The 72,089-nt window shown below is 39.0% G+C and overlaps 2 long non-coding RNA genes across 6 annotated transcripts; one reads left to right on the forward strand and one right to left on the reverse strand.

The window, feature by feature from the left end:
* Positions 1-17,592: 17,592 nt before the first annotated feature.
* LOC140632119 (uncharacterized) lies at positions 17,593-22,783 on the reverse strand. Of its 2 annotated transcripts, none has more exons than XR_012029653.1 (3): positions 22,493-22,783; positions 22,152-22,285; positions 17,593-17,716 (listed from the first exon to the last, which is right to left on the reverse strand). It is a non-coding gene; the product is annotated as an uncharacterized lncRNA (long non-coding RNA). The 2 variants fall into 2 exon arrangements; XR_012029652.1 differs by lacking the exon at positions 17,593-17,716 and adding an exon at positions 20,035-20,592.
* Positions 22,582-50,907, forward strand: LOC140632118 (uncharacterized). Of its 4 annotated transcripts, none has more exons than XR_012029648.1 (4): positions 22,582-23,289; positions 26,168-26,288; positions 28,080-28,158; positions 50,713-50,907. It is a non-coding gene; the product is annotated as an uncharacterized lncRNA (long non-coding RNA). The 4 variants fall into 4 exon arrangements; XR_012029650.1 differs by having other exon boundaries at positions 22,582-23,151; XR_012029649.1 differs by lacking the exon at positions 28,080-28,158.
* Positions 50,908-72,089: the final 21,182 nt, after the last annotated feature.

The following is a 72,089-nucleotide window of genomic DNA, read 5'->3' on the forward strand; positions in this document are numbered from 1 at the left end:
ATTCAATAATGTTTTTTGTGCACTTTATTTATTTATTTATTTTTAAGATTTTACTTATTTATTCATAAGAGACACACAGAGAGAGTCAGAGACATAGGCCAAAGGAGAAGCAGGCTCTCTGCGGGGAGTCTGATGTAGGTAGGACTTGATCCCCGGAACCTTGGATCATGACCTTAGCCAAAAGCAGACACTCAACCACTGAGCCACCCAGCTGCCCCAGTGCACTTATTTGGCTAAGTCCTGTTTAGAATATGTTGTGTTATGAGACTGAGAGGCAGCTCTCTAGTCTCTGGTTTATGACATGTGTTTATGTATCAACAGAACACAACAATAAAATGTTACTGCTACAGAAATACAAACAAGAGCTGAAGGAATGTCAAGAAGGGAGGGACCATTTTTGACGAGGTGATCCAGGCAGACATCATGGAGGATGCAGTTTATAAGATGGTCTGCAAAGAATAACAGAAGATCAGTAAACGTGGGGATGGTGGCTTAGGAAGAAGAAGTGACAGGGTGCTGGGGTGGCTCAATCAATTAAGCAGCTGCCTTTGGCTTGGGTCATGATCCTGGGATTCTGCGATTGAGCTCCTGTGCCTGCAAAAACTCTTTTTGTTGTAAGATTTACAGGTTCTAGGGATTAGAGTCTGATATCTTTGAGGGGGTCATCATTCAGCTAATTTTAGATAGCAAGGTGTTAGGAAGCACAAAGCAGAGAAACCCTAACCAATCTAGTAGGTCCAGGGATGCTTTTCCAAGTAATAAGGAATATTACAACTGAAATCTGCAAGTAACAGAAATTATCTAGGCAAAGGGGACCATGGATGGAGTTGGGAAGGGAACTATGTAAAGCCATGAGTAGCTAGAAAAGAGACAGAGCATGCATTACCCATTTGGCACATTTGAAGACTTGACTGGTTTCGAGTATGGCTTGTGTGTAGAGTTAAGTGAATAGAGAGGTTGATGGGAAGGTGGCTGGCAGGAGATGGGGCCAGAACATTAAAGATTTTATCAATGATGTTGGGGAGTTTGGACGTAGTCCAGCTGGCAAAGTATATACATTGCATATTTTTTAACGAGGGAATAAAATGATAAAAGTGGGGCTTCAGAAAGATTAATTTAGTGTTAGAACACAGGGCAGATTGCAGCAGGGAGAGCCCAGAGGCAGGGAACCTACTTGAGCAATGAGATGAAAATTTCACTGATGTTGGCCGCTTGGTAAATATCTGAGGGTATTAGACTCTGAGTAGAGTGTGCTCAGTGTCATCAATCATCAATGAATATTTATTAACTTTGAACAGCATGTGAGATTGTGACTAGTTGAGGAAGATGGAAGAAAGGCGTAGTATGTGGTCTGGGAGCACATATAAGTTTTGCAATTTAATTGCACTGAGTTCTCTTTTTCTCAAAATATTACTTCCTGTTTACTGTTTAGGAAATAATTGATCTACTTGTTGAGTGTTTTGCCAGATACCACATTACTGATTCTACAAAGAAAGGTTAGTTTCTGAAATTTAATCCCAGAGGTCAAAGGCCAGAAATAAAACATCTGTGGGCTCTAAGACATCATTTCCAAAGAAACCTTCAATGACATTAGCTAGAAAAATGTTAACCAGAAGCATATGATTTTGAGTCATGCTAAAAAATATTGGAAGAAAACAAATGCATTGCAAGTGCTCTGTGTAATTTTAGAAATGTAATTTGGAATATCTGACAATTTCTTATGCACTACAGTAATGGATAAACACAAAAGAATGTCCAAAATAGGTTGATCTGGTGCACGTGAACAATTCACTTGCTACTAAGTTACTTTTTACATATTGAAAAATACTCTTTTGGAATAAAACAAGTAGAAGAGAAAAGTCTTGATAATTTTAATTTTGAAAAACCATGAAGGAAAATGTAATTACTAAGATGTCCCAATTCTGCTCTATCCCCCAGCCAAGTCATACTGTCCAAACCAGCTTTATTCTTAAGGGGAAAATTTTTCTCTATTCAATAGTCTATTATTCATTCTTAATAATTCATTAATTAGACAAGATGGATATTTGCCAGAATGTAGTTAACATGCAAGTTTAGCTCTTCCAAAGAGATAGTTGATGAGTTTTCTGTATATCAGAAACTATACCCAATTTTTTGAAAATTAAAACATTATGAAGTGATAATGGAAAAAAATAGCAATAATCATGCCCAGAAATGTGCCAATAGCCAGAGTTTGGAAGCAGAGTTGCCCTGAGATATGAATATCCTCATCCACGACCCAAGGAAAGAGCAATGTGCATTATAGAGATGTCCACACTTGATGGGGAAAGCCATCGAGACTGGGTTACCTCATAACCTGACTGTGAAACAAGGCTGCAAAGACAGAATGATGGAAAGTACCTCATTAAATAAATTTTAAAAAGAATTGGAATGGATTTAGTACTCAGTACAGATAACAGGTAATTAATGAAGACAATTTATATTTGGAACAAAGTGTGTAATGATGGGGTAGAGATTAGGAACATATGATCCTACCATATAAAATCAAACATTATGGGATTCCTCAGAGTCACCAATAGAGTTCTCTGATGTGTATCAACATATTTTGCTCTTGATTTCTTTGTTTGTCTCCTCAGTCTCAGCCAGATTTCAATGGGGATTTGGTAGGTGGATAGGTCTCTTTGGGAAATGTAACCTGGGTCATCTTTCACTTCATGTTCCCTTAGCATCTCCAGAGCTGGATTATTTAAATCCTGAATCTTTTTTTTTTTTTTTTAATTTTTTTATTTATGATAGTCACAGAGAGAGAGAGCAGCAGAGACACAGGCAGAGGGAGAAGCAGGCTCCATGCACTGGGAGCCGGACGTGGGATTCGATCCCGGGTCTCCAGGATCGCGCCCTGGGCCAAAGGCAGGCGCCAAACCGCTGCGCCACCCAGGGATCCCTAAATCCTGAATCTTCATAGTCTTCTCCTCCTACATTTCTGAAGAGGCATAGGAATAAACAAATACAGTGCTAACAACCAAAACGGAGGTTAGTTAGTGCTTAAAATGTATTTGCGACCATAAAATCATAAAAAAAATAAACAAATGAGAAAAATCTTCAGATAAAATCTGAGTACTGTAAGGTACAACAGTTTATAAGTTGGGTTAACAGAGGACAAGTAGTGCTACCAGAGCTCAGTGTATCTTGAAACCCAGATTCACATTTTGTTTCCAACAGTGGCAAGAGATCTAGTGTCATGAGAGGAAGAAAGAGGGCAGAGAAAATGGGTATAGGGAGAAAGAAAGACTAGAGATTTTCAGTTGTGTCAGTGTTGGTCAATTTGTGACAGTTTCCCAGAATCTACCATCTGTGAACCGAAAATTTAATTACAAGAAGTCTCCCATTGAGATAATTGAGAAATGAAAATTCCCATATTAAGGAAGAAAAATCCTCAGTCTAACCACATGCCTTCTCTTTGAGAATTTATGTATTGCCACAGTCTAGAAATTCACGATGATTTCATGATCATTCCCTAGAATTTTCTTGAGTAATCTATCTTATTCCATTGCCATTTGTTTCTTTCTACTTGGGTGCATTTCCATTCCTATTCATTGCTCTTTGCTTCTGGAATCCCAATTTTACCTTGTTTGGGATTTCCCCACAGACTCAGCCTCAGCCGTCATGAGGAATTGCATATTAATAACAGATAACCTATAGCAAATTCACGGCCTTGTATTCCTCACCATGTCATCTGTGGCTGAGAACTAATGAAGGAAAAGTTCAGTTAGCAAAATCATTTCCATCTAGCAGTGCACGGCGCTAATAAAAAGTCTTACTTTAAAAAAAAAGTCTTACTTTTCTCCTCCAAATCCATTTTTTGAACTTATTAGTGAATCTCTTAACTTTAAATATGCTGGCCATGGAAATGAGTGCATCATGGTCACCTAAATTGGTTTCTTATATTTTAATATCTTATCATGAACTCACCTCACTTTGCCAAATTATGTCAGATATTAGCTGTACTTATATGGTGAAACAGCAGGACGATAACTCACAGCTCTCACTGCTATCTGCTTTGCAGACTATCTTGCTCAAGTCCTCGAGAGAGTCCTGCAGAGGACCCTTAGGACAGAAACATATAATATTTTTCACTCATGCATGTAGCTCTCCAAGCTCCCAAACTCCATTGGGTCATTTTGCTCCTGGCTTAAGGCCTGGCTGCACTGCGTGCATTCCTCAGTTTTCATTGCCCATTTGACCTTTTAATGTAGAAAAGAGTAACAACTCTCTAGTCAGAAGGTTTAGATCCTGCTGGCTGCATCAGTTCCTGCCATCTCTGTGGGAAACTGAGGAGACTCTGCCCCGATCTCCTCCCCCCAAAGGAACTCTACCTGGAAGGCATTTAAAGCATTTTGTTGTGCAAAATACAGCTCCTGCAAATGACACTTTGGGCTGATAGTTCTTGTTCTATACCTTACATTCAGTTTTTCAACAAATACTTACTGAGCATTCCAGGTTTCCATGGCATAAGGGATATAGCAGTAAATAAAATGGACACATCCCTTATTCTCTTGCAATCTGTAATCTGTTTATTCATATTCTAAGTACAGAGACCTACCAGCTGATGGGTTCAGCCACCTGACCATATGGTCTGCTGAAAGGGTTCAGTCTTAATATAAGCCTTATCATCAACCCCAGCAATATACTAATAGAAAAGAAATGGGAACATCTTGACCTTTGGGAGTCCAGCATTGCTCATGGAGACAAGGGAGGGGAGATTTAGATAGTCATTTCTAAATAGGAGGCAGACAAAGAGGGTTGGGAGATGGAGGGCTGCCTAGAGAAGGAGACTGATGTTATCCCTAACTTTTTGGAAAAATGTTAACCCCTCCAAGTTGCAAGAATTGTGCAATGAACATCTGTATAACTTTCACTTGGATTTATCTGTTGTCAACATTTTGCCACTTTTGCTTTATTTCCCTCTCTTCCTATAAATGTGTATGTGTGTGAATATTTACCTGTGAATTATTAGAGAGCTAGTTGAGAGTTAGTAATGACACCTCACTGCTGAATTCTTTAGTACGTCCCTCCTTAGACTGAGGGCGTTTGCTCCAATCACCATAATACAAATATCACCCTCAGGAAATTTAATATCAGTATAATACTTTTCTTTCAACATAGAGAAAGATTCAGAAGGTTGACACTTGGATTACCATTGAAAAAAACTGAATAGATTACAGGTGACCTTTGGTTTTTGCCGTGTGCTTTGTTACCCAAAATTCCTCAGTATTTGTTTTACTTATTTAAGATAAATACAAGTTACATAAGTATGTAGAAATATAGCATCCAATATTAGGAATGCAATGAAACTGTCATCATCTTCTTGGTTGATATGAAAAGTCTAAAGCATATCATAAAGACAGGCAAGAAACTCCTTAAAAGTGTGCACGTTTGACCTAGAAAGGTCAATTTTAGCAATTCACACAAACGCACAACAAAACTAGGCTTGGAGATTTTCTCTGCAAGTCGTATTTAGGCAACATATTGTGAACAACCAAAAGTTAGCCAGTAACAGTTTGGTCAAATAAATTTTGATTCATGCACACAATATAATACTTTGTAACTCGTGAAAAGTGTATGTTTTATAAGAATTTTTAATGCCATGGTAAATAAAACTTATATTAAGAGGGGAAAGGGTTAAGATTCTGGAAAAATTTTTCAGTGTAGGTATAATTCTGTATACACGTGTGTATACACATATACTCTAGTATAAAGAGAAGAATTCGGGAAGAGTGAACCAAAATGTCCCAAGGGGTTATTTCTGGCTGGTGGAATCTGAACCATTTTAATGTTCTTACTTATGCTTTCCTGAAATATTCAAATTTTCCTCAGTGACTAGATATTGCTTTTGTTTCTCAGTGAATTTCTATTATAAAGTAAATACATTTACATTGTAGAAAATGAAATCAAGAGACACAAGGAAATTAAAATTTCCTGTTGGGGCGCTTGGGTGGCTCAGTGGGCTCAGCATCCAACTCTTGATTTTGGCTCAGGTTGTGATCTCAGGGTCCTGAGATCAAGCCCCAGGTTGGACTCTGCGCTCAGTGGGGAGTCTGCTTGAGATCCTCTCTCTCCCTCTGCACCCCCTAACCTGTGTTCACACTGTCTCTCTCTTTCAAATAAATAAATAAACCTTTAAAAATAAGTAAAATGAGCTTGAGCATTTCAGGTTGTAAATATTATCTCTATATGGTATCATAAGTATATGCATGTGCATATTGTATGTGTACATAGACAACACAGATACATGTGTGTATGTGGACAAATGTGTATATGTCATATTCATCAGTGAAAGGGTTAAATTTGCATCAACAAAGATTCAGAATCATCCTCCCATAGTGATCAGGCCTGAGCCATTAATTGGAAATGACAAGAAATATTAGGAGAAGAAAATGATAGATGAATTGATCTGTAGGTATTAATTAGACACGTATACACGCACAAATACATAGGTAAAACTTACTTTAATTAAGATAACATTTCGCACAGTTTTATTTTTCATTAGTGGCACATTGTGAGTCATTCCACATCTTTCCATATTTATTTCTGATCCTGCTATATTCCATCCCAGGGCTTATGCTGCTAAAGCAATATTTCTTACACAAATTGATCTGAGCTCATCAAAGTGTGTTACTTGTTAATGAGGAAACTACAAAGTACTCATGGCCCGCAACGGTGGTTGGATATTTGAACCAGCTCCAGAGTTTTCAAAAACACGGAAGCTTAGAGCTCACCTCCAATAGTTCTGTTCTAGTTGGTCTGGGAAGGGGTCTGGGAATAAGTAGTTTTTAAGAATGCCCTGCAGTTTTCTAATGTGTGTTCAGGATTTTAGCGCCCACTGAGGAAGATACGCCAGTTTGATGTAGCATGGTTAGAGAAAAGGACCTTACACGCGAGACTCCTAACTCAGCACAGACTGCTATTTTGCTGTTTTACTTCCCGTGGCCATGATGTAACATGGATACAGTGACAAGAATAAATGTGCAGCATGGATCATTCTGAGCCACTTTCCCAATATGATCAGATATGAACCATTAGCTGGAAATAACAAGGAGTATACGGAGACGTAAATGATAAGTAAATGGATCTGTGGCTGTTAATTAGACATACCACGCGCTGGGGAGTTATTTGACAGGCTCCAGTTAGTAAATAGGTGGCAAAATGTGTCAAGTGAAGGTCAACTAATAGAGCATAGTCTTGGTTGTCCTGCAGCAGCTGGTGGAGGATTTCTCTAGCAAGCCCTCTGTTTGCGTAATTCTCAATTTTGTGGGAAAAGAGCTCCTTTCTCAGTACAGCAGTAGAGTCAACCAACATAGTATGTTGCATCAATTCTCAGATGCACGTTGTAATATTCTAACATCTGTGAAATTTGACTCCATCTTACAATTGAAATGATAAAAATATCGTTACTGTTTAATCGGTGGTATTGTTTCCTGTCTTACTGGTACGTAGAATAAGGGGGCTTCTTGAAACTAATGGTGCAGTGAAATGTAGTCTATTTTAAAGTCTTCACAATCAGACAATGTCTTACCATCATTTTTTAAAAAGATTTTATTTGCTTATTTTAGAGAGAGAGAGAGAGAGAGAGAGAGAGAGCAGAGGAGGGAGCAGAGGGCAAGGGACAAGCAGACTCCATGCTGACTGCAGGGCCTGACACGGGGCTTGATCCCGTGACCCTGAGATCATGACCTGAGTCAAAATCAAGAGTTGGATGACAGGGATCCCTGGGTGGCGCAGTGGTTTGGCGCCTGCCTTTGGCCCAGGGCACGATCCTGGAGACTCAGGATCGAATCCCACGTCGGGCTCCCTGCGTGGAGCCTGCTTCTCCCTCTGCCTGTGTCTCTGCCTCTCTCTCCCTCTCTCTGTGTGACTATCATAAATAAATAAAAATTAAAAAAAAAAAAAGAGTTGGATGATTAACCAGCTAAGCCACCCCACTGCCCCAATTTCTTACCATCTTTAACATTATCTTCTTGGGATAAGCCTTCACCTTTTGCCTACATTTCTGCTATAACCTCCCAGGTTATCATTCTACTTCCACTCTTTGACCTCTTCAATGCATTCCTACACGGTGACCGAAATGTTTCTGTTAAAACCGGTAGCCTCACCTCCACCTCAGGGCCCAGCCTCCCCTGCAGCCCTCCTAAGGGGGGTTCTTTTCTCTCCCCGTTATCACACCCTCATAGGTGGGCTTCTTGTTGCACCCTTCCTTTCTCCCTGCTTCCTCCACGTAAACTCTGAGCTTTGTGTCTTGTGTCATTAGACTGTGAGACTAGCCAATCAGTACACATCCTCCCTGCAGCTCTCTGTGGGTGTCCAGTCGTCTTCAGCGAAGGTGTTGACTTCAAGTTCACTGTCATTCTCACCAATGTTGTAAGTCTTAGCAATTTACATAAACATGTGGATGATCCTTCCAATTCCCCAGCTGGGTGTTTCTTAATCTCGCCGGTATAGTAATCTTGTCTTTTCCCCTACTTTAGCATTTTCTTTCTTGGGAAACCTTGATCTTGTCCTGAAACTGTTTCTCCTCCAAACTGTCAATTTGAAGGACTCTCTAACTCTTCCCCCATTTTCCTGCTCATTACTTTTTAGTATTTAACTTCCATAACTTTAGTCTCCATGTGGGCCTTTAAACCACAGATGTTACCATCTTTCCATACACCATCAGCCCCTTCGTGTTCTTTCTCCCTTGTGACCTCAACTTCAATTCTATGGTCAATCATTTTCAACATTTTCTTGCACATACCCTCAACTCTCTTGACCTCTTCAGTTTGTCATGGTGAACCTTTTCCTGGCCCTGAATCCACTACAGAAAGTGGCTATAGTAAAACCTATAGGGCTGCTGACTGCTGTCTCTGGGCTGATGATCAATAACCTCAAGTGGATCTTTAAAGCTGCTGGGTGATCGCATCCTATTTTCCACATTTATTTCTTTTATGCTATCTTAGATTCATAGATGGATATTTCTTACTTTTTTACTCTGAAATCTCTTGCATTTTCTTCCCTTCCCCACTTAGCTGTGATTCTAAGAAAAATGAATACCTCTGAAAGCGCTTCCAGACACCTGCTATTATTCTTGACAGCTTACTTGCATTGGGGTCTCTCTAGCCTAACTCTTTTGTGTCACTCTAGATGAACTGTCTATGTTCCCAGCTACTGACAATCTCTTCCTATGCACAGATCCCATCCTCTCTCACTTATGTGCCTCTGGTAAGTTCTCCACCAATCTCCTATATGATCAACTTTCTCCTTCCTTCTGGGTCATTCCCTTAAGTGGAGCAACAATGCTGTTATTTCTCTCAACTTACAAACTTTTGACCTCATCACCCAATTTCTTTCTTCCTATTTGTAGCAAAGTTCCAGAAAGAGATGTCTATTCCTGTTGTTTAATTTCTATTCAATTACCTCTTGAACCCACTCCAAACAGGTGGTCACTTCCACTCTTCCCTCTAAAAACTCTCATCACAATCACCAATAACCTTCAATATCATTTGTGCAATCCAATGTCATGTCTCCATCTCTACCCTATCAGTTAACATCGATAGATCTCCTTGTAGACACTTCCTTCTCTTGGTCTGAAGGATTCCACTTTTCCTCTTTTCTGCCCACATCACCAGCTGCTCCTTCTCAGTCTCCTTTGCTGATGACTTCTCATTTCCCTGATCTTTAAATATTGTCCCTGGGGGCTCAGTTAAAAAAAATCTGCTTTTTTTCTTATTCACATGAAATCCCTAGATGATCTTACCCAGTACCATGCGTCTAAATATTCCAAATGCTGATGACCCACCCCCACCCCCCCACCCAATTATATCTCTAACTCAGACCTTTTCCCTGAACTCCAGACTTGAATATACGGCTTGTTACTTAGCATCTCCATTGGGATGTCTAGTAGGCATCTCAAAGTTAATAGATCCCAAATAGAAACCTAGATCTTTCTCTCCACGCTACCCTCCTCTGGAAAAAAATACATACTTAAAAAGAGTGCTGCAACTTATCTAGCAGAACAGGCCAGAAAAGCAATGCCTTACTCAGGTAAAAACACTATACTATTCACATTAGAGAGAGAAAAAAAAATTTAAGCTTTAATTAATGCCGTGGGTGGATTTATATATTTGGAATTGTAGCAGTTCCATCAAACAAGGAAGTATATTTTTACCTCCTCTAAACATCTGTGGGTTTAAAAATTACATTTTAATGGGGGACTTAGGAAAAAAAATGATTTTTCAGTACTTGCTTTATCAGCTTTCTGTCTTACATTTTTTTTGCAAGATGATTTATGCTATTTAATGATTTATATCTTTTAATTTAAGTGTTTGGGCCATTTTTCAATCCTTCATATAATCTCAAGCAGTACAGACTCCCCCTTTACTTCCATTCCAATTTAAAATGAAAAACAATGTGGAGAGGGGTAAGGTTAGGTCCAATTTTTATTTGTACAAAATTAAAAACATGAATAAAAACCATTTTTAATATATGGAATTATTTGGAAAACTCTCAGGAAAAATTCTTGGAATATAGTTTAGGTCATCTAAAAAGGTATGGATTGCTCTGTGATTAAGTAAAAACAAATGCCCCTCTGTCAAGGTCGGCACTGGATACCTTCTCTTGCTTTCTTAAGAATAGTAAGTGCTTTAATAATTTTGCCTCTCTTGTATCAATAACTTTTTTCCTTCGTAGATTTTGTCATCATGACATAACATGCTGTATTACTTTCCAACTTAAAATGAAAAAACTCCCTTTACTCCTTTGCATCTTCTGTCACTAATCCATACCTCTGTTCTGTACATTTATTTATTTATTTTTTTAATTTTAATTTTTATTTATGATAGTCACAGAGAGAGAGAGAGAGAGAGGGGCGCAGAGACACAGGCAGAGGGAGAAGCAGGCTCCATGCACTGGGAGCCCAACGTGGGATTTGATCCCGGGTCTCCAGGATCGCGCCCTGGGCCAAAGGCAGGCGCCAAACCGCTGCGCCACCCAGGGATCCCCTCTGTTCTGTACAGAAAACTTCCTTGGAAATATTGTCCATATACCTCCCATTCTTACGGACTCCCACTTGTGTCTGTTAGTATTAGGTTTGGGTGAGTATAATAGAAAATATAACATGAAATTAAAAATATGGTGGTTATTTTTTTCCCCACACAAAATAAGGTCAGATTTAGTCTGATCAGGTGGGTATGGTGACAGATGAAACACGTCTTTCTACTCTACCACCGATGCTTGGTGCTTCCAAGGCCACATGACCTGCAGAAGCTGTTGGTGCTCCAGCCATTACTTTGGCTCTTAGTACTTAGGAGGTATGAACACAGGAAGGTTTACTAGACGTCGTTATTTGTGCAAAGTTTTTCTTATCTCCACTTCCCTGCTGTGGTTCAGTGGAGAATAATAATCTTCTTTATTGACTTTGGGCCCAATCATGTAAATTTTGGGGCCAATGAGTAGAAGTGACTTTGTGGGTTCTGAGCATTAGGAAGCATTAGGAGATGTGGCAAATCTCCAAGCTTCTTAAAGCTTCCACCCCTGCATGGGAACAGCATATTTTTCTTTCTGCCTGAAACTGAAACAGCCCTGTACCTGATCCAGAGCTTGAAGGACAGCGTCTCTCAGCCAAGCCACAGTACTGATCTAGAAGCATGAAATAGAATGTATATTATAGGTCATTGAAATATTTTTGGATTTGTTTCATAGAACTATAACAGTGAAAATATGACTAGTACAGAAGGGCAAAAGGTGCCTCCTGGCTCAGTCAACTCACTTTTCAACTGGCTTCCCAGAAATCCCACACACACTTCTACTTACTTGTCCTCTATGGTCACACCAGGATGAAAGGAAGATTAGAAAATACAGCTGGGTGCCTTTTACCCCAAATAAAAACCAGAGGTCTTGTACCTAAAGAAGAACAGTGCATGGCTGTTGTGTGGGAACTAGCAGTTGCTTCAACCAGACTTTTTCTCTAGCCCTTCAAAGAAGCAGCCCTCCACAAGTCAGCCCCAGTTTACTGGTCCCTCAGCAGCCTTTGCCACAGTTCACTCCCTGGAATACTTTCCTACTTTCCTTCTAGGACAGCTCTTCATTCTTTCCTCCTTTGTTGGCCACAGCTTTTCTGTTTCCTTTACATTTTCATCCTTTTCCTTGAGCTCTCAACATTGCTTGGAGCTCAGCCCTTGGCTTATTTTATTGGATAGCCATCTTCATTCTCTCATAGATCTTATCCAATCCCAGGATCTTAAATAACATTAATTAACTAATTAACATCTAAATAACTTATGGCTTCCAGATTCATTTCTTCAGTGCCGACTTCTCTCACAGCTTCAGATTTATTCATTTTTTTTTCAGCTTCAGATTTATATGTCCAACTGTGTCCTTAGTCTCATCACAAGCTATCTAACAGGTGTGTCTCATATGCCCCAAAACAGAACTATTTCCCATCCCTACTGAACTAAAATTGCTCCTTCTACAGCTTCCCCATGATAATTCCAAGGCTTCTAGAAGCCCAGGCTAAAAAAAATGATTCCTATCTTTTTTTCAAACTCCATTTCCAAGCCATCAGCAAATAACTATCAGCTATCTTTATAAATAAATCATGCTATATTCAGTGAAAAGGAATGAACTCACTGTGTATGTGAACAACATAGATTAATCTTACAGATAAAATACTAAGTGAAATATGCCAGGCATAAAGGGATATTTTCATATTCCATTTGTATGGAGTGCGTAAACAGACAAATCTATGGTGAGAGATGCTGGAATAGTGGTTATCTCTAGGGAGAATATTAACAGAGAAGGGAGAAAAGGGATTCTGGGTGGTTACAACAGTATACACAAATGTGAAAATTAATCAAATTATTCAATTAAGACTCGCACACTTTAATGTATGTAAGTTATACTTCAATAAAAAAGAAATATTATTATTGGTTATTAGTGCCAATAATTCACAAACTATTGAAAAAAATGAATTCATTGAGAATATGTTTTGTGATTTGTGTTTGTAATAAGGAATATCTATTTGTTCTTTATCCCTGCTTTGGGCACATAAGTAAAACTCTTGGAATTTTTTAAGTGATGATAACAACAAAGGTGTTGTTTGTTATGTTAATGAGATCACCTAAGGATGCTGGCTGATTGCCTGGAGAACCACCCTTGGTGATTAGAGGAATAGAACTTTCAGTTATACCCCCCTGACCTCTGGGAGGGGAGCCAGCCTGAAGATTTGTTGAATCACTAATGGCCGGTGATTTAATCAGTCATGCCTATGTAAAACCCATGCCTCCGTAAAAACCCAAAAGGATGGGGTTTGGAGAACTTCCAGGCTGGTGAACTAGAACGCTTCCATGTGCCACCATGTGGGGCTCCAAGCTCCATGAAGACAGAAGTTCCTTTGTTGGGGACCTTCCCCTATGTATCTGTTCATTTGGCTGTTGATTCATATCATTTAATATCCTTTGTAATAAATCAGGAATATAGTGAATAAATGGGTTTCCTGACTCCTGTGAGCTGTCCTAGCAAATTAATCAAACCCAAGGAATGGGTCATGGGAACATCTGATTTACAGCCAGTCAGTCAGAAGCACAAGTGACAAGCTGGATTTGTGATTGGCATCTGAAGTGGAAGGCGGTCTTGTGGGGCTGAATCCTTTGTCTGTAAATCTGATGTTATCTCTGGGTAGACAGTGTCAGAATTGCTTGTTGGTGTGTGGAATCCTCTAAACACACACACACACACACACACACACACACACACACACACACACTCCAACTGGTTGCAGGAGCCCAGAAAGGTATTTTGTAGGTATGTCTGTATCCATAGCATATCTTTACAGAATTAGCCACTTGATACATCCATTGCTCTACCATCCTTGGTCCAAACCAACACAATGTCTTGACTAAATTATCAAAATAGCCTTTTAATATCCCTACTTTCCCCTTCGGCTCCCCTTTGGTTATTCATATAGCACTAAGATTATCTCTTTGAAATCCAAGTCAGGTTATGTTAGTCCTCTGCTGAAAATCCTCTAAAGATTTCCTTATGTACTCAGAGTAAAAGCCAAAAGCCACATGGATGTCCCCTCACTTCCTTAATGTCTCCACTAAAAAGTCATCTAAGCAGTGGATACCTCCATGACTATCCTATATAAATACCATTCTCCCACCTTCCTGATACTCTCTATTCCCTTTAACTGGCTTTAAAAAAAATAACTCAAACCACTTTCTTATAGCGTATCTCTTTAGAGGTTTATTTTTCTTATTTTTGTCTCCCTTTTCCCCACTGGAGCATGAGATGAGGTATACTGTTCCCCCTCGCTGCCTTGAGTCTGGAGGGGCTTTCTGACTGCTTGCCTAATACAATATGGTGGATGTGATGATGTGCCAGTTCCTGGCCCAAGGCTTGAGAGACTAGACACTTCCTCCTTCTGTCTTTTGCAACACACTCTCTGGGATCTGTGGGTAATTAAGCGGGAAGTCCCACTACTTTGAGACCTCCATGTTGGAAAGGTTAAGTGTAGGCACACCAGAGGACCATCCTATTGGAGCCTAGCCTTCTAGCTATGCCAGACATAAGTGAAGCCCTCTTGAGCTCTCTGGATCAGCCATCTTCTATCTGGATACGACCAAGTGACCTCACAATGTCTGTCACATCAGAAAAATTGTCCAATTGAGTCCTGTCTGAATTAGGGAACTGATTATTGTGATTATTGTGATTTATCATAATAAAATGATTGATATGTTAAATCTCAACAATCTGGGTTACATTGTTAAAGAGCAATAGCTAATCAGACAGACGTTCTTGCATGAGTGTTGGCGGATACCAACCAGTAGGTCTTATTTCAGGGTGTATGTACAGGGAGCACATACTTTCAGTGTTTCCTCCTACTTTCAGTGACAAAGCCAACAGGGCTTCACCCTTGGTGCCAACATCCACACTCACACCACTGGCTCTCTTTAGGCAGATCACGTAATTTCACTAGGGAAGAGATTTTAGACTTCATGTGGATGCAGTTATTAACTTTTGCCAGTCTCTCCAAGTGTGGGGGTTAAGGAGATATGTCCTAGATGTCCCACATGCCCTCTTCTATTTATCTTGATCACTGGTTGGACTCTTTGAGATGTTGCCTGTAGAATAGCCCCCGAGTCCCTATGGACTTTTCTGTGTGTCGGACTGTGGCTTGATACACTCCTCTCCCTTTCTTTCCTGTAGAAATTCATTGAAATGTCGGAGTCAACTCATGGGTTCTATTTTTTTCCCTCTTTTTTTTTTTTTATCAGAGCAGGAGCAGGTTTATTCCTTTCTGTACACTTTTGCTCATTTCAGTAGGATTTGGGAGTGGTGGGAGAGAAATATTGGTGCTTTGTTTTCTTTCCAAAACCCAAACGTTTATTTCTATATCAGAAAATACATGGCAGGAATTCCTCAAAGAAAACGATCTTCGAAGAACTGTGTGTGTTTGAGGAAACACTGAATTCTGATTGCTCAGTTCAAAGCTAAGGGTCTCAGAGAGGGGGCAGGGAGGAAATTGTCCCCAAACTTATTTTCCCTAAAAAGCTTTTAAGTCTAGGCAGTGAACCTGTCCTGTGGAGTTGAACTTCATGCCATGAAAGTTTAGATGTAGCATATGTATTTTTTATTTATTCTCAGATCCTATTCTTTGATTAACTGAATTGCACACATTAGTACTGTATAATTTAGAACAGCAATATACTTTTATTACACAGCCAACTAAAATGTTCATCAAGCATTTTTAGTGATGTGAGAAAATGCTTATGATAAAATGGTGAGAGCAAAAGCAAAAAAGAAAGCATAGTTCAAAAGGTTAGCTAGCTTGTGACTTCAAAAATGTGAAAAAAAAAAACAGAATTAGGAGCATGTGTGAGGACACTCATTTTATTTGCTTAAAATATTTGTGTTTTTTTATTAAAAATTTATGTGTGATCTAAATAAACGTATTATTAAAAAAACCCTGAAGTTATGTGTGACCGGATATAGGACTTTTCTAAATCGGGCATCAAATGGGTAAATAAGGTTCTGCGTTTAGGGCTATGGCTTGCTAATAATTTAGACCATCCACTGAGAACAATTAGAAATTCAGGATGAAAACTTTGACAAAAGACATTTTGAAAGTATCCAAGAGTGAGAAGGTAGTAAAGGATTACTAAGTCCAAGTCCCGTGGATGATGGCAACCCTGAGAGGTCAGCAGAGCACCGCTTAGCTCCTGGCTGTTGCTCTGCTGTGTTTGCTGAATTTGTTTTTTGGAACTTGCTGGGAGGAAGCAACAGACGCCCAGTGACCACCCATGTTGGAGAGTCTAAGAGGACACCACCCACCAGAGAGCTAGGGCTCAGAATATGACACCCTTAGGATAAGTGAACCAGAAATAAGTCATCCCTGCTCTCAGGGAACTATAGGACCTGTGCCTTGCTTTCCATCTGTGAAGAGGTTAAAAAAACCCCTATGGAGTTGTTACTACATGTCTGCCTCTCCTGAGATTCGCAGTACCAACATTTTCTTCACCTGGGTGTGAGTGGGTCTAGGTTTTGTGGGGACTAACGCTTTTACAGTATGGGGTGGGTTGTTCAGTGAGAGAAAAAAAACCACAATTAAAATACATAAGTAGGTACAAACATGGAATATTCATTTGGAAGAGAAAATGAGTTGCGAGAAATTCCAAATGCAAAAGCTGACCAATATCATAAACATCTAAAATTAAGGAAAGTAAGATTATTTATTTATTTATTAAAGACCTGACCTCAATAGAACTATTTTTCTCCCTACTTTTTTTTGTGGCTGCTTTGATAGCTTCTTTTTATGACAATGGTTTTATACAGAGAACATAAATATGATTTAGCCTGTACTCTAGCATGGGTGATAGAAATTTATTTTATTATTGATGGCTTGGAAAAACTTCTTCAGGTTTCATACCTTGTTATGGGTAACGGCATGTACATTTTTAGGATTGTTATCAAATTTGGGACATTTTGGGACATCTCCCAAGTGTATATATATATATATATATATATATATATATATGTTATAAAATCTCAGAGTGTTTCAAATTTACTTGGGCAGGAACCAATCTTAAATACTCTTTAAATTAATGGCCCATTAACCAGTTATTGTTGATGTTAGAGTGCAGTGGCATATTATTAGTTTTATGTTACCTTAGTTGATATCAGTATTCTGCGTCAAATTGGTAAGAAATTTAAATCTTTTAATATTGGTTCAGATAGTTCACTTACTTATTAACTTCATTTTCAAGCTATCCAAGAATCCATCCCTTACTTTTATCTGAAATTTATGTCTTTCTCTCAGTCATTTACTGCTCTTGGTATAACCTAAAACATTTTTTTTTGCTACTCCTTGCTTCTTGATGTATAATTTAGGAATCATTTTTGTTGATTCCTTCATTCATCTTTATCATCTTTGTTGTATATTTCATTAATTTTTTTAATCAAAATTTCCTTTCAGTTCTTTTTAAATAAATCTAAAGATGACAAGAAGTACTCATTTTGAGCTCTAACACAGGATTCTTTATCACTTGTTTTTTTTTAAAGATTTTATTTATATATTTGAGAGAGCTATTTATTTGAGAGAGAGCAAGCACGAGCGGGGCAAGGAGAGGGGGTTTAGGGAGAAGCAGACTCCTAGCTGACCAGGGAACCTGAACTAGGACTTGATCCAAGACTCTGAGATCATGACCTGAGTAGAAGGCAGATGTTGAAAAAACAGATGTTAACACACTGAGCCACCCAGGAGCTCTTCTTTATCACTTGTTTTATTGAAATGTTCCCAAATACTTCCCCAAAAGTTAGTTATAATGGCACATTTGGACTTCATCAACCTTTTGAAGAAACTCTTTGGCATCTCATTTGCATTTGAGTTTCTCTGCTGAATCTTTGAGCATCTATATTCAAATCTTTAAAATGTCACCCACTCCTGCTGCAAGACTGAACAGGTTTATAATGGGCATGACACCTCGTTACATTTCTTAGATCATTTAAAGGAAACACCACCTTGGCACACATATTTAAGATACTCCATATAAAAGACAATCTGAAAAGAAAAAGAGTAATTGTTGCAAAATACCAGAGTAGCCAACCATATCAGACACTGCGGAGGCAGCTTTTTGTCACAGGAGGCTGAGACTGAGCTGCCCACAGACATATGAAGTGTTTCAGCTCGTAGCCTGTGTAATGGGGTATTTACCTGTGATTCTCAGTCCACAGCGAGTTATACTTGGGTAGGACTTGCTTCACATGGTTGAATAAACTTACAGATAGAAGCTTTTCAACTGGTGGAAAAGTTAGAAACGATGCTCCGAGTTTGTTTTAGGCTATGCCATTCATACTCAATCAGTTTAAACAGTCCCCAACTGATTAATGTTTGTCCCATACGGTGACAAATCTACAATAATGTAGATGTCTCTGCTATCTGGTTGTTTGGTTTATCCCTTTATTTTATACAGACTTTCCATGATTTTTACTAATTATCCACAAACTGTTTTAGGTAAATAGCTTGTGTTTGTTTTTTTCACTTTAAATTTTGGAGATGCTTATGCTTATGCTGCATCAAATTTAGCCTAGATGATTCCCATGACATTTCTATTATTTGAAGAATATTATTTTCATTCTCACCTCTGAAACCTCTTTTTCTTAAACATTACATACCCATAACTACCCCTTAGATCACTTGGAAATAATAGATGTTCTTCATTTTCTGTTTGTAGTTTTCTCCTTGGCCTTATAAAATCTTGTTATATTTTTTCCCTGGGTGCTTTATAGTTTTGATTCTAACGTAAATGGTACCTTTAAAAATATTTATATTTTTCATTGCTCTATGGAAATGTAACTGTTTCTGTCTACTGATTTCATATCTAGAATCATCTCTGATATCAATAATTCATATCTAGATTAGATTGGTTTCTAGATTAGTGTATATATAATATCATATCATCTAAGATAATCACAGATTTGTTTATTTAAAAAAATCTTTATGGTTTAATTTTTTATTCATTTTAAAAACTAAAGTATAACTAACACACAGTGTTATGTTATTTTCAGGTATACAATATAGTGATTAAACAATTCTATACATTAATCAGTGCTCATCACGATAAATGTACTTTTAAACCCCTTGGCCTATGTCACCTGTCTCCCACCCACCTGCCCTCTGGCAACCACCAGTTTGTTCTCTATATTTAAGCGTCTGTTTTTCTATTTGTCTTCTTTATCTATTCATCTATGAATGGACATATGCTTTGCTTCCATAGCTTGGTTATTATAAATAATGCTGCAATAAACATAGGGGAACATACATATTTTTGCATTTGTATTTTTGGTTTCTTGGGATACTCAATAGTGGAATTACTGGATCCTATGGTAATTCTTTTTTTTTTTTTTTTTTTAAATTTTTATTTATTTATGATAGTCACAGAGAGAGAGAGAGGCACAGAGACACAGGCAGAGGGAGAAGCAGGCTCCATGCACCGGGAGCCCGACGTGGGATTCGATCCCGGGTCTCCAGGATCGCGCCCTGGGCCAAAGGCAGGCGCCAAACCGCTGCGCCACCCAGGGATCCCGGTAATTCTATCTTTAATTTTTTGAGGAACCTCCATACTGTCTTCCACAGTGGCTGCACCAGTTTGCATTCCCACTAACAGTGAACAGACGTTTCTTTCTCTCCATATCTTTGCCAAAACTTGTTGCTTGTGTTTTTTATCTTAGCCATTCTGATAGGTGTGAGGTGGTATTTAATCATGGTTTTGATTTGCATTTCCCTGAGGATTAGTGATATTTGTACATCTTTGGAAAAATGTCTATTCAGGTCCTCTGCCCATCTTTAAATTGGATTATTTGGGGTTTGTTGTGTGTGTGTGTGTGTGTGCGTGTTTTAATTTTTATTCTTGCTTTACTTCCCCAGCTGTGACCTCAGCATGATGTTGAATAGAATTGGTGACAAATGGACAATTTAGTCTTTTTTCTAACCTCAGGAAGAATATGTTCAATATTTCCCCACTAGCTGTGATGAGCAGTGCACTGCAGAATTGTTATGCTACATTTGTTTACCATATTGGCACTCTGAGCTGAAAGGGTCTATGGAGTGGCAAGACTGGAAGAAGTGGCTGAGGGAATGGCCACTACCCCATATTGAGTGGTGATGTGGACTTCAGGGATTTAAGAAAGATTAAAAAGGCTAGCATTGGGGTATGAGGGTCAGAGAAAGTGTTAAAGGTGGTCAAAGGATAAACAGACAGTGAGAGGCAGAGGCAGGGACTGGTGGGCCATCTCACCAGTGCCAGGAGTCTTCAGGAAATCCAGATGCCTAATCAAGAGGTCGTGCCCCGGGCCCAGTACCAAGGACAGAGCCATGAGAACAAGGTGATTCATGACTTATTCTGCCTAAATCAACTCTGAATCTGGCTTGTTTCTGTTTTATTATACTGGTTGTGAAGTAAGATTGTCATTGGACTTTCTTTCAAGTTGCCAGTCTGACTTTCCTGGCAGAGGGTGGGAGGAAATATGACTCCATGCCCCAAAAGGCAGACAGCTGAGCAAACTTCTCCATGGGCATCGGTGCTGCAGAAATCAAAGAATCATCCTAACTATTGTGAGGAAAGGAGACTAGCACATGCTTTTCATTTTCTTTATAAACTTAATTATTTTATTTTAGGGTTAAATTATTTTCACTTTTGGTAAAATGTTAAGACATTTGACACCATGCTAATATCCCATTCTGCCCTGTCCCAGGGAACTACAGTGACCAGTTTGTTGTATCTCCTTCCCGGTAGGTTTCAATGGATTTGTGTTCATAAATATGGCTATTTATAACTATAGCAAAATGTGTATAATATTATTTATTTCTATGGCTATTTATTTATATGACTATTATAAATGTGGCAAAATGTGTATAATATTATCGTTGCTGGTGTGTAGGTGTGTGTGTTTAATGCAAATTCTATCACATTCAAGTTATAGTTTCTGTTTCTCCTTTTGGGACATTAATGTCTTCAAAGATATATCCAGAGAAAACACTGTAAAAACTCTAGTGAAACAATCTTTTCTGGAAATTTCGTCAAAGATGATAATGAACATAGAGATAGAAATTGCTAATGTCAGAGAAACTCAGGACTGAGAACATTGAAAGTGGCTCAGTTTATCATGGGAACTGTATGGCAGATAAAAGAAAAACAGATGCAAATTTCCTCCTGCACTGCAAATGGCCCATAGGCACCCGTACACCTTAGTGATAAAGAGTGCGAGTGAGGGCTCTGGCTGGCGCTAAAACAGCTATTAATTGTTTCCTCTCCTTAAGATCAAGTCTGAATGAAAAGGCTAAATGAGTTTCCTTTAAGCATGAGGACTCCTGTTGAATTGTAGGAGGACTGCTGAAAGATGAAGGACGAATGTGTGATGTGTGTTTTAAGGACTCTGCTTCCAATTATTCTCGTCCCTTTATTGTTGAGAAGCAGTGCCTGTATGAGTAGGATCAGGGACTGAATACTCTTCAGAAATTCATTATATGCAGCAGCCACTTTTTAACCTTTGCCTGTGAGTGATTTTTGAAATGCACTTGTGGTGGACGGGTTTTAAATTCTAAAGGTGAATGAAATGGCATTGTCAGAGCAATAATGTCTATGGTGATGACAACACTGGTGCCTGGAAATTGAGTTCTTCAAGGGAGGGATATTATGGGAAGAGTTAGAAAGAATTGCGTCTTGATTTCCAATATATTAATTTATTCAAATAGCCTCATCTACGTATATAAAGGAATCATAGGATGTTAGAGTCAAAAAGACATTAGAGACAATCCAGTTATTGAAATGACTTTTTTAAAAGATGTAATGAGAGAGATAGACAAACTACAGGAACAGTTCAAGGTCACACAATGGATGGAACAAAAAACCCCAAGCTTCCTGGATTGGGGTGGGTACCATGGGCTTTCTCTGCAAAGTGCTGCCTCTCTTAATTTGGTCACACAGTGACCATGTATTGAACGAAGCATTACAAGAGAATGAAGCTTTTGTGAGGTGGTGTGGGGTAGAGGAAGGGGCATTAGTTATGGAGTTAGACACCCAAAGTTGAATTCTGAATCTGCCACTTAAGTGATTTTAAGCAAATCTCTTTACTGGCCTTACCTTAGTTTAACCATCTTGCCTGTCTCACAAGAAAGATAAATTTTGGGGGAAGCCAAATGAAATCATTTCAGGAAAGTGCCAATACAGGGTCCACCACATTGTGGGATCTTGAAAAGTGATCGTTTTCATTTTCTCTGTTAAACAAGATGTCAAGAAGGAGAAAATAAACAGAATAAAACCAAACAAAAACCCAGAAATAACTCTTACTGGAAATAACTCTTATCTTGGGTTTTCTATATTTTCCTCCTTTTTCCTTCCTTCCCTAATCTACTAAATTAGGTAAGCAATCACAGCTCCAGTTTTGCCTCATCTGCAAAGTGATCTTGGGAACGTTGGCTTACCAGGAAAAGCTGCTAGGTATCTAATTTTACATGATGACCCAATAATTGGTGAAGAGAACTCTGGAAACTTGCGACTGGGCCCCAGGTCACTTGCTTCCAAACACTCAACAGGAGAGAAGGCAGAGGTTGCTCCTGATTTTTTCAGAACTTCCCTCAGTACACAATCAACTCATTCTGAGAATGTAGAAGAACATTCTTATGTCTTACTTGAGGGTAACAATTGGCTGTGGGCAGGGACGAATGGTTCTTGGTGCAGAAACTTGGTGGGATCATCAAAATGCCCTCTGATGAATACCAGATCATGCACATTTGATCAGCATTTTTAAAGGTTGCCCTGAACTTACTGGCTGTTGGGGCTTCAAATAAGCCATGATATCTCACTTCTGGAGAAGATGATCTCAAATCCTTGAAAGACAGGCTGTAAGAAGCCAATATAGAAAATCAATATGAAACAAAGACCTGTTCCTCCATCTCTACTCCAGTGACTCTGACTGATGTGACCAAGGAAGTGTAAATGTTTTACATCAGAGGGAAGTGTCATCAGCTACCAGAATTAACTCCAAAAAAAAAAAAAAAAGAGAATTATCTCCACTACCGGTGGAACCAGATGATAAGAAGGACCCATAGCACTTATTTTGAAGTCTATCCTGAAGAAAGTGGTATGATCTCAAGGGAATTACACAGAGAGGGAGCTCTGACATTCTAAAAAAAGAAAGAAATATGGAAATAAAGTCAGGCCAAGATACGTGGGAATGTGCTGTTCAGATTGGAGGCTGGAGGCAATGTGTCAGGTGAAGGTAGTAGTAGCAGATACCTTTTAACAGTTTTAAGGTCTTTTACTGAGTAAGTGTGGTAGGATGTGGAAGGAAGCTTGGTAAGGTCAAGGGGCTGGCTCAGGAGGCTGAGAAGGAAAGGATGGTGGATGAATAACAGGTGGGAGCAGCAATGAGGGGGGTTCTCCCTTGGCATTGAACAGATATTGCAGATTCTAGGTCTTTTTCTTAGCATTATACAGAGGCACAGTCATGAACAGGGTTTATAGAAATCCCAGGAATGAGGTTAGGTAGCATTGGGATGCTGTCTAGGGAGGCCTAGCCCCAGTTTGAGGTGGAAAGGGGCCACAGCTAGGGCAGGCTGCACTGAGAAGGGTCTTGCCTTACTGGCTCTAGCACCTTCCCATAAGTCCCACCTTATACTCAGAAGAGGCACAAAGATTGCTGGGACCAGGGTGATTCCCCAGCAGGGGAATCCATGACCATTTCCATCTCTGGAAATTCCCTTAGTTTCTCCCCACCATCCATGCCCTCTGAATGTGCAACTGAGCTTCTGGTAGCATCCTTCTGGTTTTGAGCAAAATTTCAACTATGCTTTCTAGTTTTCCAGCAATAACCATGGGATTTGAAAGGCTTCTTCATACTCTTGAGCCAAGTGCTCCACATCTTCACTCATTTGAGGTCCAGATTATGTCTGAGTGATTTGAATCTGGCTAATTGGGATCAGAATCTCTGTGGGCAATGGACGTGGGGTGGAGAAAGAGTGGACACCAACAATGATGTTGAAGACAATGACATAGAAAAGAAAACCTGGTCAAAATCTGGGAGAGCTGCAGCAAAGAGATCCAGAATCTGCTTATCATGTGGGAGTTTTGAAGTGGAAGTTCTAGGAGTTGTTTGATTCATCAGAAACAGTAACCAGGAACAAACTGATCACAAGACTCCTGGGGAGTCTTCATGCAGAAGACTGGGGTGGAAAAGCTCTGTTTGTACAGTTCCTGTAACAGAAGAAAAGTAGTTTCACAGGGATACTCATAGGCCGGGTGGGACAGGTGGAAAGCTCTGGCATCTTCTGCAGAAAGCCTGAATGCCCCATGCCTGGGATAATACCACCCCTACTGGATCTTCCCCTTGTTGACAGCCAGTGGGGGCAGTCAGCTTCTGACTTTCCACCCCCTGCCCTCACTGAAAGTGACTGGAATAGGTGCCATTCAACTCCTTCCTTTGGGCTGGTGGTGCAAGTCCTGATGACCATCTAGTGCTCAGGGTCAAATCCATGCCCTCTCACCTCCTGACTCCTTGCCCCGACCTCTGCAGTTTTTCTTTTTTGGTCTTGGTTCCTTCAAGCAGGGGGTTGGACATGGATTCTCCTTGAGATTTTTCCATTTCCCAGGCAGGCTTTTCCTTCACACACTGCGGGCTGGTGGACCCTTCCCTCAACCTGATCCAGCCTGCTCTCTCTCTCTCTTAGAGAATTAATTGACATTTCCAACTTGAGGTTCAAAGATGTAGGAGGATGTGTTTGCCTTTAAACATCTAGACAACTTTTGCTGTTCCAGACAGGAAGAGATTATCAAATATTTAGGCACATGGTAGCAGAGAAAGCCCAGTGCACACTTCTGTTTGGAAAGACCAATTATAAAAATAAACAACTGCCTTTACCAAAAAAGATGTATCGAGACAGACAATAATGATATTCAGCTAATTTTAGCTTTTCCTTATTGTCTCTGTCCCTCTATACTTCTCTCTTACTCCGTAGTTTTGCTATTACTTCTCAATCACTTTTGACTTTCCCTCACTTTAGTTGCCATTTTGATTGTTTTCCTGTTCCTTGCTTTATTTGAACTATTGTTCTTTCTTATGTATGATTACAGTGTAAGCCCGAAGTCCAGATAATATTAAGCTAGAAAGGCCCTGTTAATATGCATTTGCACCACAAAAAGGAAATTAGCTCATTTGTATGATAAATGAAAATGTATTATCTTGCTGAAATAGTGAACATGAAGTTCATGCAATGTGAAGATGCCATGACGTCTCACCAAGTTCAAGGATTGCATTTGGGAATTATATTTCCCCTGAGTTAGAGACTGGTGTTAAGTAGGCAGAGAATTAGAAGCTGATAAAGGAATTACTAATACTGCCATTTGTTTTACAAATTTCAATTAAAGGATTTAATATGATGGTTAAACTATAAATTACATTTAGTAAAGCTACGAGACTGGCATTTTCCTTAATTTAATATTCTTGCTTAATGCTGGGAGGCATTAATCCGGGTGGTACTGGGTGGTCTCAAGTTCAAGTGAAATCCCTGGTATTCATGATGTGTGGTTAAGCAAGAAATACTGTGTATGAGATTGGAGAGTGGAATGAAGTATTATGCTATTATTTTAGAATCCAGAATTTAATATGATTCCATTGCATTTGAAAGATTTAACAGATCTCAGAATGAGTGAACCAAATGTTTGGATAAATCACTGTAGTTTCTCTTTCATTAGCTTGATAGTTGCAAATGAAGTAGATTTTACTTTGTTATGTTTCCAACCCAGTAAGAATAAACATGTAAAGAAAATGAACATCAAGGCACAAATGTGTACATTCAGTGTCACCAAACTATAAAAGCTTAAAAAAAAAATCAGCTCTGCGGAATTTATAGGGACAATCCTGTGGTATTTCCAATCAGATGAAGAGAGCTTATCTTGTTCAACCATGAGGTTTAACATAATTTCTCCAGTTTTTCATATTTTGCATTCACAATCTGTCAAAGGAAGGGCTAACTCCACGTTAGTGTGTGTATGTGTATAAATTTATCTACAAGTTCAGTTAGCTTGTTTTTTCATCTGAATTGTCTTCAGTGAAGATAAAGGCCTTTGGACCAAGTGTTCCATGCTTTCTCTTACTTGAGGTCCAGAGAGTATCCTGGTGATTCTAATATGGCTGATAGGAATAAGAAGACCAGAAAGAAGAAATGAAGGCAGCGTGGAGGGAATGAGCCAACACCAATGATGATGACAAAAGAACATCAGGTCAGAATCTGGAAGAGCTTGACAGCCCCCCCGCCCCCATACATGTTTATACATGGGGGTTAGGAAGTAATTAAAATTTGTTAGTGGTTTGGTTCAGCAGAAATAGTAACTGACACCAACCTGGTAATCATACTTTACCTAAAACTCTTGCATGGAGGCCATTGCTCCTGTGACCAAGTTCTCTTAAAATTCCTCCCAGATATGTATCCCCTTCCTGCTTTCAGGAACTCTGCATGTCTTGTTTCCTAAATTGCTGCCTCACCCACCCAACCCCATCTGCCTAGCTTGCTCCTGCTCATTTTCTAGTTCCCTTTGTCCAGGAAGCCTTCCCTGTCCCAAACTAGGTTAGGGATCCTTGTTATATGGTCTCATAACACTGTTGACACTTATTACAGTTGTAGTTAATAAATAACTAACTTATTTAGTTGTTTCTTTAATGCCCGTTTCCCTCCCAGGACTGGTATATCCGTGGAAGTAGGGACCATCTTCTGTCAATAATATCTGCATGGTAAACAGGTAGATAGAAAGTATTTGGAAGGTGATAGGAAAAAAAAAAGTTACCTGCATGAGTACTGAACAAGGCAGAAGCCTGGTGTTATGGGTTGGATTGTGACCTCTTCAAAAAAATATGCTAACATCTAACCCCCAGTACTTGAGAATGTGACCTTATTTGGAAATAGTTCTTTGCAGATTTAATGAAGTTAAAAATGAAGTCATTAGGGTGAGTCCTAATTGAATATAACTGAAATTCTTGTAAAAAGAGGAAAGTGCAACATGAAATCAAAGACACAGAAGAATAAATCCACATGACCACAGTGATAGAGATTGTAGTGATGTGTCTATGAGTCAATGAACATCATGAGTCAATGGCCACCACCAGAAGGCGGGAGAACCCAAGGAAGGATTCTACTTAGAGTCTCAGAGGGAGCATGTTCTGTAGACACCTGGATTTCAGACTTATAGCCTATTAGATTGTGAAAGAATAAATTTCTGTTCTTTCAAGCCTTCCAGATTATGGTGTCTTGTATGGCAGGTGTTAGGAAACAGATACTTCCAGCCATCAGAACTGGTGCCAAAGGTTCCAGATAAACTAGCAGCAAGTGGCATTGACTTCTGTGATGATGGGCAGTGGTACTTAAGGCCAACTTTGCTCTTAGAACTTGGGATTAGATGGATCTGGCAGGTGAGACATGAAGTAAGTGAAATGGAAGAGAGAGAAGAATTTCAGGGGCTGGGCATCCATGAGAATAGCTGAGAGTAATAGTTAAGATTTAGTGGGTTATTATAAATTCCAACATCACCGAAGCCCTATATGAACATGTTTTTATTTATTCCTATAAATAATTTATGAAGTTGGTCCTATTTTCTTTATTTGTGGATAAAAGGAATGAGGAACAGTAAGATTGAGAAATGGCGGGGACTTGATTTGAACCCAGGCAAGTATGAAGGACAGAGAGCAGAGAAAGACATCCCAGAAAACGCCACTTGGTATAGAGCTATTTAGTTCCCAAAAAAGATTTATTAAGGATTCATCTGGGTCGAACTGTTTCACAGGCTGCTGCTGCGCACTGAGATTAAGCCGATTTCAAAGCTGCTATTGACATATAGGTATATGCTTTCTATTTTTAAGCTTGTTTTGACAACAGTGTCAATCAGTCTACATGTTTCATAACCCCTTTGGCAATGCGATGTGATATTGTCATCATATTCAGAATCTTGGTTTCATATCCTCCTCATTAAAACCCAGAAGTACTTATGACATTCTAGTGCTGACTCCTTCCTCTCTTACAGGTGCCTCTTCTGCTTCCAAAGTAGGTCAACCAGTAGCCCAGGCTCACAGAAGGCGCATATGCAGACGAATTAAACGCTGGTAGGAATCCTGTCTGAGGAAGAGATTGTTAATTCTCCCTCTAGAGAGAAGGCATCTCCCAGAGATGAAATCTATTCTTGAAATTCCTATGGGAAAGAGAATCCATTGGGTCTCTGAGTGGAGCATGTGTGAGAGCGGAACTGGGGCAGGGTACTCACCTTGCTCTTCCATTTTACCCCCTTCCTTACTGAGGCTCCATTTATTTCCTCTTCTGTGAAATGGAGGTAACACTAGCTTACCTGCTGTCATAGTTTTTTGAGGGACAAAAATGAGAACATGGAGAGGATGGTGTTTTTCATTCAGGGCAATTCCACTGAAAAAGCTCTATCAGGAAGGAGCATCTTTGTTTTCCTTTTAGATAGGTGAACATTTTTATTGTTGTGCCCCAGGGATCCTTACTTTTGCTTTTCCAGATTTTTCTTTTTCTTCTTCCCTCCCCCTTCCCTTCCTTCCTTTCTCTCTCTCTCTTTTTTCATCAATCATCTCTACAGTCTCTTGAATCTTTTTTACTGTTTTCCACTTGTTATATAGCAGGCAGAGGCTCAAATTGCAGAGCATCCATACTCTGCTGCACACACCAGGTAAGTCATACATGCACACATTGAGAGAAATGCTCTTTACAGAAACTCTATGTGCTTTTTATTCTAAGTGGTTCACTAGATCCATAGGTCAATTTTGGTAGTTTTGGGCATGATAGTAATTTGCACAGCTCATTTTTCTCTTCTCTAAATAAACTTCTTGGACTTTCCTTCTCCTCCAGCTTGGTTTTGGTCATTTTTTTCTTGTTAAGGTCATCTCAAGTACTAAAGCAATTATTCCAAAACACAGACAGTCCTCTCAAAATACAGTAATGTTTACCCCTAAAATAAGTGTTCATTATTTAAATCACAAATTTAAGTAATATGATCATTGATTTCAAGCATGTTACAGAAATGTCAACATGTGGGTACTAACAACTGATGCTAATCATAATAATGATAATAATGATAATGATAATAATGATAATAATAATAATAAATTAGTACCAATTCAACCGCGGTCATCTCACATGCCAGGCCCTGGATTAAATTCTGTTTTTACATTTATCATAGACATCCTCAAAACAATCCTGCTGAGTAGGCATGACTATTCTTATTCTGCACAGGTGAAAGCTGAAGTTTTCATAAATTAGATTGCAGAAAGACAATTCAAGCAATGTAAGTCTAGGGACCCAATAGCCAGTGCTATCTCCTGTGACTTCGGCTATGTCGTAGGGATGGCCCATTAAGGACTGAGCAGACGTGGTTTTGGAAACTATATGGAATCAGGGCATCAGAATATTGTAGAGTCTTTCCCTTAATATCTGTAAAAACCTGCTTCCTTGCCCTTTACAGTAGCTGTTACATCCATCTGCTCACAATGAATTTCTTAATCACCTGTGGTGAAGTGATTCTGACTCCTTAAGAATTTTTTCCTGGCCACCATGGGGAATGCTTATTGTTATAACATCTGCTCACTCTTTCCCTCCTGGTAAACTCTGAGGCAGAGGAGTCACTGGAGGGCTTTTAGCAATGTCTACCCTTTCTGGGTGTGAGGAAAGTTGGCCATCTGTCAGTGGCCATGGGGTATCCTTCACTGACCTCTTGCATTTAATTTCCTGGACTGAGTGCTCACTTTAACCCACTCTATTTACTATGGTGATTTTTGTTCTCTCCTTACATACATGGTTAAGAAATTATAATTCCTCCAGGAAGGACTAAGGCTGTGCTTTCCAGCAAGGTAAAGACAGGATGTATCCCACCGTAAAGGACTTTGGTTTTCAAAAAGACAGTTTTATTATTTGTTCTTATTGTGGTATCAAATTCCTTTGAATTTACTTATCATAATAGGGCATGGTCATCTGAACTATAATCTACAAAAGTATAGGTAAGAAATCTCTCTGTGGTTATTCTTAGTACCTTCCTGGAAACTCAGCATTTTGACTGGATAAATTAGAAAGCTAGAATTTTATCTTGAGTCAAGGGGTTGGCTTTTTATGATGATTGACTTTTAGTCAGTCTGGCATCTGTTGCTCTCTTCATTTCTGCTTCTTAAGCTTTCCTCCTCCATATTATTTTAAGATTTAAGTGTCCAGATGGATACTAAATTCCTTTCTCACACCTGGCTTCCTGAGCAAGGAATGAGTTTTTTGCCTTTTCAGTGGGCACGAATCATGTCTCTTGGCCTGCTTTTTGTAACATGCAACACTTTTTTCCTCTCCCTGGCTTTAATGGTCTCATTAAGGGTCTCAGAAATGGTGGCTCTCAAATATCATTTATCCAAGTACCATCAAAGTTTCAGTGGAAAAGGGGCTGAGAGAAATAGAAAAACAGTCTCAGATTTCTATTCATCTTCAGCCAGCTTATCACGCTGCCCTTTGAAAGATGGCCTCATAAATTAATATGGTCAATGGACAGGCTAGCGGTACCACTGGCTGCTGGGGCAAGCCACTTAATGTTTTTTTTTTTTTTTTTTTGAACAGATTCCATATTGCTGTTGTTTGTAAATCCCCAGCTTATACTATTCCATCATCTTCAATCAAGTATCTGTATCACATTTTTGTTATTAATTCCTCTATGGATAGCATCTAAGTTGCTTCAGACTTTGTTAGCATAAGCAATATTTTAAGGAACATCCTTGTACATGCCTCCTTATGTTGTCAGGTGAGAGTTTCCCTACTGAGGAATAAGATAGTTAAGGTTGTGGGTATGGGCATCTTTAATTTCACCAAGTTTCACCATTTTTCCCTCAAAACTGTCTTCTTTACTAGCAATGCATAAAGGTTCTTACTTAGCTGCATTTTTGCTATTGCTTGGTGTCATCTGACCATCAGCTCAAAGTTCAGGATCTTATCATCTCAGTCAGGCCCCAAGTGAGTGTGAGGCTCCTTGGATGTAGTCCATTAAGTATGATTCTTTGAGTAGAATTTCTCTTGATCTCTGAAAGTAAACAAGCTGAAAGTGAACAAGCTGTTTGTCCCCCATGTACTCAACATTTAGGGTGGGAGAGGCATAGGGTGACCTCTGTAAACATTGCCGTTTAAAAAGGGGGATGGGGGTGTCTGGGTGGTAAAGTCAGCTAAGCATCTGACTCTTGGTTTTGACTCAAGTCAGGATCCCAGGACTGTGAGATCAAGCCCTACATGGGGCTCAACACTCAGCACAGAGTCTGCTTCAAGTTCTCTGTGCTTCTCTATCTCCCCTCCTCCCCATTCTCTCTCTCTCTCTCTCTCTCTCTCAAATAAATAAATAAGTAAATCTTTAAAAAGTGGGGGGTAATGGGAGACACTAAGATCACTGGATCTAGTAATTATGAAATCTAACTGGGTGAATGCAGGAGGCTCCTGGAGCTCAGTTATACTTCTGCTAAGGAGTTATTCATTATTCTTCACAGTTCTGGCTACGCTCTGGGCTCTCAATTCTACTCTCTTGAGTTGTACGTTCATTTTGCTAAGGGTAGCTTGTGTTTACAGCTGAGTAGTATCCTCAGTCTGCCTTTTGATTGTAGATTTTGGGGGCCCTAAGGCATCTTTTCCTTTTGTGCTTTCTCTGTTCCTTTCAGTCTAAGTTGTAGTAGGTATGTTTCTGTATATAACATTCTTTTAAAAACCTCGTGGGTCTCCTGTGTGTATTTTTGGTGGTCAGGTCATTAGACAAAAACATGCTGACAAATCTCTTCAAGGTAAACCCTTTTCTACTTTGGGCTTCTACTGAGGAATGTGTTTTTAAGCTTCTTAGAAGCTCTGTTGTTTGAATTAAAGGACATGTAAGTCATACCCTTGAAACCTAAAGAGCTCTTTTGTCCTACTGAATGACCCTCTGAGGCACCATCTTTGATATTTCTATTGATATTTCTTTGATATTCCTCTCTCCCTCAGCTTTAGATTGAAACCCGATCTTCTTGAGAGTGTCCTGGATTTGATCTTTGCTCAACAGCTCAGAGCTGTTTCCTAAATTTGGGACTGTTTGTCATCTGATAGGGCTGGAACCTTTGAAACTAGCAAATTCAGGTTCTTTCTGTGTAATAATCCTTTCTTCAGCTAATCCCTGTCTTCTCAGATTTTACTTTAAGCAGCATTTTTGCCGCATTTTTACTAGTCTGGCTGGAAATCTCCTTAGCTAGATCATCCAGTGCATGAAGTATATTTTTTAACTTCCACGTTACTTCTGGTTACTGTTGCCCAACTTTCTATTAGGACATAATGAGGATCTCCTTTCCTCCAGTTTCCAGTAAGATTCTCCTCATTTTCTTTTAAGCCCTCACTGGCAACCTTCTTAAAGTCCAACATTTTACAAAAAATTCAATTAGGCAATTTAAACTTTTACTAATGTTCTCTTCAAAGTCCTGTATGTGTCCGATTTCTGCCCACTGTCTCTCCCATATAGGCTTTTACGGCACATCTTACTTTTGGTACCAAAATCTGTATTACTTATTCATCACTACCCAACAAATCACCCTAAAATTTAGTGGGCTAAGACAACAAACATGATCTTACATTCTCAGAATTGGGAACCTGGCAGCAGTTTAGCCGGGAGGTTCTGTATCAGGTTCTAGGTAACCTGCTCGCCAGAGTTGCAGTAACTTCACAGCCTGGGAAATCTATTTCTAAGCACATTCATATAATTGTTGGTAGGCCTCAGTTCCTCATTGATGATTGGCTGGAGGCTGATTGAAACCTTGTCATGGAAATCTCTCTGGAGGACTGTTCAGAACACTGCTGCCTGCCTTCCCCAGAGCAAGAAATGAAAGAGAGGGGAAAATAGAGGGAGAGAACTCAGGATGGAAGTCACAGTGATTCATAATGTAATCTTGGAAATATTGTGTCATGTATGCCTTATGCTACTGGTTACATAGACGGGCTGTGACCCAGTGCGGTAGAGGACTACACAAGAGTGTGAATACCAGGAGGTAGGTATCATCGAGAACCATCCTGGAGTTGACCACAATGACTCCATCTTCTCAACACTATTACCAAACAATCCACTGTTTCCCCCACTGATTTTTATTTATTATCCCCAGCGTATATAAAATTCTTATATAGATATGGATTAATTTCTGGCTTTTTAATTTTGTTCCATTTGTCTCTTTTTATTACTTGTGATCTTTCAGTATGTTACCATTTGTGATCTTTCAATAATTTGTCTTATTGCCTGGAAGGGCATGAAGGAAGTTAATGGTTAAGCAGCAGGTCTAAAGTCCTTTATCTCTCATGGGGATGCCCCTGGGAAGGAGAGACGGCAGGGATTCAGTAGAATCTTTGTAAATTTGCTGATGACAAATGTGATAAACAACTAATGGTTTTTGCTAGTGGGAGAATTTCGCAGGATGTCCTGTTATCTAGAATTATTTAAGATAAGGAAGCCTGAGACCTATGGATTAATGGGACACAACTTCCTGGAAAATGTCACATAACCTGCGTAAATCTCTGAACTCTACAAGATGATCAGATGTTTCCTACCAGTTTGACAAATAGGTGATCAAATTTTGAGGCTTCTTTTGATTCTGTTTAGTTGTTCTTTCCACTAGGAATATTTTATTGCTTATGTTGTCCACAGGGGACGCATAGTATCTGTCTTTTTCTCATGTTCTAGTCATTGACAGTCAATGAATTAGTGCTAGATCAGTCACTTTCTTAGGGATTGCAAAATGGTGGAATTCTAACATTCCTTCTTCATTTATTAGCTGAAATATTTCTATAAAAATAAAATTCCCTACATTTGCTATTTGTTAATCCATTAGTATAGTTCTTATAGGAAAGGCAAGATAAATGCTTTAGTCTTTGGCTTTACTAATTAATTTTAAAAATGACTTGGGTCACTATCATCCTTCAAAGTTCACTTATTAGTATTATTTCACAGTATTATTATGAAGTCATGGATTTAAACATATTTTATGTATTGTATGTAATCCATTGTGGGTGTTATCTTTATTGATGCTGAGGTCAAACCAGATTCGATACAACTCATCAAATTGGCTCTTGAGCCCTTTAGACATGATTTTAATATTCTTTGACAGTTCCCTTTTCATTAGGTGCAAAAAAATGTTCCAAACTCATCTTGTATATTTCTGCTCCACACTGGAAACCAGCTATTTCTTGAGGATATCTAACTCCTTTTGAGAGAAATGGTGTCTAGAACTTATAATCTGAGAGCTTCTGGGTTTCTCCAGAGTCTTGGCAACAAAATATGTTGTTAAACTTCGGAGAAAACACTTTTTTCTTCTGGTAAATGGTGCCTTGGCCTAATTTTAGTTGGTGTTTCTTTTAATATGAGTATGCTTGAACATTTCTTATGTCCAAGGGCCATTTTATTTTCTTGAATAGTCTGTTCATTTCACTAGCCCATTTTAAAATAACATTGTTGGACTTTTTCTTCTCTAGTTTTAAAAGTGTTTTATACTAGCAGTTCTCAAAGTACAACCTGGGAAGCCTGAGGGTTCCCCAGGACTACTTCAGGCAGTGTAAGAAGTAAAAGGTATTTTCAGAATACCAAGTTATAATTTGCTTTTCTACTGTTATTATCTTATGAATATAGAATGGAATATTCTATATTCATATATATCTTATGAATATAGAATGGAATGAATAGAATGGAATTTTCCACGGGCCACATGGCATGTGAAATTGCAACAGAAAGAATGCAGAAACAACCTCTACTAAGGTGGGTATCTTTTAAAATTACAGAAATGTAAAGCAGTGACAATCTTTCTGCAAGTTGTTTCAGTTTTTGTGCAGTCGAGATTATCAATCTTTTTTGAGGGATCCCTGGGTGGTGCAGCGGTTTGGCGCCTGCCTTTGGCCCAGGGCGCGATCCTGGAGACCCGGGATCGAATCCCATGTTGGGCTCCCAGTGCATGGAGCCTGCTTCTCCCTCTGCCTATGTCTCTGCCTCTCTCTCTCTCTCTCTCTGTGTGTGACTATCATAAATAAAAAAAAAAATCAATCTTTTTTGAGTCTTATAGGACATGAGACTTTTTGCTAGTAACATTAGATACAAAGAGATAACTAAAATGTTTTTAACTCCCAAGGAAAAGATTTTTTGAATTAGTGTTGTACATCCTATTAAACTATGACAGTGTGTGAAAAAATTGTAAGACCCTCAAGATTTCAGGAAATTTAGCATGAAAGATTTTCCTAAAAGCCATTTGGACGGGGGTGGTAGGGAGAGCTATGACATCAATGCCCTTGCTAATTTGAAATGAGCAGAACAATGCATGGGGTACAGGTGAAGGGAGGTGGTCTAGAACATGAACACCTCTCTCCATGGGCAGTAGGCTCTGCCAAGTGTTTTTGGCATGAATTTTTGTAGTTACCTCATGCTGTTGATCCACACTCAGATTTATTCTTTCTATGATATCCTGTAAATGATCTACTGCTTACTCTCTACTGAAGCAGATTTTTTTCTTTTAATTTTTTGGATATCTGAAGAAACCCAGTTTGGCCAGTACTGTGCTCAGACATGTCCTGACGACCAGAGTTCCCCACTCCATAAGGATAGGATCATAAGTGGAGAAAAGGAGACCTTGACTGCTTTTGTGTGTCCTAGAGACACAGTATAGCTCACATTCTAATTCCATACTCCTAATCCCAGAGCTACCTCCCTAAACTTTAAAAAAGAACCCGCAGAGAGACCACTGCTGTGAAAATATTAGATTCCTCCTGAAAATCTGCTTCTCCACGATCTGATCCCTGCAAGGTTAGCTTCATTGTTATGGAAAGTAGCAGTTACACATTAAAGATTTTCGGCAGTCCCAAGCTGGGGATGTGTACTGTAGCAGCACCATGGGAAACGCAAATGAAAACAGTCATCAGTTACTGTAGTAATCAAATGTTATTGTGCGAAAGCTTGGGGACAGCCTTGGGAACCCAAGTGTACGGGCTTCAGGATGCGTTCCACAGCTGTGCCCTCAATTCTCATCATGTCTTTCCCCATGGCTTAGGAGAGAACAAACTCATCTGGACACCAGGCTGGCATCTTCATTACCTAGGAGAAAAAACAATCCTGCAAGGATTTCGTCCCCTCCAGCCACCAGTCCTCCCCTGCAGTTTAATTTGCATTTGTATTACTCATTTGGTTGTTATTTATAAAGTGGCAGAGATTAGGTTTCTGAGTAAAGTTGGATTTGGTGCTGAAGTTCATAGCTACTTTTCAAAAACGAAATTTCTTAGGCCCAAATAAGGGAGAATTGTTCCTGGAAAGATGCTGACATGGTTTTAGGATGGAATATTGTTTCTGTGCAAGTCTAACTGTGGTCATTACTCTGCAGTTCTTGGGTACTGGTACTCCATGAGGCTAGAAGCATCATTCTGGAGGTATGATTATAAATGATTGAAAGAGAGCAAGTAATTCTAGAGCTCTCTGTTTTTATTTAAGTAGAAGAGGGAGTTTTGAAATCTGGCTAGTTGGCAGCATCAGAGGAGAAGGACCTTGGCCAAGTCAACCAGTAGATCTCATCCTTAGGTCTGTGCTTCCCAACATTGCCCAAGCTGAGAGATTTGCAAATATCAGATATTCATGTATTAATTTATGGTAGGGGATTCTCTTTTATTGGTTCTTGAGAACTTGAGTCCTGAGCATTGTTTTCTGGAATACAGCTCTATCTGGATGAACTGGAATCCAGGTGTAGGGATTGGACTACATTTGCAGAATATGGGCAAGGAACAGAAGAGTCCTCTTTCAGTGACAAGGAGCCTTTGTCCTCTGCTAGAACAATGTGGAAGCAGCACTCACCTGCACTTGCATTCTGGCTTTCCTCTGTTTCACCTTCACCTGCACATAGATTCCACAATTATTTTGCAATTCCAGAGAATGGTTTTCAGCTTTTCACCAGCAACACTATACTCATGTCCTTCCAGGTTTGTATCCTTAAAGATTTTATTTATTTTATGGGGCAGGGGGTGCAGAAGGAGAGGGAGAGGAAGAGAATCTCAAGCAGACTCTGCACTGAGCATGGAGCCTGAGGTGGGGCTCTATCTTACAACCCTGAGATTCTGACCTCAGTGGAAACCAAGAGTCAGCTGCTTAATTGACTGAGCTACCCAGGTGCACCCCTACGTTTGTATCTTTAGAGGTAGAAAGTTCATGATTATGTACTCACACAAGGTAACTTGGCTGGCTTAATTCTAATACATGGTACCTAGAGGCTTTGAGTTCATTATCATACCTTACTGATTATAGTTGCTACAATTATAAATGAATATCATATTAATAATGATCTTATCTCACAGGGCTGTCCTGGCATCAAAAGAAGTAGTTCTTGGGAAGTGTTAAGTATGTGTGTTATGCAGACTTCATGATGGTACCAATTATCCTCACTTCTTGGTATCAATGTTTTTATGTAGCTCCTCTGATACTCAGTAGGGCCAATATGGGTAAAACTCCAGGGTATGGTGGACATGGTGAGGTTTGATTTCTGAGGCTAGATCACAAAAGACATTGTATTTTCCATCTTGCCTTTTTGGGTTGCTTGCTCAGGAGGAAGTCAGAGGACACTCAAGTAATCCTCATGGAGAAATCCAAGTATGGGAACCCATAGTTGCTGCCAATAACTATGTCAGTGAGACATTTTGGAAATGGATACTTGCAACCTCATAAAAGATCAGCAGAATCACCTAAATAAGCCCTTCCTGAATTTCTGATCCATAGAAACTATAAGATAATATTGGTTTGTTGTCTTAAGTTGCAGATCTTGGGGTAATTTGTTATTTAGCGACATATAACCAATACAGTATAAAGTATTCAACAAATTGTAGAAATTATTATTTCAGTGTAGTCAATTAGATTAAGGTTTCTTTCTGCTCTTGTTCTGATGTGGAAAAAGTGCCAAAATGATCAGAGACACCTGTTCAACTATTTTGCTGTGGGCCATGTCTCTACGTGGTTGATTTGTCCTTCAGGATGCAGTAGTGATTTTCATTAGCTTCATTTATCTTAGTGAATACCTTAATATAGTTATTTGAATATAGCCTGCACCATTTAATTACATAGACACATCAGATTAGCAAACAATTTCAGGATAAAAAATATTTTAGAATGAATGTAAAAGAAACCAGAAATAGAACTTTTTTAAAAAAGATTTTATTTATTTATTCATGAGAGATACAGAGAGAGAGGCAGAAGACACAGGTGGAGGGAGAAGCAGTCTTCATGCAGGGAGCCTGATATGGGACTCGATCCCAGGACCCCAGGATCATGCCCTGAGCTGAAGGCAGGTGCTTAATCACTCAGCCACCCAGGCATCTCCAGAAATAGAACATTTAATGCAAGCCCTTTGTTTCCTTTTGAATGTTCTGAGGCTAAGTTCTCAAAATGGGTCATAATTATGAGACTGGTATATCAGAAACTGAAAGAAATTAAGTTAAAGAATAGCCTTATTGATTTGTATTTCAATTAATACTTAAGCTTTCATAGTTACTTGGAAAATTGGTTTATCTCTGAAGTGTTAACTCAATATTGAGTGAATAGGCAAAAAGTTTTACCCACAAAAAAAGGGAAATATTCTCTGCCTTGGGAGACTGGATTATAGAGAAAACCAGTCCTTGGGATATCTTCCAGCTATAACTTTATGTTTTGTCCAACCCACGCAACAGGGATATTCATAGAAAAGATTCATACAAAGGCTGCAGTAGTGGTAGACTGTGCAATCATGGTGCCACAGGATAATCAGTGGTCTTGAGACAGGAAAATAAGGTTCATTTTTTTAAAAAATATTTTATTTATTTATTTGAGAGAGAGAGAGAGAGACAGAGAGAGACAGAGATTGGGAGCATGAGCGGGGAAGAGAGGGAGAAGGAGGCTCACTGCTCATCAGGGAGCCCAATGTGGGCCTCAATCCCAGGATCCCAGGATCATGACCTGAACTGAAGGCAGACTCTTAATTGACTGAGCCACCCAAGCACCCCTAGGTTCATATTCTAATTCAACTTTTTCCCAAATGTGTGGCTTTGAGGAAACTAACTTCTTTATGAGCTTTCTTGTATAAAAATAGTGTAGCAATTGCCTCACAGATCCTTAAGGTTTAAAATAATAGGATATATGTGATTGTGTATATTCCATGCATGGCCTGGCATAGAAACAGAAATTGAAGATGAAAAAAAAAAAAGAAATTGAAGATGAATAAAGAGAGAAGTTTGAACTCACCAAAGGAATGACCTTGTGCACATATTTGCCTTTTGAGTAAAAGATTTTTTTTGTTGGGTTTCTTACTATGGAATGTGCAGTTGATGGGAACAGTTTCCCAAGTCTCTTTGTATCCTGACTGGTTCCATGGAGTTTGGTTTTACCTCCATTTGTGTTGCAACAATATCTTACTGTCCTCTGGCATCTGCTAGTTTATAAAGCTCTTTGGGAGGAGGAGACTACATATTATTTATTTACCATTATTTAAAAAAAGTTCTCAAGACTTGGCACTGAATAATTATTTGATGAGTAAGTAAATGTCACAGATTTTTAAACTAAACCCTTATTCTCAGAACCATGGACACCGCTATGAAGTTTCTCCAGTCCAAAGGGCATGCAGCAATTGTTAATTTAAAAAAGAAAGAAGGAAAGGAAATGGATGGCAGGTGAAAAGAATGTGAATGTTTCTGTAGAAACATATCACTGTTCTTAGTGACCTTGAACTGAGTGTAATTATGTAGGATTTAATCAATGCAGATGAATAAGCCCTTTATAAAAAGCTTCAAAAGCCTTGTGCTTACGTGAACTGCCATAAGGATTTTTTAATAAATGTGCAGATTGCCCTGGGAAAGGGACTTCCCCTAATAATTAACCTACGCTCTGGATTTTGTTGGCATAAACACTTTGCAGTAGTTAAGGTATATGAAATTTTTTAGGCTGAGCAGGGATATACAAAAGCAGAAGAGAAGGCACTGGCTTGCAGTGATGTACCTCAATGCCAGACATAGAGAGTCAGATGGGGGTTAGGAAATAGGTCCATCTGCAATCATCTCCATAACTTGGTAGTGAAATGTAGAGCATTTTAACTGCTTCAATAGGATGTTGCAAAATGTCAGATAATCATCTAATTCTTTAAAAAAGTAAGTTACATCAATGACAAAACCTTCTCCCTTGCACAAGTAACTGAAAAGGGCCAAGGTTAAAATATTAATGAAAACATACATGACATCCTCAAAGGCAGTAAAGTGGCATTGCTTTCAGCATTATTTACCGAGGTAGTGGGCCTGGGAACGCAGCTGTCAGCAAAGTGAAGGGACCCAGGAAAAAGAATCTACTGTTTTAGGTTTTTGGTTATTTTTTCCTCCCAAAGGTATTCTTTTAAAAAGAACACTAGTTCTTCAACATGCTCCCCAAAACTATCTTCCAGGTTCAAAGATGTTTGGAGAATATTTAATAATAAAACTGTCCTTTCCAAGAGGTACGATGGATTTTTCTCTCATGTCAGATGGTTTTTTAAAAGCCATCATTGTAAAAGCAACACAGGCTCATTCTAGGAAAAGCAAACAAACAAGCAACAAACAAAAACTCAGAAGAGATTTCTTCCCAGTTGTTGAATTCTGCTCAAGAATAGAAAACAACGGGAAGGGGCCCCCCGGTTTCTTCATATTCCAAGTATAGACTCAGATAGTTGGGGCTTAGGAGTCAGTCAACCTGGAGCAAAATCTGGCTCCTCCCCTACTGATGAGACTTCCTGTAGGTTAAAAGATACTTAACATCTCTGTGACTTAGTTTCCTTTTAAGTGAAAATGGGAAAATAATAATGCCAACTTTATAGAGCATTGCGAGGCTTAAGTGAAATAATACCGGTAAAGATTTTTTTTAAAAAACTGAACATGTAATGGACCTATTTCTGTGGTAGTACCTGTAGACTTGTCTTATTGTTTTTAGCAGTTGCGTAGGATTTAATTGTATGATATGTAAAAGTTTTACTAGTGATTTTTAAAATGTCATTTAGAGTGGAATAGGTTTTTTAAAGCATGACATAAAAATCCAAAAGCATAAAAGAAATAATTTAAATACACACGAATGAATGTTTACGAGCAGGAAGAAACCTCATGAACCATATTAGAAGACAAATGACAAAATAGGAAGAAAACTATAATTCATATAAAAAGACTTAACTATTTAAAATGTAAAGAACTTTTCCAAATAAATGAGATTAACCCAATGAAATGAAAAAGGACCAAATATCTCTGAAATAAACACACACACACACACACACTGCCAATTTGCAAATCGAGAACCACAAAACTGTCCTTTTCCTATAAAATTAGCAAATCTTAGAAGGATCTTAATAGGCAAAGGTTATCAAATATGCAAGAAAATGGGAATTTTAATGCACTCTTTGCGGATGTAAGTTTTATTCTTTTTGTTGGAGTGCAAAAATGGATTTGAATTAAAATTTAAAAAGTGAATATGCCATTCGAACGAAGAATTCCATGTCTGAGGTGTTACTCATCTACTGATAGGCTTGTGCAGATGCAGAAAGATTTATGTGTAAGCATTTTGCAGCATGTTTTGGACTCCTGAAGAACTGGACACAGATTATGGAAGGTTCTGAAAAGTCTTGTCACTCACCAGCTCTTTTCCACTGGCTCTGCAAAGTGCAGGGGCACGGGACCCTGAGCACTCCCAGACACTGCTCTCCCGAGAAGCAGAAGCCCGAAGTAGCTTGTAGAGGGGGAAGGACTTCCAGCTCCCAGGACCCAGGCTAAGATCCACTGCTTCTGGGGGAGCGAGGGAAGACACAGCTGGCTACCTGGGGGAGGGACAGATGACTCCTGCCTCGGGGCAGTGGGGGAGGGACAAGAATGCTGAGAAAGTCCCACCCATAAGGCCCTGTTGCCCTTGCTTCCATTGAGGCTCCCCACCATGTCACCAGCACCAGTAAGCTCCTGCTGGGCATGGGCAGGGAGAGAAGAGCCACCTGGCAGGCAGAAGGTCAGGGGTGCCTGAAGGGGGTGGAAGGGGCCTGGACCCAAACCTGGAGCCCCTTAAGATCTGCACCAAGTGCCAAATAACAGCAGCCAGAGGGATGAGGGTGTATGGAGCACTGAAGATAACCTAGCATCGGAAAACTCCATCTCTGTTCAACTTCTAACCAGACTGACCCAGTCCCTACCCCCACAGACTGGACACAGGTGAAGAAAGAAACAAGGAATTTTGCAGATGCGCCAACAGAAATGATCCAAACTGGAACCCAGTGAGAAACAAGAGGAAACAAAAAGGAACAAGGGCTATCCCTGAATGTTGGCTTGGGATCTAAGAATTTAAGATGATTTTATTAAGTCATATGCCTGATAAATAATTCTTTCTACCTTGGCATGGTTCCCCAATTTTGTTTTGGAGCTGTTTTCATGTTGAATGATGGCATCAGACGGATGTCCTGTCGATGAGTTCCTAACACCTTATGGGAGGAGTTGCAAATTCCCAAGTTCCTTTAAAACAAGAAGGTGGAACCCAACATAATGAATTGAACAGAAAGTTTGGTAACTTTTATCTCTAATCTCTGCTGTGACTGATGCCCACAGCAAGAAAATAATGGTTTCTCACCAACTGTGACTCTATATCATTTTCCTTTAGAGTTTTATTGTACAAACGGGGAATAGGTGTACAATCTTCTGTAGAGCCATTTTCCTTTATTAGATCATTTATTCTAGAACCTACAACCATTTTTGCTTTTGTTTCCCCTAAATACTTGGGAGGAAGCAATAAATCATTCCTACTGTGAGTGATGAAACTAAGGTTGAAAGAGGTTGTAAATATTTTATGTTAAAGAGAGACGGCAGGAGGGTGATCCCTTAATTTGTTGTCTTTGACTAAACTGTGGGACTGTTCAATTTTTCGTCTGAGTAACTTATTTTTTCCCTGGGTCAATGACTACTTGCAGACAAGAGAAAGTCTATACCTGCTCAAGGAAAAGATCTGATCTGAATACTGAAATACTATCGATACATGTAGAGATATAGGTCTCCTGTTTATAGTTGATATTTTCTACATTGAAGATGAAACAGCTGCCAATTCAAAATTGCAGCCCTCCAGCAAAGCCCCCCGGCATTATAAAAACACCTTACACTCCTGGGACTCTCCAGCAGTCAGCATTGGCATTCACCTTTCTTCTTGCATTTTATTATAAACGTTTTTGACCAGGATTTATAATATGGAAGCAAGAATTCACCTGTTCCCTGTCGCCAAACATCACACTGATTGAGAAGACTGAGGAAAATCAGAGCTGAAACTTGGTCTCTGAAGAATGATTTTCCTGGAAAGGATCCAAACCCATCATCTCTACCAGCCATGTGGTATAGAGGTAGTGCTTACATATCTATACAAGCCTGGGTTTAGATTTCTGGGTCCCCGGTTTCCTAGCAAGAAGACCTAGAGCCAGTTATCTGGTGTCTGTGAGCCTAAGTTTCTCATATTTGAAACTGGGGTAAGATGTACATCTTACTGAGTTGTGGCGAGGGTTATAGGAAGTGTCACGTGGGTATCTTTTGGCGCAATCCTTGGGTCAAATATTTATCTGGTATTGGAGTAAAGGACTGAGTTGATGTTCTAGCCTCAAGATTAGGCATGCCCACCATGTTATAAAAGGTGCTTGGCCAGGGAGTGGGATAGGTCAGACGCAGTGGGGAGGATGAGAGCCAGCATGGCTGAAGAGTCTGGTGGCGGGAAGTAAGTGATTGTGTGGTTGTCCACCAACTGCAGAGAGGTCTGATAGGAGAAGGCAGGGCCCAGACAAAGGATGGTGTTCCGAAACATCAGAGTGGTGTCTGGAAATCATGGTAAGAAGAAAGTAGTGAACTGCAGTCTCGCTGGGGAAGAGTACAGAGGAAGCCACCCTGGCAGCAACAATGTTGGCCGCTAGTAGGGGATCTTATGTCATTGTAGCACAAGAAAAAGGGACTAATCAGTTCCTACCAGTGGGGTCCAGGTAAAATCCGGGCTGAACTAACATTCTTTAAGTGAGGAGTATGGGGCTTGAGGCAGGGCGAGGCTGCCTGGGGGATTTAAGTGACTCCCCTAAGGTGGCAGGAATAAGATGGAGCCCTGCAGAGAACCGAGCAGGTGTTGCATATCTTGGCCTTGCACACCCCAGTCTGAATAATATTGTGTTGTCCTGCCAGAAGCCAGGAGCTGTCACACTTCTCATGTTCCTTGCACTGCTGAAAACATGTTCTCCGCTAGATATGGATATCCATCAATAATGGCCGATGGGTGGGTTATGATTGGGTGGGTTCAGCATAATTCTCCAACAGAATCCTCCATCTATATGACGCTTCTTTTCCAGTTCTGTTGGTCTCCTTGGAAATCCTTCTCTATAGGCAGGGCCTTCCCCAGTTCTGCGCAGAGGGATGAATTTGCAAATAGCAGTAGACTTTTCTGGCAGAGCGAGAAACAGGGTTTGCCTGTTTCTCCTCAGATGCTGTTTGCTTAGAAAGCTGGTTGGAGGGTACCCCACTGGAGAGCTGCCTTCTGTGGGCACGGGAGAGCCATCCCGGGCCCTCACTTCTTTGAGAGTCATATGGCTAGAGGACTGCTCGAATGGACTGCGTGCCAGAACTTAGACCCTTGTTTCCAACTCCGAATCTGGTGATCTAAGTTCTGTATCACAGATTTTAATATGGCTGTTCTCCAGAGATGTATGATTAAAATTCGAAACGCACGCAAATATCATGTAAGTCAAGAGAAGGAAGCTTTTTCTTTGAAAAATAAAAAGATCTATCACGTATGTATCTTATGGTTGCAATAATAGCTATACTAATGTTTATGTCAAATTTCAAGGAAGAACAAATAACTTAGCTAATGGCCTGTAACAAAGAGTCTCCCAGTGTGAAATACAATAGGACGTGTTAGTTCGTGATGTAGGCTACCTGGGGAAAAATGGATTTTGATTTACCTGGGATGAGCTGATCTATTTGTTTTTAATAGCAGGAGAATAACAGTTGTTTTGAATTTAACATGCGTTAAAACCAATAACCTATAAAGTTTTACTTTGTGGGTGTAAAGTCTTAGCAATAGGATGCCTTGGTGTATTTATGACCTTCAACTGCTACAGATCAATTTGTGTGTGTGCGTGTGTGCGTGTGTGCGTGTGTGTGCACACTATACCTAGGTGTTAGGTATGTTTGAGAAGGGGATTACTCTTCACCTACTTGGGTGATTAAATTGAGTCAAATCACAGAGCTTTATTTCTAGACTCTAGGCATCCCAAGGTGACCATTTTTAAATTAAAAAATATCAACTTTAGAGATATTATAAAATTTATTTTATGGATTCATTTCAACTTGAATAATGGCATATGAGTGACTTATGTGCTTTGAGTCACATATTTAAGAAGGCCAAACTTGTGAAGTATCAAAAAAGAAAAATATTGGGACACCTGGGTGTCAGCAGTTAAATGTCTGCCTTTGGCTCAGGTCGTGATCCTGGGGTCCTGGGAATCGAGTTACACACCAGGATCCTTGCCAGGAGCCTGCTTCTCCCTCTGCCTGTGTCTCTGCCTCTCTGTGTGTGTCTCTCATGATTAAATAGATAAAGTCTTTAAAAGAAAGCCAAAAACAAAAAAGAAAAATATCACCCTCACTTCCTTTCTAGGCATGATCTTGGTGATATAAAGCTGGGCTCTCAAAACAGTATCTCCAACACTATTTTTAGTACATTCAGGAAAGGGTGCTATGTAGCATTCACTTTTTTATTTTTTGTGTTCATTAATCAGTGCACAAAAGAGAGGTTATAGCTCATTCTCACCTGAAATGATACTTCATATATATAGCTTTTAGATTTTTTTTTCTGATAACTGAATTTAGTTTATCAACGGAATCCAAAGTTTTGCTACTGGTTAAACTTTGACAAGATAATGCAATGGGGATTTTTACTTCCCAGAGTTCCCTTGGCTGCTATTGGGTCCTACAGACTGGTTGAATATGGATTAAATGGATTTTGGGGTTAGAAAGCCAACCAAGGGGCACTGATTAGCCTAGTAATCTTCTCAGTACTTGTTCACAGATACAATCCATATCTTGGTCAAGAGGTAACTAGGACTGTGCTCACCTGGGAAAGAGTTCTAGTACTGTACTGTACTTGCAACTTTTAATCAAGTTGGTGAAAATCTTGGCATTGTGGAAGATAATCTTTGACGTATGCCTATAATATCCTCTGTATTTTAAAAGTTTAAAATAATTTTACTGAGCTATGTCCTGGAGTTCACCAGTCTAGATCACTTTTTTTTTTTTTTTCAGTTACCACATGCTCTTCCAAACTTGGATTCAAACTTCCTTTTATTTTAGGAAAATTATTTTTTAAGCTCTAAATTTAAATATAAGTTCTTTTTTCTTTTTCTTTTCTTTTCCTTCCTTCCTTTTTATCTTTCTTTTTTTTTTCCTTTGGTTTTAAGCCACTGGAAGGGGACTGGGGCTTTGATAATACTTTGAAGCATACTGTTCAATTGATCATCATGTGTATCTCCCCATCCTCCTCACCTATCCACTCTTTAAATCCAGTTCTGAATACTACTGATTCCTTTCATAAACTACCAGAGCAGCCTACATTCTGGAGACAGTGTATTGATCCATGTTAGTGTAATTATTCTGCCTATGATGATCTACACCAATTCTAATATTGAGTTATATTTGAGGCACTTCTATGATAGGGGATACCTAGGGCCTCTGAGACTCAGATATAATGCTAATGATTAAAAATTATTTAATATGACCTCTAAAATCAGTAATCTGTGACAGAGCCATTTTTCTAGAAGAGCTTTTCCTAAAAGGTCTAGAATCTTAGAAGACTGGACTGGGCTGCTTCTCTTCTCCATAATTTCATCATGTCTATGGGCATGTAGCACCTTACTGCTAGCCAGTGGTATGCTGGTAAATGTTTAACAATGGGTTTTAAGAGAGGAAAAACAAAATCAAAGCAACCCCCCCCCAAAAAAATCCCAAATTTATAGCATTTGGCAGCTTCTGTGGTATAGATACTTTAACTATGACTGGTTTCAAGTTACCAATGTGATACTACTGAACCCTGATAACCACTGAACCCTGATAGTTGGCTCAAGCAGGTGCAAGAGCAGGTGTGAGAAGGCTCCAGTACAACGCTGCTCCTAGCCTAAAACCTTTACTTCTGACCTCTGCTTTCTGGTTCAAGTGCTGAAGAACTACTGAGGTTGAAGTGATTCAAACTCAGTTTCCCTAGATCCAACTCTGGGAAACTTGTCAGCTGAAGTGGAGGAAGCTGTATTCTGTTGTCTCTGTGTGGTGGTATAAATGCATGAAATATTATATAGCAGAAAGTTAACTATATATGCTTCCCCAGTTAATTTCAGCAACTGAAGTCTGGGGTTAGCACCAATTATTGTTGTCAGTCAAAGCCATTAGTTCTCAGCCGAGGATGATTTTGCTGCCTGGAAAACATTTGGCAACATCTGGAGACATTTTGGTTGTCCTAACCGGGGAGAAGGTGCTATGGCATCTAGTGGTAAAAGTCAGAGATTTTTCTAACATTCCATAATGCACATGACAATTCCCCCAACAAAGAGTTATCTGGCTGCAAAATGTTAATCATGGTGAGGTCAGAACCCCTTGTCTGGTTAGATCCAAATACACCAAAGAATTAGTGTATACTGCAGCCTTCACTCCACTTCTGCTTGGAATTTGCTTCCTTGTACTCCATACAGAGGATATTTAATGCAGAGATACTTAGTTCTGTTACATCTTGCCATGGAATGTGGGCAAAATTTTATTTAAGGAAATGTTTGGATACCAATATTCAGTACAATGTGGCTTGATTCTTTTACTATTGTTGCCTGAAGCTCTGCCTGTAGTTGAACTGCTCAGTTTTAGTGGAGGAGCCCAGAGATGCTTCCAAATGGGCAGGGACCTAGTTGCATGGGAGATTGCAGTGACTTCAGGCTATGTGACCCTTGAGTAATTTCATTGCCTGACCTCAGTGTCTCTCCATCTTTTCTAACACCAGGATGATTTCCTGGGTTTTTGTAGCTGGCCCTTATGTGTTTGCTATGCCCACATCTACAAGAAATTCGGAGAAAGGCTTGCCCAAGTGTCCTTGATATCTTTAGAGTAACAGCCAGCTTGTCAACAGTGTGTATCATAGCCAAGGTTGTGGCCTTGGTCACCTTTTCTGTGTCTTTTAAATTTGCATAACTTACTTTGTATGCATTTCCACTTGGCTAAACTGCATTAGAAGAGAGAACTCCCAAGGACCCTTAGGCAGTTCAGGAGAACTAGGGCAGTAAAAACCTCTTGGTTTCGTTTAGTAGCTTTCCTAATTTTAGCATTTAAAGATCTAGTCCTGGACCTCACACCATATACAAAAATAGACTCAAAACATGGGGAAAAAAAACTAGCATTATTTACCAAAACATGGAAACAACCTGAGTGTCCATCCAATGGATGAAAGGATAAAGAAGATGTAATGTATAAAGGAATGGTATTCATCCGTAGAAAGAAAGAGAGCTTGTATTTTTATCTTAAGTTTATCTTTCTAGAGATTGGCACTATTTGGGCCAATGAGGAATAGAGAAATGTTTGTGGAGGCTTTGGCGGAAGAGGCTTCTTTACATCTAGGGAGAACCATGGGAAAGAATCTTTCCTGCCAGATGTAAACCAGTAAATATATAGCTTAATTTACTTCTGGCATCTATCTTGCGGCCTGGGGTAAAACCAGCTTTAAATTGCCTATAACTCTGCACACAACTATAACTCTGCACTTTAGTCCTTGATGATGCTATTTCGCTGCTGGATGGATCCTCTTCATCCTGAACTTATACAAATAGGGGCCAGTGACTTAGCCAGAGTGGCTTTGAGTTTGATTTTTTTTTTTTTACATGTTGCCAAATGCATGGACAATGGCACATATGTTTGAAAAAGTTGTGTTTTTGTGGATTTCCAGTAGATGACAATGTGAGTTCCCATAATCTTCTCTATTCCTCGTGTAAACATCTAATAATTAAGGTGAGAGATGACAATTGGTTAGTAAAACTGATAAACATCTCTCCAGACCAGAAACTGAAGAGAGACACAGAGTGGGGAATAGGTTCTGAAGCTAGCAAAAATTTTTGAGTCCCATGCTTTTTCAGGGATAGGGGAGATTTTTAGCATTCATTCCATTTTTCCAATAATTATTGGATTAATACAGTTTTCATTATTCTTCTTGAAATATAAAATTTGTATAAAATATCCCATTTTTATCTAAGTCTTTAAGCTTATTATCATAGAGTTGTTCATAATATTCTTTTATTCTTTTATGTCTCAAGTTATATCTAACATATCTAGTTTGGTACTTTTTCATTCCCAATACAGTTTATTTTATATGGACCTCTCTCTTTTTTTTAATTCCTCAGACTCACTTGATGCCTATTTTATTAGTGTTTTCAAGGAATATTTTTGACATAATTAGGGAAATTTTAATATGGACTGCATATTAGGTGATTTACAGAATTACTCTTAATTAGTTTAGCCATGAAGATGCTATCCTGGTTATGTGAGAGAATATTTTTATATGTGATATATCACAATTTTGGAGAGGGAGGGAAAGAGGATGAGGGAGAGAATGAGAGAACAGAGGCAAATGGGGCAAATGTTTACAAGGTTCAATGCAGAATCCAAATTAGTATGTATTGTATTTGCAAATAACTAATAAAGTTCATCTTGAAAATGCTACTGGTACAATATTATAAGACATTCATGAAAGGATCTTTTACTATTCATTCCACGATTCTTTAGGGTGAATTTTAGCTGTCTACAACAACCCCAAATAGCAGTGATTTAACTAAGAGAGGCGTTCATTTATCTCTCATGTCAACGACATCCAGGAGCTTGTAGCTTAGAGCCATTCTGGTTGCTTCACTAGCATTTCTGTCTTCTTGCTTCATCATTTTAAACATAAACCATATAACTGACCATTGCTGCATGAGCTTCAGGGATCACATGAACATCCTGGACAATAGGAAGGAGTAAGAGACAAATTTGGATATATTCTCCTCTAACGATCACTTCTTAAGGCCAATCCTGCCTAGATCCCAATGTCCAGCACGTAGTCAATTATATGGTCAAGACACTTATTTGCAAGGAAACCTGGCAAATGTAGTTTTATTCTCAGCTAAAATGTACCTGGTCAGTAACCAGGCCTATTACTGAGGAAGATGATGAGAAATAACACTGGAGTATGCACTAGCAGTTTCCCCCTGAGATTGTCATGAGTGTTAGGGAGGCCTGGGGAATGTCTTCTACCTAACGTGCCATGTGCTCTCATGTTTCTGGCATTGATGCTAAATCAGTCATCTTGTTTTGAGAACCAAAGAGGAGGGAAGTTATCCCAGTTTGACGATCCAATTTTCTGGTGTACCTGTTGTGATCTCTTTCAGACTCTTCTATTTCACAAACCAAGAGGCCACATAAATCCTTGCAGCCTTGAAGATTGTCAGAAAACCGATGGTTATTATAAATAGGAATGTTTTCGATATCATGAGAGGGGACTTAGTTTCCTTTCCATCATTTTCTCTAATTTAGTGTTTCTTTCATTTAATCTCTTTCATTTCTTTTGCTTTCTTCCTTAGAGAGTCTGTTCCAGATTCCCTTGTCGCCATGTCTTCCACTCGCTCCTGTCAAGCCTTCCTGCACTGGAAAAGTCCACTATCACAGCACATCATAATGTGGAATCCACTTGTGCAATGCTTTATCCTGATTTTGTAGATTATGTCGATGTCAGTATCCTGTATTCTTCCCTTCCTAATAAAGGAGTAAATGTTTTATGTTTTAAGTCATTAGGTTTTTTTGCATATCCTAGGAGAAAAACCAAATGATGTATGGTGAGGAAAAATATTGACTGTTATCTGAATAGCTACTATACTGTTTCCTTCAGATAAAATACATTCTAGGTCAGGCTTCCAGCCGCAGATTGAAAAATTCCCCCAAAGATTAATAAGGATTTAGCTGTCCAGAACTGCAGTGTGGTGTATACCTGTTTGTCACGGGTGTTTGTTTCAGTTTATACCCCATTGGGCTGCAGGTTTCTATCACTGTCCATGGCACTACTTTTCTCGATTTCACTTGTTCTCACTGATAAAGGACTCTGGTTACAAAAAGGAGTGCTCCTAATTGATTGGCTAAGGAAAGGTGTTAGAGGCCCCGATAAGTTAGGGTGTTTCTTGATGTTTTACTGTACCTCCTGGGTGTTATAGGATCTCTCTCTCTATTTTTTAATTCCTTAGAGTCAACTCACAGAGCAAATTAAAAAATAATTAATTGATTTTGTTCTTATTAATAGGAAAGCCACAATTTGGGTAACACTATGTGCTTTTCTTTTTTTTTTTTAATTTTTATTTATTTATGATAGTCACACAGAGAGAGAGAGAGAGAGGCAGAGACACAGGCAGAGGGAGAAGCAGGCTCCATGCACCGGGAGCCTGACGTGGGATTCGATCCCGAGTCTCCAGGATCGCACCCTGGGCCAAAGGCAGGTGCCAAACCGCTGCGCCACCCAGGGATCCCCACTATGTGCTTTTCAAAGAGTTTTTGTGCCTATTCTATTTCATATTTTCATAAACATAGATGCCATTGTCACTATTTGGCAGGGAAATAAACAGCCAAAGAGGTTAAGTGGTTTATCTACGGGTGACTGTGTGTTTTAGTTTATGCCTGTTTTTCTGATGTTAGTGCCCTCTTTTACTCTCAGATGTGCCCATATTTGGACAATAAACAAGTCACCTTATTTCTCTGGGACTGGATCCCAACCTCCTAACTGCCAGTGTATCTACCTAGGTAATGGGATGTAGGTACTTTTGGTAATTACTCTCCTAGCCTCAGGGTCGTGATCTTTATACTTGCCAGGACAGGAGAGGAAGGAGAAGCCCTATGGTCATAATTTTTAATTGTTTTTATGGAAGATTTTGCGCTATTTTCATTCAGCCACTCTTGTAATAATGCATGTCTTGAGGAGGCAATTTCATAAGTGCACTAAAAAAGACTGGTTGGTAATCTAGAGACTTAATATACATAATTCAACGTTGAGTTCATTAAGCTCAAAATAGCGAAAACATACACTGATTTAATTTTATATGTTTTGCAAACTTTGTTTTTATTTATGCTGTTACAGATTGGATTTGAGGCATTGAGATGAGGAAGAAGCAACATGTAACTTGTTATAAAGAACGGGAACTAAGCTTATTAATTTTGTTCATTGCTTTGTCTCCAGCAACTAGCTCAGTGCCTGATGTGGCATAGAGTAGACACTCGATAAATATTTGTTAAATGACTGAGTGAGTAAATGAATGCATAAACAATGCTTTTCTAGGGACTTAACAATACAAACTTATTTTGGGCATAGATTATTCACAAGGAGATGCAAAAGAATTACTATGTAAATTAGACAACAACAAATGTGAACACTTTGAATTTAGTGAAATATTAGGTCTTATAAATTTGGAGAGTATCTGATATTAGAACCCCCTTTCTAGTAGAGCTATGTCAATCTTTCCACCATAGTAATTTCTGATGCTTTGAAAATAGAAATGTGGAATAGTTATTTTATATTGGTGTAGTTGCACATTTGAATAAACAAGATAACAATTCAAATTGCATATAAATGTTCATAATGCTTGTAAAACACAACACTTTAGTTGAAATTTTGTATGGTCAGTGTTATGTTTTGTTTTTTAAAGAGCTCGAATAGCATGAGGAATCTTTTAATTACAGTGTTCCTCATGGTATCACAGCCAAAGGCATAAGGAAAGAATAGGCTTGAATAATCATAAAACACTCAACAGTAAAATTATTTTGTTGTTTCAGGGAGAATGCTAGGGGTAATACTTTTAAAAATTGACTCTAAAAATAAAAGAGAAAGTAAAATGTCTGGTCTGACATTGCTGCATGTTTTATCAACACAGGTTCATTATATGTGTGTGCTTATCTAAATGTTTCTGTAAAAGGAATAAAGACATAAATGCCATAATGACCTTTTTATACATTTTATTCCTTTCTTCCCCAATTATCTCATGTTTGATTAGAACCCAGGCATAATTTCATGTGCATATGCTGTTGGAAATGAGCCAATGATGGGTGTGACAGTGAGTGTTTGTAGAGTCATATCTTTTTTTTTAAAGATTTTATTTATTTATTCATTCGTGAGAGACACAGAGAGAGAGAGAGGCACAGGCACAGGCAGAGGGATAAGCAACCTCCATGCAGGAAGCCCAACATGGGACTCGATCCCAGGTCTCCAGGACCACACCCTGGGTACAAGGCGGTGCTAAACCACTGAGCCACCCAGGCTGCCCAGTAGGGTCATATCTATGTGCTAAAAGTGTGTTTAGAGATTGCGCAGTTGAACTTTCCCAAAGCTTTGTAGAGTAGTTCCTCTGCTAGTACATGTGCAACCGATGCTTTCCTTCCTTTATCAGAAATATTTGCAAAGACTTTTGGCTGCTTTCTCTGTCTCAAAGCATATGGATGTGTGTATTCAGTAAATGGAGCCACATATTTTAATTTGGGTCCCTTTGATGGAGAAATATGTGTTTTCTGTAGTAATCTGTACCTACAGTTTTGTTAGTCAAATCCTGTGTCCTTTTGGGCTGAATTCATGGCTTAGAAAGAGTGACAGGACTGAATCTGGAAGCAATCACCATGGCAACTTGTCATAGTAGGCCAAGTAAATGGCCCTTAAATATGTCCACATCCTAATCTCTGGAAGATGTGAATGTTACCTTATTGGGCAAAGGGAAATTTGCAGATGTGATTAAATTACCGTTAAATCTTGAGGAGAGGAGATGATTATTCACTTGGACCCATACAATCATAATGGTCCCTATCAGAGGGATGCAGGAGGAGCCAGAGTCCAAGAAGAAGGCTGCGAGGTGATGAAAACCCAGACCAGGCAGTGAACTTTGAAAGTGGAGCAAGGTGGCCACAAGCCAAGGAATGCAGACCGCCACTATGGATTGAGAAGAATTGAGAGAAAACGTTCTCATGACAGCCTCCAGAAGTAACCAGTGCAACTGATACCTTGACTCTAGTCTTGTGAGACCATGTTGGACTTTTGACCTCCAGAAATGTAAGAGAATACATTTGTGTTGTTTTCAGCCACTAGGTGAAGTTAATTTGTTATAGTGACAGCAGAAAATTAATACCACTTGGTTAGGGCAGAGATGATGTATGGAGCAAAAGCAGTGTCCTGGGCTGGCCAGATGTTGAGAAAAAGCTCTTTTCCATTGAGTGGCAAAGCCCTGACCCCTTGGGGGTTGATTATTTTCTCTCTGCTTTCGCTTAGAATTGAGAGCCATTGGTGACTTTGGGATAATCGTCACAGCTGTCATCGCAGTAGCAGCTTCTTCCTGAATTCCTAAAGGACAGCCACAGGCTGACACATCCATATGCATTATTTTCCATATTGTATTATTGTCCTCCTCCAATCTTTTAAAGTGAGGAATTAAGGCTTATTAAAGAAATAAAGTAACTTGCCAAAGGCCTTACTGCTAAGAATGGGCAACATCTGGATTTTCTTTTTCTTTTTCTTTTTACATTTTTTAAATTTAAATTCAATTTTCCAATATATATTTCTAACCCTTCTTACGCTGCTGATGCATTCTCCTCAGCTTCTATGGTGGGTTCAGGCAGAGCTGGGTCCTCAGCTGGCATCTTGTTCCCAGACCACCACTCTTCCCAAAGCCCGTGACTTGTGCCACGAGAAGGGTTTTTTTTTTTTTTTTCCCCTCGGGGAAGAGGCTTTCCAGATGGGTAAATTGAGCAGGAATAATAGGAACATGGTCCAGGATGACCCCTCTGCTTCTAAAGGACACACAGACCAAGTCTATTGGAAAGTCGGGGGAAAATAAGGTGGGATGGGCAGAGCAAGGCACCCCTCTCTAGAAGTATCACACTTTCATCATTGTGCTCTGAAGTGTCTCCAGGAAGGATACATTCATTTTCTATGCCCTACTTCCAGAAGGCTAGCATCATCTCTTACCTAGAGAGTGCTGTAAAACGAAAGTGGCTTTAAATATATCAAACTAATAATAACTGCTGTAATTTATAAGGACCCGGCTGTATATGGAAAATATACTCTGTGTGGTCCATATGTTATCTACTGAAACCTTCAAAATAACTCTGTGAGGTATGTTCACCTTCTTTTTGTAGAGACAGAAACTGAAATCCATTCAATAGTCACGACAGCCCTTGTTTCTCAAAGCATGAAACAGATCGTTTGCTCAGAACGATGCAACAAACATCTGGCAAAGGTGAGATGCACGGGTTTCCAGTCTCTGAGTGCGTTGCTTCCCCTGCTACATAAGCTCACGCATGTTCAAAGGACAAAAGCGGGAAGGCAAGTAGGATTTTGGAGGACCTGGGCTTGAATGCCATATCTGTCATTCCCTCCGCGCAGACCCGGGCAAGCCAATTCACCTCCTTGAGTCCCAGTTTGCTAAAATTATTAAAATGTAAATAATTATGAGCACCTCCTCAAAGGGTTGTTGAAAATTTAAGTCCTCTAAGGCATTTAAAGTGCGTGCCCCACCATAAGTGTTTAATAAATGTGAACTCTTCAACCTATCGTCTTATTTTTATTTTTGTTTATATCTGCAGACAATTTTGAGTCTAATTCAAAATGAAAGAAATCCACTTAAGAATGACCCAGAAAGAGCCTGGGAAAAAGTTGTCTGATATTTATAAGTCCTTTGGAATAAACGATTAAGTTTTAGTTGTCTCTTTCAACAGCAATCGGATCACGCCTAGATGGAAGGTAGAATGTTTATACTTCTCTTATCTTGTCCGTTTCATTTCTGAAATACAATTTTCACATGGAAAATTTTGAGACGGTATGAATTATAAATAATGGCAGCCCAAGTTGAAAGAATAGTCGTGTTGGTTAAACTCGGATTTGCCAAGTAGGTTGTGACTGTAAGAACGGAGAAGCACTGTTTTAAGTAAAACGAACCAACTGCTTTTGAAGTGTATTGAAATACACAGTTGCAGGGGAATTTTCAAGAAAATTGGTTAAGATTTCAAAAGTGAGTGTTTCTTTTCTTCTAAGAAAATATGTTATCATTGTAACAACTGGAAAAATGAAAAGGAAGGAAAGTATGTGTGTACTAATTTAACAAGTTCAATCCCATTAACTGGGATGTACAAAGAGTTCATTCCTTTTTAATTGCCCTCGTTTCCTACATGGGCTCCTCCCATCCTCCACTCCATTGGATGGGAAGGAGGCATAAAGAGAGGGAATAACAGCATTTAGTCCACATTTATAATCTGTATTGTTTCCAATAATTTAAACTGCCTTTTAAAGAAAACTAGTCTCTGCTTGGATGAATCAGGCAAAGGATTATTTCCATTCTTGCATTTTCCAAGACCACATTTAGGGGAATTCGTAAGGGTGATTTAGATCAAATGGCTTTTTGTAGACAAGAGAAGTGGATTCCTTGAACCAACACAATGCTACTTGGATCACATCGTGTGACAGTCTCCGAATGACCAACGAGGACGGATCCTTCCCTCGTGAGTTTGGTGGGGTTCTATCTGACTGGTTCTGTCTGACTTTCTGAGATGTTATGGAGATACCTACTATAATCAGCCGTCATATTATTTGCCTCTGGTTTCAAATTCCTCACATCTTGAGAGGTCTGTGCCTGAAGCCAGGTTTCTTCTGGACTACCAATCCTTTTAGTACCTCCATGTCCCCTCATGGATTCAGGGACACCCCAGGTCTCTTACATGTGCATTCAAACTATAGGAAACCAGGAGCACTGCCTCAATCTCACCCCCTGCTAGTCCATGGGCTTAAACTGTGTTTGCATTGGCTCAGGGAAGTTCTCTCTCACAGTGTAAACTACTTTGCTGCCGTGCAACATTTTGGACTTCCCCGTACTTACCTGGGTGCACTTCAATGACTCCCTTTCCCGGCTTGCCTTCCCAAGCCTCCACCATTTTCTTGCTTGTATGGTGGCAGAGGCAACAAGGGATGGCTTCTCACAATTCCCTTCCTTGTCTGCCTCATCATTATAGAATCAACTGGGATCAAAAGCAATGTTTTTTTTTTTTTTTTCTCTCTCTCTTGGCTTCTCTTCTTACCTAGTTTTGTCCTCCCCAAGTCACTTCTTCCTTCTTCCTAAAGCCAGACTTAAAACTAAATTAATGATATATGGGGTACAGGAAGTGAGAAATTCTTTACCTGAGAAGGGGACAAGAAGCATTTAAAAATACCTTACCTGATCTGTCTCTTTCTGTCATTTCCCTCCTAGGAACAAAACTAATAAGAAATGATGTGGCCCTGTATGATGCAAAAGAGAACACTAATTTGCTTCATAAATAAATCTAGAGAGATCTCACATTTCCAAATTCTGAAAATACTAACATTTTTAGATAGAGCCATATTTCGCATCACACACACAAAAGATGAATTTCCTATTGACCAATAATTCCATGTAAAACACAGACCTAAAATGTTTGTTTGTGTAATTTCTTGGTGGTAGTGCAATTTCTAAGCCTCAAATTAGAGAAAGAAAATATATCTTATATAGGAGTTATTAATACATTTGACTGCATAAAAATTCCATATCCTAAAGTGTCATTAACATTTGAGACAAACTACACACTGGCAAAGTACTGTTGTAAAATCTTTGACAAAACATTATTATTATTTTTTAAAAGATTTTATTTATTTATTCATGAGAGACAGAGAGAGAGAGAGAGAGAGGCAGAGACACAGGCAGAGAGAGGCAGGCACCATGCAAGGAGCCCGACGTGGGACTCGATCCCGGGTCTCCAGGATCTCGCCCTGGGTTGAAGGCAGCGCTAAATTGCTGAGCCACCCGGGCTGTCCTTGACAAAACATTATTGAAAGAATTTATATAGAGTCTTTTCCAATGAATAAAAGACTAAAACCCAATGGAGAATCAGAAATAGTCACAATGAGGGAATTAAACAAAATACGAGACACAAATACTCAGTTTGTGAAATCTTGTTCACTTTCACTGAAATTTAAACAAAATTCTCTTCATTTCATGATTTCTCGATGCCAATATGCCCAAAAGGCAGCTTCTTTAGTCCAGTGTTATCACTCTGTGCTGCAGGGTGTGAACTTTCCTGCACAGCATCATGGCAATATGTTAACAATTGTCAAAACATGCTTATAACATTTTCACCAATAATTCCACTGCTACACATTTTATCTAAGGAAATTATTTGAAATGTTGAAATGCTTGAAATATGAAAGCATATTTTCACATTTCTACTCCAATACAGCATTTAAAAACAATCCCAAACTGGCAATACCCAAATTATCAAATAAAGATTGATGAAATAAACAACTATATCCATATGAGGAAATACCACGTAGTCATTAAAAATGCTGTGGAAATGTCAACATGCTAACAGTACATTACTTAGGTGATGAAAATAGGTTATAAAAAAGATACCATATTATTGAAATATAAGGAAGGAGTGTGTGCGTGTGTGTGCACAGTTTTGTATCTCTTACGTGATGAAATAACATCCTATTAACTTCCCTCCTGACTTGTGTTGGGAGACTGGCTACTGTGAGTACCTAAAAGTCACATATAAGCAGGACCACATCAGTCTTTTTAATTTGGTTTCATTGGCACTTCCCCTGTACCACATTCCTAGCCACTCCAGTGGCCCCAGCTCGCAGCTCCACCAATTAGGAGGAGCGTATGTGAAGTAGGGACCAGGGCTTTGCTGGGGTCCCCCCACACCTACAGGAAGGAGGCAGAGGTTGCACCCACCTTGATAAGCTCCAGTGCACTGCTGCCCTCTGTCCATTTACTTCTGCATTCAGAGCTGGATCGTCCTCAGTCACGACAGAGAAGAGAAAAGCTGCTCTACTGGGGAACCAAATGGTTCAGAGGCAGGTGATTATGTTGTTCTTTCATCCTCAGCAAAGATAAGGGCCAGGAAGTATTTCCTTGAAGCTGAGTGGTCTCTATGCCCAAGCATCATTAAATGATCGGTCTTTAAAACTATGGTGGATTTGAGGGTCTTTAGTGAGAAATAAAAGACAGTATCTTGACCACGGTATTTCTTTATTTAAAACAAAATAAATTTAAAAACATACAGCTATGGCATTAAAATACCAATAAAGAAGTTATTCTGCACTTACTATTAGAAAAGTACTTGAAAATTTTCACTTATGTTGGTGTCATCATCTCTTGTCGCCACTACTTTACTGATATCATGGTATGGAAGTGTGTGCAAATCCTGAAAGGTACAAGATCCTTAATAGGTGGTTTGTTTGTTTTTTTTTCATTTTGTTTGTCCACCTTCTATCTGGTTTTATTTTATTTTTTTAAAAAAGGTTTTATTTATTTATTTGAGATAGATCACAGAGGGAGAGGGAGAAACAGACTCCCCCGCTGAGCAGGGAGCCTGACGTGGGACTCGATCCTATGATCCTGAGATCATGGCCTGAGGTGAAGAGAGATGCTTAACCAACAGAGCCACACAGGAGGCCCTGTGCGATTGGTTTTAGACCACAAATTAGTGTGTAATTTTAAGACTGTCTATAGAATAGAAAAGTTGAATCAGGAGAGCACTAGTTATCTCTTAATTGGTGACTCTTGACCATTCAGCTTTTCAGCTGTAAGGGACATTTCAGATTAAGAACATATTTGTTGCCAGTACATACCTGTGTAATTATGTAAGTTGTGAAATAAATGTGTGAGTTCATATTCTGGTGATCAAAGTTCTCCAGTACACAAGGTTGTATGATGGGCCAGTTTGTTTGTTTGTTTGTTTGTTTTTTGATGGGCCAGTTTGTACTGATGCTTCTATTCCCTTTCTGTCGATGGCACCCAGAGGCAGAATAATGAAGCCTTACTTCTTCAGAAAAAATAAAATAAAATAAAATAAATAAATAAAAAATAAAATAAATAAAAAATAAAAATAAATAAATAAACAAATAAATAAATAAATGGAAATCAGGTCATGGATTTGAATCTATATTGTAGAACTTCATAATTTTGGACAAATCAGTAAGACCTCAATTTCTTCTATATTTCCTTATTTACTAAGTCACGGGCTGAAAGAAGAATTGATGAGAACTTTTATCTGAAGTGTCCCATAATGTCTGGGTTATGTTAGGTGCCACTTAAATTTGGAATATGTTTTCCAGTTATTGTTTTTATTATTATTGTTTTTGACCATGAAAATGATGAAACATAGCATCCTTGAATTTTAGTTATGAATAGCTCAGTTTAGATTTTTTTTTTTTAGGATTTTATTTATTTATTCTTGAGAGATACACAGAGAGAGGCAGAGACACAGGCAGAGAGAGAAGCAGTCTCCCTGCGGGGAGCCCAATGCAGGACTCAATCCCAGGACCCCAGGATCTGAGCCAAAGGCAGATGCTCAACCACTGAGCCACCTTGATGCCTTCAGTTCAGTTTTTTAATAAAAATGCCTGACCATGTGCTAGGCATACAGCACTCTTTATATGCACTTAGCTAGAGCATGCTATATGTAGTGATGAGTTAGGCATGGTTTCTGTTCTAGAGATACTTATGATCTAGGGGACAGATTTTAGAGATTTTCTATTCCATGGTATAGATGAGGAAATAACTTGATTCCCTCGGTGAAATATACCTGACATATACCTGAGCGTGTGCCTATGAGAGTAGGGGTGTTCAGGAATGGTCGACAGTGACCGCATCATCAGCCTGGCCACAGAATAAGTGACCCATTCAGGATTAGAAGACATCTCAATGGCCATTTATTTTTATCCAACATTCCAACACAACTTCTGGTGAGGAGAGACAATGTAGTAAAGTGAGATAGATGGAGGACCTAGCTTCAAATATTTGTTCTGTGCTGTATAAGCACTTTATATTTGGGGGCAAATGACTCATGTCTTTGAACCTCAATTTTCTTATTTGTAAAAAGGGCATGATGCAAAAGTGCATTGAATGAAATAAGAAACAAGAGCAATGTCTCAATTCCTGACTTTCGTGGGTATTCAAGGATAGTAGCTTTAATTTAATTTGGTGAGAGCTGGGAAAGGCCTGATGTCTGAGTAAGGGGATGTGAAGAGAGCCATGTTCCCAAGTGAAAAAACCCAAAAGGTCCTTGAATTATCTGGATGTAAGATCATGAAGTTAAAGACTGTAGATCACAGATGAGAACCTCAAAAATGGCCTGGATTTCCAGAACCTTTGTCATTTCCCTACATTGGTTTTTGTCACTTCCTCTTCACTTTCTTCTCTACCTCTTTCCTCAGAGAAAATAGAAATGGACGTGCCTACTGATTTAATTCTGGGCATTTATATTTCAGAACAAGAAAGGAGGGTAGGTTGGTGGAGAGGGAAGACTAAAGATGGGGATAGTTTAAGACTTAGAATAATGGTAAAGGGAGAGAGAGAGGGAGAAAGAGAGAAGAATGTGGCCTGAAGACATAGAGGCACAGAGAAGAAACTGAGTTGAGTGACACCAAGATGTGACTCTAGCGGCTCAGGTCAGGGAGCCCCTTGTTTTCCAGCACTGGCCTGCTTTGTGAGGGGAGGGGCATGGAGATGGCAGGATTAGAGGTAAAATCTGGAAACTTCTCTTAAAGGTGCGATTCCACTAGAGGCCTCCTGATTCCTGCAGTCCTGAGGAGCCTAAATGGAATTTGGTTTCCTTCCAGAAGTGGAATCTAATAATCATGGAAAACCACACATAGCAGCCAGAGGAGAAGAAGGTGTAGAAGTGAAAGAAGCCACTCAGCCTGAGGCTGCCCGAAGGGCTGTAGTGCCAGCCTAAAGGCTTAAAAGTTTTCATCCCAATGAGTGGAATTCTGCTATGCATTGGTATAAGAACACTGCTAAGTTGAATAAACTGCTTTATTTTCATCTTTTGCATAATGTGCATAAAACACTTATAATTTCTACTATTTGCCTTAGTGTGCAGAAGTGGATGCATGTCTCCAACAGAAGAACCTCTGAGTACACCAAATGGATTGTGATGATCGCCTTATTTGGATTAGTAATTGATTCAGATGAAAGGAAGTAGCAGATCAGATTAAAAATTATTAATTCATCCATTAGTGACTCAGGAGAGGGGAAAAACCCTTTACACTTTAAGCTATTGCCTCTTTGGGGTGCCTGGGTGGCTCAGGGGATTAAGCATCTGACTTTGGCTCAGGTCATGATCTCAGGGTCCTGGGATGGGGCTGTCCTCAGGGAGGGGTCTGTTTCTTTGCCTCTGCCTCTTCTTCTCCCCCTGCCCCTCCTCCTTCCCTGATAGTGCATACAATCTCCCTCTTTCTCAAATCAATCAATCAATCAATCAATCAATCAATCTTTAAACTGTTGTCTCTGACTATAGGAGAAAATTTAACTTCTCTAAAATGGAAAAAAATACCATTCAAAGTACTCTACTTTAAGCAGAAAAATTAAGAACAGTGTCTCAGGCTCTTTTTTTTTTTTTTTTTTTTAGAGGTAGATATGTTTTTTGTCTCAAGTTTCTAGTCAGATCAGATACAGATGTACTGATTGTTATATTGATTCATGTATCCCTCCAGCCTTGTATCCAGGATGTTACTCTCTCTGTCCTTTTGATATCCCTCACTTGACCAGAAGAAACAAACTTGTCACACCTCAGTGAAAGGAAGGGAAGGAGTATCCTGCAGTGGTTAAGGTTCTGGTTCTGGAGATTCAAAGACCGAAATGCAATTCTGGACCTCTTGCTTACTTTCTACATGATCTTCCTCTTTTCCTTTCGTTTTCAATTTAGATTTTATATATTTGAGAGAGTAAGAAAACATGAACAGGGAGAGGGGCAGAGGCAGAGGAAGAGGGATAAGCAGACTCGTTGCTAAGCATGGAGCACAATACGGGGCTCAATCCCAGGACCCCGAGTTCATGACCCTCGCTGAAGTCAGACACCAAACCAACTGAGCCACCCAGGTGCCCTTACTTTCTATGTGATTTTATGTAAATCTTTGAATTTCTCTAAGCCATTTGTTCCTGGATACAATTAGATAAAATAAGAGTATTGTTAGGATTATATGATATATATATATATATATATATATATATATATATATTATTATATATTATATATATATAGTGTTTGTAAGATACTTTACACGTTATCTGGTACTTGGTAAGGGCTCAAAAATGTTTCATCTCATTATTAGTGATTTTGATGATGATCATTATAACAATAGTAAAAGGTTATCAGGAAAATCCAACAACAAGAAATCAAGCAACCAGATTAAAAAGTGGGCAAAAGACCTGAAAAGATACTTCATCAAAGAAAGTATAAACATGCTTATTTGTATACATAAGCAAAGAAGGTATATTTAAACTTATTCAAATAAGCATATGAAAGGATGCTCTATGCCATAGGTCATCAGAAAAATGCAAATTAAGATAATAATGAGATACCACCATATACCTCAGAATGGCAAAAATCTGGAAGACTGACAGCACCAAATGCTGGTGAGGATGTGGAACAACAGGAAATCTCATTCATCACTTCTAGGAATGCAAAATGGCACAGCCACTTTGGAAGACAGTTTGGCAGTTTCTTATAAAGTTGAACATACTCTTACCAAGTGATCCAGCAATCATGTTCCTTGGTATTTACCCAAAGTAGTGGAAAACTTATGTCCACACAGAAACCTGCCAATGGATGTTTATAGCAGCTTCATTCAGCTTGAAAGCAACCAAGAGGTCTCCCATAGGTGAATGGAAAACCAACTGTGATACGTACACAAAATGGAATCTTGGTGGTAAAAAGAAATGAATTATCAAGCCACGAGAAAACATGGTGGAAACTTAGATGCATATCACTAGGTGAAAGAAGGCAATGTGAGGACTACGTGCTGCATGATTCCAGGTATATGGCATTCCGGAAAGGGCTAAACTGTGAGGGCAATAAGAAGGTCAGGATACTAGGGGGCTTGTGGGGAGAGAGAGAAGGATGAATCAGTGGAGCACAGATGATTTTTAGGGCAGTGAAACAGTATGATACTGTAGTGGTGGGTAAATGTCACTATACATTTGTGAAAATCCACAGAATGTACAACACAAAAAGTGAATCCCAGTGTCAACTGCGGGTTTTAGTAAATTATAATAATAAAATAAAGAAAAAATAATAAAGATATCTGTCCCATCAGTTCTAATGAATGCACATCACTAATGCAAGATATTAACATCAAGAGAGGCCATGGGGGAAGGAGTAAGAACTCTCTACATTGCACTCAACTGAATTTTCCTGTAAACCTAAAAATTCTTAAATATAAAGTTTTTAATTAAAAGAAAAACGAGGGATGGAAAAAGAACTTTAAAAGATTTTCTAATACTCTGATATCCAAAGTATCAAGAAGCAGACTAGCATCAGACTTCTCAAAAACAATAGCGTAATGCTTTCAAAATTGACCAAATATGAAATGTATATCTGACCACACCGTCATCTAAATGTGGGTAGACTAAAATAATTTTTAAACATGGGAAAAAGATTATTTGTGCTATGATCAGTCTGTAAAGTATATGGGAAGGAGAGTACATTGCTCCTTTGGGAGAGATTTAGGAAATGCTTGACAGAAGAGCCCTTGGATCTTAGAAATGAGTAGGCAACTGACAAATGCATAAGTATGGGAAATATGTACTGGGAAGAAGTGGAAAGAATAATGGCATCAAGTATAAAGCATCCTGGCACATTCTGGAAGCTACCAGTAGTTTCATACGGCTGTGACTGAGATTTCATAAAGGGGGATACGGGATAAAACTAAGATGCAGAGTGGTCCCCTCATGAAAGGCTTGTATGTCACATCAAGCTTCTGAACTTTGCCTTGTAGACTAAAGGTTGGCATGCTTTCTCTGTAAATGACCAGAAAGTAAATATTTTTGCCTTTGTGAACCATATGGTCTTGTGTGTAACTACTCAACTGAGCTATTGGAGCAGGAAAGTAGCCATTGACAGTAAACGTAAATGGTTGCAAGTGGCTTTGCTCTTATAAAATTGTATTTATAGAACCAGACAGAGGGATGGGTTTAACCTACAGGTCCTAGTTTGCCAACTGCTGGCCATGGAGAGTTAAACAATGAGTTTTAATCAAGCAAATGAACATTATCACATTTGAGTTTCAGAAAAATAACCTTGATGGTAGTGCAAAAGATGCACCAGGCCATGATAGGATTAGAGAGAGGAAGAATAGTTAAGAGACTCTGATGATAATCTAGGCAAGATACACAGAACTCATAATCTGAGGCATTGGTGATGGAAACTGTGTGTTGAAGAGACGAAGTGAAAGATACAGAGAGTACAGTTAATAAAATGGTCATGGGTTAGAGCACAGGACAGACAGGGGGGTTGCGTTAATTTTAGTGACAATATTCCTTTCACTGAGATAGAATAGGGGAAAAACCACATTTAGTGGAAAGATATTGGGTTTAGTTTTGGGATTCCTGGAGTTCATCCAGGAATTTGAGTTACTGTTATATCCATGAGCCAACGATGGTCTCTGTATAGTGGCCCCAAGGTTGTTTATTTCTTCACAGCAGGCTGAGACCCATTAGCGCCAAAGCCTGCCAATGCCAAGCTCAAAGTTTTACACTTCCAATTGTTTTAAATATAAACCAAACAAGCAGATTTCTAGTGATTTACAGCCTGCCTGCTTTGCATACCTTACAAAAATGCACCCAACATCTGCTAGCTATAGATAGATAAAACCCCTGGTGCTATTAAAACCCCAAGCTGTTGCTGCTCTTTGGAACCCTCTGGCCCAGATATTCCCTTCTGTGCTGCTAAGAGAAATCATCTAGACAGATAAGCCCTCTCTCTGATCCTTCTTTTCCTCAGAGTTCCCTTGCCCTCCTCCCCAGTGGTCTCACACTCTGAGAGACATCCCCCTACATGCAAACCTATCAAAATACTACCAAAATAAAGTTTGTGGGTGCTACTGCTACCTTCTGGCCTCATCTTTTTCCTTGATCAGCTCTGAAATCCCCTCACACTCCTATAGAGATAGTGATAGATGCAAGCTTTATTGGCAGATGTGGGATGTTTGATGGGAAAGGATTGGGTCATTTTTCCCAGGAAGATCACATGGAGTAAGAAGACGAGGTTAAGGACAAAAACCTTAGAGATTTCTCAGGAAATATCATTATACTCTGGGGAGGAAGAAGATAAAAAACTTGAAAAAATTACATAGACATAAATAAGATAATCAGTTGAGAATTACATAGAGGAAAGAGGCAATTTCAAGAAAGGAATGTTCTAGTATCAAATTCCACAGAGAGGTCAAATAGGCCAGAACTGAACATGATTCACTGGACTTGGGTATTTAGGGGCTCATTGTAGGAGTACCTTTAGTGGTACCCTTGAGATGGAAGCCTACTGATTGTAAGATGAAGAATGACTAGGAAGTGAGGTAAGTTCTGAAGCATCAGGCATTAGAGTGAGTAAAGCATGAGCACTGTAATGGATTGTAGAGTGATGCAGAAGTTCTTGACGAGGGCAGGAAGTAAACTACAATCCACACAGTGTGTGGCCTTCTCTACTCATCTGTAGATCCCCAGAAAGATAACCAGAGAAGGACAGATTGTGTTGATCTGAGAGAAAGATTTTAAGGGCAGAAATCTTAGAAAAATGAAAGGATAGAACCACTGTAGATGTTGGTGAGGATATGTCTGGTGTGTTGAATCCTAATGTTTACACCAGACAAAAGCATGAATCCTCCATTAGATCATGACCCCAAATAGAGATAATTTAAAAAACATGGGTTTCCAAAGAATATCGATAGCAGGAGTGTTGGGAATGAGTAATCAGAAAACTGGGATGGGAAAGACATTATAAAAGCTTGTATCCTGTGCTATTGAAAGAGAACTGGGTCTAAAATCAAAGTAAGATTTGACTTGTGATTCTCTTACTTCCTTGCTGACTGATCTTTGGTCACTCATTGCCTCTGGATTCAGCTGAATGGTAAAATGGAAAGAATGTACTTATGTATACGACATTCATTTGGTGTCATATGCAAGTAAAATAACAGATGTGATGATGTTTTATGATATTTAAGAGTCATGTGCTATAAGGCTTAATTCTCTTTCCATTAGAAGACAGGAACATTCAAATCAATGGTTCTCAACCCTGACTGCCTATCATAATTTTCTACAGAGTTTAAAAAATATATATATATGCTTGGGTCGCTGGGTGGCTCAGTTGGTTAAGCATCTGCCTTTGACTCAGGTCATGACCTTGGGCTCTCTGCTCAGTGAGGAGTCTGCTTCTCCCCCTGCCTCTGCTTCTCCTCGTCCCCCACTTGTGATTTATCTCTCTCTCTCAAATAAATAAAAGCTTTAAACATGTGTAGGTGTGTGCGTACTTGGCTTTTGGTTCTCATTCCAGATTCAGAAGGGGATTTGTATTTTTTGAAAAAGGATAAAACCCTCTACAGATCACTATCATGTAGGATTCTAACAATAAGAACCTTCAACTATTTTTTTTTCTAATTTTATTGAAATTCAAGTTAGTTAACATATAGTGTAGTATTGGTTTCAGGAGTACAATTTAGTGATTCATCACTTACATATAACACCCAGTGCTCATCCCAACAAGTGCCCTCTTTAATACCCATCATCCATTTAGCTCATCCCTCCACTCACCTCCCTTCCAGCAACCCTCAGAGTTTATTCTCTTAACTGTAGAGTCTCATGGTTTGCCTCCCTCTCTGTTTTTATCTTATTTTTCTTTTCCTTCCCCTGTGTTCATCTATTTTATTTCTTAAATTCCACATATGAGTGAAATCATATGGTACTTTTCTTTCTCTGACTTATTTCACTTAGCATAACTCCCTGTAGTTCAATCAGCGTCATTGCAAATGGAAAGATTTTTTTCTTTTTGACGGCTGGGTATTATTCCAGTGTGTGTGTGTGTGTGTGTGTGTGTGTGTACCACATCTTAATTATCCATTCATCTGTAGATGGACATCTGGGATCTTTCCATATTTGGGCTATTGTGGACATTGCTGCTATAAACATTGGGGTGCATGTGCCCCTTCAAATTACTACGTTTGTATCCTTTGGATAAATCCTTAGTAGTACAATTGCTGGGTCATAGTATAGCTGTATTTTTAACTTTTTTTTTTATTTTTATTTTTAACTTTTTGAGGAACCTCTGTACTGTTTTCCATGGTGGCTATACCAGTTTGCATTCCCATCAACAGTGCAAAAGGAAGAACCCTCAACTCTTGACACTGAACCTGAGGAAAGCAAATTCCTGACTACCTAAATGGTGGTTTTTTTAAAATAGAAAAAATCTTTACCTAGATTGTCTCTGAATGGAATAAATATTGTGAGAAACACTAGATATATTTTTCCCTCAAGTGATATTGACATGGATTTTCTTGTTCTATTTCACAATTTTATGAGATGACTTGCCTTATCTTCCTCATATATACATTCCTATTTAAAATATTGGTTATGGTAAATAGATGGTAAGAGTATTATAGTCTTTGGGAAGATTGATAGAAGAGTCATTGAATGAAGATCAAATACTCAGGAGGACTTTGTATGAAATTGAATGGCAGAAGGAATGGGAGGTAAAAATACAACTTTTTGAAAGTTTGCATTTTAATATAATTGGTATTTGTATTATGTTATATTTTGAAAGACATTTTCAAATACATATACATTATTTCATTTTGTTTTTTTTAAAAAAAGATTTTATTTATTTATTAATGAGAGACACAGAAAGACAGAGGTAGAGACACAGGCAGAGGGAGAAGCTCAGGACCCTGGGATCACGCCCTGAGCCGAAGGCAGACGCTCAACCGCTGAGCCACCCAGGTGTCTGTACATTATTTCATTTTGTACACGATGCTCCTCTAAAGGTGAAGATGGTCATTATTGTTGTCATTCCTAATTTACAATACTGAAACCAAGATTCATGGGCTGACTTACTCAAGTTTGCACACCTTGTAAGTATTTAAGCTGAAATTCAAAACTAGATGATCTTATTTAAAAGGTCATACTGCTGAAAAATCTTCTAGACTGGGAGACAGAGGCAAACAATGAACCAGGTGGGAATGATGCAAAAAAATTCCATTGAGTGGGTGGCTTTTAACTGTTGTGAAGGCTGAGAAGTCCAAGACCAAAGCACCAGCAGAGGTGATGTCTGCTGAGCCTGCTTTCTGGTTCTTACAATGGAAGGGACAAGAGAGATTTCTGGTCTCTTTCACAAGGTCACTAATCCCATTCACGAAGGTTCCACTCTCATGACCTGATCACCTTCCAAAGACTTTACTATCACACTGAGGATTATATGTAATATAATTACATATTATACAATATGTATGTGTATGTATCACACACATACAAATTTTAGATATGAGGGACACAAAAATTCAGTCCATAGCAATTATAAAGCCAAATAAGATGAAAGATTCAGAAGACTAAAATATAAATCTGTAACACATCCTGTCCCACTCGAAGAAAAATGTTCTAAGTGTGAGGTTCAAATGAATTCTCTTTTTATTGAAATACATGGATTTCTTGTCATGTAAGAATCACACTGCATTTTGGTTTCCCTCATTATTTGTGCGATGACTTTATTGCACAGTTTCTGTTTTTCCCTGGAGTTTCTATTTGCCTTTGTTGTTGTTATTGTGAACAAAAAGAACCAAACAGTTTGCCACATCCCTGAATTTAATAAACTTCTTAAACAGATGATGTTTCAGAGACTCCACTTTCTTGAACAGATGCTTCCGGTAGTCACCTGAGTCCCCTTACAGCCTGTGCTACTTCTTCTCTAGGTCCAAGGCAGAGCCATCCTTCTAAGTCTGCCATTTGTTTCCTTCTGAATTTTGTAATGGAAACATTTTTTTTCAACTTCCTTTTCAGCTTAATTTTCTTCAGCACCTCCTCAAATAATTCCATGAATGTATGCATGCAGGGTAAATTTTTTTGTCTTTTGAGGTTAAAAATGTCTCCTTTTTATCATCGTATTTTGATACTTTGTTTGGCTGTGGAATTCTAGGTTCAATACCTTTTTAACTTAGGACCTTGCAGGGAATTTTGCACTGCCATCTTGCATCTCCCTTTGTATCACCTACGACAGACTCCTGGGCACTTGGTGGCCTATACAGTGATGTCTCTATGCTTTTTGTTAACTTTCCTCCCTTTCCTTCTAAATGTTCATGTATTACTGGAGCTTTAAGAAATTTTCTGATTATCCCTTTAGTAATTTCCCCTTCTCTCCATATTATCTCTCCCCTCATTTTCTAGAATTCTAGTTAATCAGCTTATGATCATATTCTGGATTTCGCCTTTATTTCAACTCATCTTTACCTCATACTTTCTCTTCCTGCCTTTTGTTCCATGCTATTGAAGATTTCCACAACTTTGTCTTCAACACTTCTATTGATTTTTAAAAGTCAGACTTCAGAAGCATTAATTTCCCCAAACTCTAGTTTTCCAATTTCTCCTTTATTTATATTATTTATTCTTATTTTAATGATACTATATCTTCTTGGAGTGTCTGGAGATGCTAAAAAGTAAGCCCTTGTCTTTTGGTTTTAGGTTCATTATTTTTCCTCTGAAGATTGATTTTTTTTCCCCCTGGATTAGTTTTTTTTCCTCTCTCTCTTTTTCTTTACTCGTTTTCTCTGATGCAGTTTTCCTCATTTATTTGATGATCATTGGTTAGGTTTTACTTTAGTGGGAGTCAGCCAGATGCTGGAGGTCTCCACAAATACCAGAAGAAGGGGGCTTATTTTCACAAACAGCCAGCTTAGTTCTCTGTAAACATTTTAATTTCTTTTTTTTTTTTTTTAAAGATTTTATTTATTTATTCATGAGAGATACACAGAGAGAGAGAGGCAGAAACACAGGCAGAGGGAGAAGCAGGCTCCATGCAGGGAGCCCGATGTGGGACTCGATCCCGGGACTCCAGGATCAGGCCCTGGGCCGAAGGCAGGCACTAAACTGCCGAGCCACCCTGGGATCCCAACATTTTAATTTCTTAAGGAAGGGGCCTGCTTTTTCTTTTAAAAGAAAATCATTTATTTTGTTTGAGATATATGTACTATATTGCTTATCATTCTGTCTGTTTGTGGTGGCCATAGTTTGAGGCCTGGCAAGAGAGTATCAAATGCAGACCTTGAATTGTCACCTCTATTCTCTATTTGTATATCTGAATTATGACTTCCTCTTTTTGTTTTCAAATATAAATATATTTTCATCCTTTTTTTTTTGTCTTCTGGAAATATATCTTAACTTCTATGTACTGATGGTGCTCTCCACTGCTCTTTCCCTTTATGGATTAATTCCATTATGAATTATTTTACCATTATGTTGTTAGGGTCTCATAATAGGCATGACATGGGTTATGACTAGGGTATCTTTATTGTAGACAAAGTTTCAATGTGTTTTACTTCTATCTTTGAGATTCTGAAGTTGGACCTCCTCCGAAGTTCTGAATAGATGAAGGGGAAGGTGACTTGAATGTCCTAAATCATGTATGTTATAATGGTAAGTCAAAATATTTTAAATAGAGCATATAAGTCAAGAAATAGATGTGCCAACATATTATTCAGTATAACAGAAATGTTGTTGAAAGAACAAGTTAGAAGTGTTTGCCTCTGGGTCGTGTGTATATTGTGGTGAGCTGAGAATATATTGTTATTGGTTATAAGCTCTTATATGCTTCTTCAATATTCATGTGCCTATTGAAATGTTCTATTTTTGCTTGTTCTGTTGGTCATATCCTTAAGTCCAAAACTATGCTTATAGTTCTATTCTACTTTATCTCAGAATTTTATATTGTCCACTAACTCCTTAGTAAGAAATGAAGAGTTGCCTTACCCTGATCCTTTTTCCAGATAATAAGGTGCATGTCCATTCATTTAGTTGTTATGTTGCATTTCTTCCTCATCTTTCTCTTTTTCCACTTCTTCTTCCTCTTCATTTCCACTCATATGCTGTTCTTCTTTCCCTCTTCCTCCTTTTTC

Source organism: Canis lupus, chromosome 4 (genome assembly GCF_048164855.1).
Source record: "Canis lupus baileyi chromosome 4, mCanLup2.hap1, whole genome shotgun sequence".
NCBI lineage: Eukaryota > Metazoa > Chordata > Mammalia > Carnivora > Canidae > Canis > Canis lupus.